The 72,089-nt window shown below is 37.7% G+C and overlaps 2 protein-coding genes across 2 annotated transcripts in view; one reads left to right on the forward strand and one right to left on the reverse strand.

Annotated features, from left to right (window-relative positions):
• Positions 1–1,013: 1,013 nt before the first annotated feature.
• Positions 1,014–54,153, forward strand: LOC142349873 (uncharacterized). The gene is made up of 28 exons (XM_075401698.1): positions 1,014–1,283; positions 1,351–1,561; positions 6,741–6,825; positions 10,169–10,266; positions 10,480–10,606; positions 11,190–11,394; positions 11,853–12,037; positions 12,405–12,622; positions 15,508–15,628; positions 15,938–16,006; positions 16,301–16,403; positions 17,062–17,209; positions 17,900–18,199; positions 25,414–25,795; positions 28,612–28,865; positions 29,208–29,343; positions 29,672–29,857; positions 30,249–30,384; positions 30,655–30,930; positions 42,952–43,160; positions 43,665–43,811; positions 48,180–48,366; positions 50,563–50,671; positions 51,010–51,184; positions 51,595–51,876; positions 52,132–52,380; positions 52,633–52,892; positions 53,228–54,153. The coding sequence occupies exons 1-28, from the start codon at positions 1,058–1,060 to the stop codon at positions 53,472–53,474; spliced, it is 5,331 nt and encodes a 1,776-aa protein (XP_075257813.1). The 5' UTR covers positions 1,014–1,057; the 3' UTR covers positions 53,475–54,153.
• Positions 54,154–64,042: 9,889 nt separating this feature from the next.
• The window catches only part of LOC142349137 (uncharacterized), a 271,437-nt gene continuing 263,390 nt past the window's right edge, over positions 64,043–72,089 (reverse strand). Inside the window, exons 22-24 of the mRNA XM_075400552.1 lie at positions 66,298–66,467; positions 64,945–65,097; positions 64,043–64,482 (exon numbers count right to left, since the gene is read on the reverse strand). Of these exons, the coding sequence (XP_075256667.1) occupies positions 64,289–64,482; positions 64,945–65,097; positions 66,298–66,467 (517 nt within the window). The 3' untranslated portion in view covers positions 64,043–64,288. The remainder of the gene's footprint in view (positions 64,483–64,944; positions 65,098–66,297; positions 66,468–72,089) is intronic.

The raw sequence follows: 72,089 nt of genomic DNA on the forward strand, positions 1-72,089 counted from the left end.
TTTGACAGAAGGTTTTAACTCATTCCTCGGTTTTACACTGTTCGGGTTAAGGTTTAAGCTAGACTTTCCATACGTGTGGCCCAAAAATTTGAATTTTTAAAAAAGAACTGGAGTTCCCTGAAGCACTTCGTACACGCAACTCGCTCCGATGATCAGCCCCATTCGCTGGCTTAAGTCTCAAAAATATCAAGTGATAAACTTATCAAGTATTTCTATATAAGAAGTTCATCACAACGATTAGGCTTTTAGGACCATTTTTTCACAATTCCATAAGTTGAGAAGTGCACGAGAAAAAGTATACTAGACGGGCACTTTGAATGAGAAAATTGTCACAGTTTGTCAAAGAGGATTATGGGCAAAAAAGTTCAAAGGCTTTAACGAATAAAATTTTTTTACATTATACATAAAACAGTTTGCCGATTATTTCTGCGTAACTATGTGATCTGATATGATCTTCATTCAAAAATTTATCACCGTTTCCGAGGTAAAGTGGCAAACACCACATTTTTCGAAATTTGTACTTAAAAACTTTTCCATTTGGTTTCCGTATTTTCCATTTGTTTTCCCCAATTCTATTATTTTTTTTCTGTTAATTAAGTTATGCTCACTTCAGGTATTGGTTATCACCGTTCCCAAAGTTAATAAAGTGAGCAAATTTTTAATTTGCAGAATTTATGCTAAAAAAATTTGCTGATATTTTTGGTTTAGGTTTTGTTGTTCACCATTCCCTTCACAGAGGTTCAGAGTTGTTTCCATTTGCCAATAATCAAAATGTTAATCTTCTAGTTCATCAATGTTCACGAGGAACGATTATTTCACGTCATTTTTAAATATAACATCACCGGCATCTTCATGTTTTATCTGAAAGAAAGTATTGATATCTTTAGAAGCTTCTGGAACCTTAAATTTGATCGCACTGGCTTATGAAACCAAAGACATTATTCAGTGAAATATAACAAGTTATCATATTGCAATTCTCGCGTTTTTGCTACCGTAAATGTTTCGAGAACTGCAACTCGAACGTTTCACATTGTAGTTTTTCTTTTCAGTCCATGTAATGACAAATAGTGAAAGACGTCGCTCGTGCGACGAAGAGCGAGACGAGAATCTGAGACTGAAACAGAAATTGCGACTTCTTCCCTCTCGACTGCTGGACAGAGTGGATGTGGCCAAAGTACAACTCACTGTCCTATCTGTATTTGGATTAGTGACATTTTTCTGCATTGTTTTGGCTTCTAGTGGGGCGAGAGTGGAGAGGAATCCAGTGACATTGTGGAACAATGGTTTGTAATTCATCACAGTCACAAAGATCATTTTTTTTACAGAGAATGATATTGTATCTGTTCACAGACGTGTTGAGAGGCAGCAAATTCCTTGAGAATGACTTGGGCATAACAGAGAGACAGAGTGATGTGTCTATTATACAATACTTTGAGTCACTTCGCGAAGAAGATGCCAGTGCACACGATAACGTGTCCTCAATGCTAACCAGACCGGAACTGCTTCGCCATCACAATCTCGTGAAGAGACTTCTGCAGACTAAAGTTACCCTCGATAAAAGGTTCCATTACCCATTAAATTTGCTGACACAGAAGCTCACTCACATGTTTTCCCCTATAACATAAATATGTAACTCAGAAGAGTCCTTAATACTCCAAATAAGTTTTCAAATTTTGTTATATCTCATTGGGACAAAAAATACATACATAATTGTATATAATTTTAACGAAGGTAGGCCGCTTTGTAAAAATGTTAGACATCTAGTTTGCTTGATGTCTAGTTTACGTTTCATTAATAGCCGCGAAGCAATAGCGGCTATTATCGGGGACATCGTGGTTTTTACAATCCGAGAATTGGATTGTATTGGTGCTCTGTCTTTTTTTGTAGGATGTTTGCACACATTTTTCAATGACTTTGATCTTTCAAAACGGGATAAAAAGGTGAGGCCAAGTGGGCATAAAGTTTCATTAGATGCCCAAAGTTAGCTTCAGTAGTCCTTCAAGTGCTTAAAGTGGTGAAGGAACGCCGTAATTTAAGGTTAAGAGGTCATTTTTCTTCACGTTTCTTCATTTTTTTATTATAGCTGCGAAGCTGTAAGCTGAGCGGAGCTATATTGCGGTGCTCTTGGTTTTTACAATTCAAAGAATTTGAATTGTATTGGGGCGCTGTCCTTTTTAGATCTGTTCACACATTTTCATGATTTTTGAAGTCAAATTGGAGTAGTGATTTTGTTCACGCCGAAAGAGGTAGAGCGAAAAAGCGAGTGGTTTTAAGGCGTGAATTTTTTACGCTCTAATTTTAAAGTTGAGTGAGAAAACGGTGTTTGAACAAAAATTCGCTTTCTCGCTAGTGGTTTTTTGTTCACATGCGGCAATTTTACTTTGATGTTTACTGTTTTTTCGATTTTTCGGATCGGATTTTTTTTCTAAATGGTTTTCCCAATCCATTCATAGTCCGTTCTAGGTCTAGTTTTCTGTTTAGTCAATGAAAGTTCTTTGAATCGTACGACAGAACTTGTCCTGCTATGTTTTTTGTTTCGTCGTCTGACGCTCTTTTTCGTTTTACATTTGTTCACACATCAAAGCTGAAAAAGTCAAATTTTCTGAATGACTTCTTCCTCTCACTAACAGCGTATGCGTGCGTGACGTCATTTCTCACTCTCTCTAAAAAAAGTATTAAAGGCATTTGCGTGATTAGATTTTGATCATACGTGACTTACCTCACTCAATGAAATGACTTTTGGACTTAAAAACTTAAGTTCAATTTGAAATTGTTCAAGGTCAAAGGAAATTATATGTGCAGTACACGTCCATAATCAGAGGCTTCTGCGGAATGAATTTTAACTAGCTTTATTAATTTATCGCTGAATGTTTTTTACATAGCTTTTTGAGCGGCGTCGATTTTTTTTCAATTTAGATCTGTATCTGTTTCTATCTGTATTATACGGCGTGCAGGTCTATTCTTTCGCAGCTATTCCGGCAATCTGTCGGCTATGTTTTTTTTGTTGAACCAGTCTAAAATTGAGGTTCGTAGAAGTTGATAATGGTCTTTTGCAATACATATTTACTTTTTAAATGCTGTATATTTTTGTCTTCCAAGCATAAACACGCAAATATATACTAATTTTTTCATTTTTAAAAAAAAGTTGGTCATTTTTTAAGTTTTTTGTCAATCCTAGGTGACAAGGGAACCTCCTCTAGAGTTTGATAATAGATTACGGCATAGTTTCTAGTGGTGATGGAATGGTTTTCAACATTTTAATATCACGAATTAGCAGTTTTTTGATAAAAACCTGCAATTTTTTCAAGTTTTTTCACATTGTGATTATTTTCCAAGCCCCAGGGACCTAATTTTTCCAGCTCCAGGGACCGAGACTTTTGTAAATTCTGCTCTCTTCGGTTTTTTTGAAGCGTTTGTCATATTGCTCGAGCTTATCTACCTTTAGTGGCAAATAAATTTTTTCTGGGCTTGTGGGTAAGTTATTGAGTATGTTGAATTACATCTTATTTGGTCTTCAGGGAAAATCTTCAGAGTTTTAGCAATTACTGTGTTTTTCTTAGTTTGACCTGTTTTTTTCTCAACTTTTTAGATTTTGTCTTTTTGGCTGGGAGTGTTCATTTGATCTGTTCGGGTACATTAGTTCTCAGTTTTCGTTCAATTTTTTTGTATTATATTTCAGTACTTGTCCTGTTGTTTTATTTTTAATTCGTCGTCTCCATCGATGATTCCTGCGACCATTGATTTTTCAATTTCAGTGACTTCTACTGCTTTGCAGTTAAAATTTTTATGCGTGACGCCATTTGTTCTGCTTTTAGGTCAATTGCGTGACTTAACTCACTCAAAAAAATGACTTGTGAACTCACTTAATGAACTTTAAAGTTTATGAAAATATACTAGTTAAAGATCCGGAGTATCATCTAAGTAGTGCCAAACGTATATGCACTAATTCTTGGGTATTAGAGTCTGATTTGTGAGTCTTTGATTTCGAATATTAATTTTGCAAAAGCTCTATTAGGGCTTTTTCCTTATATGTCTCATAAACATGAGAGTCCGAATCTAATCAAAAAATTCTAGTGGTCTATTAAAGGACTGGTGGTCAATGTGTCTATCTTATTTCTTTAGTTGTGTCAATTCCATGGAAGGCCACAGGCGTCTATGGCGGCTATTTTCCGGCAATCTGTCGGCTATTATACAAAACGTCAAAATTAAGTTCGCAACTGAGCTTTCTAATTGTTTGAAAGTTCAATTGTTGATGTAACTTTGAACCCCTTTGTGGCCAGTCTTTGAAGTAACTTTTGTGGCCAAAGACATTTTTAAACAGCTTCTACCTAAACTTATTCGACAAAAACGGAAGAGTGATTTTTGAGCTCATTGAAAAAATGAGGCAGTGTTCAATGAATAATTGAACCAATTCTTTTGGGAGAACGTTGGACTAAATATTCCTTAAAACTTGGTTTCCTTCTCTCTACACGCCTTTACTTATCTATCTTATATTTTGTTCTCATTTAATTTTCTGTTATTAATAGCTGGAATAACAACAGTTGAAGGTGCTTTTGTTTGTATTTTCTTCAATTTCACAATCTAAACATTTTTGATTGTATACTTTTTTTTAGTAAAATATTTTGACACATTTTTTCGATGAATTTGAGTTTTTACAACGGGACAAACAGTCAATGACAAGCGAAAATTTAGTTCCATTCGATATTTTAAAACTATTGTTTCTGGAGAGACCGACTGAAGCAGGCTGTAATAGATTAGAGCTCCTGTTCGAGAGCAATTTTTCCGACGTTAGTAAAATTGTAGTTCTACAGTTTGCATAAGATTCCGAGTTCATAGAGGATTAATTTGCCCTCGGTACCGGTTGACAATAGCATGCACATGAAGCCATTTAAAATTTGCTCTCAAATACGATTTCGACCGTTTTGTAAGTGAATTGATAACGTCATCGGCATCGATGCTCTTCTTGTGGCCGTCCACAGCGTACGACACGCGGCGTATTTTGCAGCTATATGCCACCAGATGTCGGCTATGTTTATACTGATGATGCCTTCGGAATTTATATAACAGAACTGTTTTCAAAATTTGAACGCAAAGTTTTCTGCCGGACTCTAATATAGTAATTATTAACTGCTATCAAACAAAGTTTGTAGAAAATAGTTCATACTTGTGGTATTGTATGCAATAGTTTGCAATTTTTCGCTGGAGTTTTTAACTTTTTGTCATCAAAAATGGGATTAACAAGTAAAGCCGAAAGGGCCATAAGTCACAGAGCAGCTCTCTTAGAGCTCTGCTAGTCTCTATGTGTACAATTCATTGAAGCTACGGTGAAGATATAAAATCATAGTATAAAACTCGCTGGTTATTTGTGAGGATATTACTTGACGTGGATCCGTTATGTTGATTGTTTGAAATCATCATTTTGAATTTCTCTCGAACGAAGTTTGAAGCAATTATTGTAAACGTGTTGGTCTTTATACGACTCGAAGAGGATTATTGAGATACCACGTCTTTTTTAGCTGATGCAAGACTGCTCATGACTTGAACTTTTGACTTTTGTTTTAGAACGTTGACTTCTGTTTTCCATCATTGAACTTAGACTGTAGCTTAGGTACCAATACAGAGAAATTAGGAACTGCTGGAAATACTCAAGGTGAAGAGGTCATTGAGAAGTTTTCTTCCCATAACAGTTTCCTCACATAACAACCCCACCCGCACCTAGCTAGACCCCTAAACTAAAAGCTGTCCTCATTTCTAAAACCATATCTACAGTTTCATTAGGCTATTAATTTGGGATCTTTTACTTTTGTGCACCGAGCATAGTGGGTGTTATTTGTACCCCCAGACGACGTGCAATATTGACCGAATGATTTACTATGTATTGACACGTGCTATAACTGGGGGTGCATAACGTACTGTGGAAGCACCAACGAAAAATATCCTTCTTCGAAAAATATCCTTCAACGAAAAGTTCTTCGTTTTTTTTATGTTTCGTATTATAGGCAATGTTAAGTAAGTAATTGTATTGCACGACTCCTCGAATGGTTTCCGGCAAAATTTTTTATTGACCATTCCTTGCGCTTTTATTCTAGATAGAACATTCTGTAACTTCGGTATTAACTTTTTCAAGCTTCTTCCTTCTTTGTGATTTCAATTGCTATCATTCTGAAATGAAGTTGGTTGCTATAATAAAAGTTATTGTCAGCTGTGAGTAACAATGTGGTTGTAACCCATTGGTTTAAATGTCGCCCTGCTATCAGCGAGGTTGCGGTTTCGAACCCCTATCGGATCCCAGTTTTTACACCCAAAAAATTTTTAAGCTACACCTCTAAATTAAATTGCCCCCGCCTGTCGTTCGAGAGCAATTCATCGACCTTAGTTGGTTTCTGTTTAAACTAAAATTGATCTTTCTCTTGACTAAAACTGACATAAGATTGGGATCATTTGAGGTTGCTCTGAATTCTTTTAAGGTTAAAAAATTACTGCTATGCAGTAAAAGGCGTTATTAATAAATTTTGCTAACAAATTGAAACAAATAAATTGAGAGTTTATGAAAAACAAAAGTATCAAAGCATTTGGTTTATTAATGGATACTATAGATTGCTTCGGCCTTTGAATTCTGTTTGTTGCTATCTATATTAAGACCAACTAGTCTAATTTGCAGCTAATTCAACAATCTGCTGGCTACGTTTTGTTCTGTCTGGAGCTCCATTATGAGTATGTCATTTGTCTGATTGTTTCAGCCAGTGGGAAGTATCGGACATCTGCGTCAAGTTGCCCTTCCCACTTTACGACTCTGAAAAAACAGTTCACCATATAGTCAATAATGTAAGTTCTAGCTTTTCAAAATATTCTCGTAGGTTAACACAAAATAGATTTGGATTTTTTCCCTAAAATGCGCAATGTATTTAAAACCCATCAACTTCTGCCTATAGCCTCAAGCATTCATACAATTTAATCAGATGTGTCGGAAATTACGTATTCTTCATGGTGTTCCTTGTCTCAGGATTTCCAGTGGTTTTCCATTTACTTTCCTAGTCAGAGTGACAATCGATTCGAACAAGGAGGCTCGGTAATGTGCGCTCGCACATAGTATTCCAAACCCGTTCATCCATATTTTGACTTAATTGTGTACCAAAGGAAGAGATAGGAAACATTCCAAATTTTTCATACTATTAGAAAACAATTAGTTTACGAGTGTAAAATTGTTATAAACACAAACCACTTAATGAATTAAGTAATAAGACCTGCCATTAGGAAGACTACAAGCAAGAAAAACACGATAGTGACAACACTCAATATTTAGTAGCTAAGTCAAATTAGTATCAGATAAAGTCTAAACTGGACAAGTTTACTTATACTTTACTACAAAGAAGTTGGGAACTGTCCATTACGAGACTATTTAAGAAGTAGACAAAAAGAAGAACAAAAATGGACAAAGTGCGAAAATCGTTTCGAATTTTTTGAACCCAATTAACTTAAGAAGTCATAACAACCATCAACTTTCAACTAAAAATACTAATTAACATGTAACTGCTTGAGAATGTAATATCACCTGCCTCTTATGATACTTAGCCATAAGACCAGAAAATAACAAGTACAGGAAAGACTTAAAAATTACTACAAAACAACGAGAACAAAAGTTTTGGAGCCACTTAAATCATAAGCTATTATTTGAAATGATTTTATATGTCCACATTTGAACATCAATAGGGCAGGCTTTCAAAGGGGCAGTGTGAAACGACAACAAAATATACCACCAATATCGACCATTATCAGAACCTGACAATTTTTGAATGCTAATTTAGTGTCAAATTCTTAAAAGCATCGTTCGAAACACAGAGCGAGAATAGAGGTTAGTGTTTACTTTGCAAGAAAGTTTATGGAACCTGTTATGAATGAGACTGAGTAAAATAAATGACAAAAAGAAGAAAATTTGGAAAGTTCAAAATAACGCATATTTCTGGAAACCATTAACTCTCAAATGAATGTGTGAAATATGTTCTTTTGTACCTCCATGGGAAAATATTGAGACTTCTCATCCTTCAGAATATGTCATACGACTACAGAAAGAACATCAATTACATGCAAAACCGGAATAAAGATTTCGAAAAGTGCTGAAGCCATTAAAACCGTAAGCTTTTCACTGAAAGTGTTTTTAATTGCTCTCAAACGAAGTTTGTAGCAATTATATTAGTCCTGTCGGTCTTTTTTTCATGCGATTTTTCGCTTGACCAATTTTTCGTCTGACGCTTTTGACTTTTTGTCCTCAAAAACGGGATAAACAGGTAGCGCCCAGCGGGCATTAGGTGCTCTTAGAGCCTTTCAGGTCTGTTTCAGCTCAAACTGTCTTGGAGACTTATACTTATGGTGTGAGGGGCGGTTCTTAGAGGTTGACACCCCCCCCCCTTTGTTGACCCCCCACCCCCACTATTGGCTCCACACCCCCCCCCCCCCCACCTCGCTTTTGCCCCCCCCCCCCCCCACCCAGTGCTGCCCCCATCAGCCCCCGGTGCACCCCCCCCCCCCCCCGATTCTGGCTACTGACCAAGCCAACCGCTCGCCGGTCGTTGAGAGCAATTTGCCCGACGTTAGTCGGTTATGTTTTGTTTAGCTGGGCCTCCTTACAACAGCAACAGTACCCGAAATTTTGTGATATTTATGGCAAGATACCGAAAGGGAACCAGAAACAAAGGCAAATTTTCTTAAAAAATCACAACTTTCTATGAAACCTCGTAGAGGGGCGAACTCAAAACCGTTAGTTGGATTATAAGACAGCTAATACATTTTTTTTGTTGTTTGAGTCGGAAGAAGATCGAACCTGTATATAATGAGAATGCGCTGTAATTGGACAGAAATAAGGTTAAATAGGTTGAAAAGATTGTAAAATTCATTGTTAGATTTTAAAATTCAAGAGAAGTATATTCAAAAATATCAGAGCCTGAGTGTCAACTGAAATGGAATAATTGGATAATTTCACTAAAACCTCTTTGAATGACAAATTGGCTATTGATTAAGCAGACCAAGATATAAGACTACAATTAAATGCAGGCAATATTCAAGAACTCATTAAAAAAATTACGGAAACACTTTCGGAGCCGTAAAAACCATGAGTTTTACACTGAAAACATAAAATTTGTTCAATGGCCATCATTTAAACGTAAATGGGATCAAAAAGATCTTTTAAAAAATGTGTTTCTGCCAAATTATTGCTTATTTGAAAATTTGGCAAACAAAGTTTCAATAAATCAAATAAATGATGCTTTTTTGGCAATTATCGATTCAAATTAGCGAAAGACCGGCAAATTGTTAATTCAGAATACTTACTACCCGTAAAGAAGCCTTTTTGTGCCATTTTCGTGGAAAAATTAAAAAAATGCTGATATTTCATCTTTAGAAGTAAAACCAATAACACCCTCGTTGACAATTTTATTACATTTTCAGTGAAAATGATTAAAATTTGACAAAAATTTTGAACAAACCTATAGAAATGAGGCTAATGTTCACAAATTGTAAGTCTCGATATCTCCCTTGGGAAAAGCGAAAATAAAAATTAATGCGGTATATTAAGCTTGACAAGCTTTCTATTGATACCACCCACAACTCGGTACGATGATTATATTGATCGGCGAAAATTGACTGAACAACAAAAATTGACTGAACAAAAAGAACAGTTGGGGATATTGGTCCTTCCACCACTAAAGCGGAGTTGGAACAAAATTGTTTTTCTTTGAAATATATATTTGCAGATCAAAACAACACCGCTACTGATTATAATTTACTGAAATATACAGTAATCAATTTTTCCAGTTTTTCTAAAATGTTTGCGGGTATACCTTGCTGCGAATTTGCCTTAAATTAGTGTAAGCAAAGAATTCTTTCTGCCTTTAGGGAACTTTTCTGCTTTATGTGTAACCATGCGCAAATACTGTTTGGGAGATGTACTATATCTAATTTACTCAATAGTATTGAATCTGTTGATAGATGCATGCAAGCAAGATGTTTTCAATATTTTAACGAAAAATAGTGTTCGGAGGTTTTATTTTCCGGATTTTGAGAAGACCTGCAATTGGACGGATTACTTCCTCTCTTTACTAATAACATTTCCACTTGTTTCTCCTTTAATTTGGTCTGTTGTGTGTTCTGATGACACACATTTCATTTTTTTCAGTTTTTGCACAAGATGAACCCGTGTGTGATATCGACACCCCTCGACTGTTTCTGGGATGGAGCTTCACTTCTAGACGAGACCTGCCAAGAGCTAGCTGTGTATGTTATTGTTTACTCTCAGAGTTATTTTCCTCCAAGTATGTGGGCCCTGCCAGTCTTTTATGTAGATTTACATCTGATCGTTTTAGGTTCTTTTTCTTATGTTATTTGACCAAGACTCTTTTCAAACCAAATTTTGCCAAATTTTTGTACTCAGATGAAAGCAGATCTTGACATGTTTAAAAAAATTGTTATAATTCGTTTTTATTATAGAGCTGGAGATCCACGTGATAAATTGAGGTGGCGCAACAATGATGTCAGGAAGAACGTCTCTAAGCTCAGAGAAATCTACAAATCAAACACCGATATGTTCGATTTTGTCGATGGCGTACTTAACCAGGTTAGCGTCCAAATCAGAACATTCTATACTTTGAATTGGCGAGAAATGTGAGCTGCAAAATGGCATTCAATTCCATTCAAAGTTAAAATCTACTCCAAAATAGAATACTTGCCTGATTTTTGAGCGAAACCAGGAATAATTGAAATGATTTGATCCATAGAAAACAAATCTATTCCTGTTTAAAAACATCACTCAAATCAACATGAAGCAATTCCTTTTTAACAATCAATTTAGTTTACTTAATTGGATGCGTAAGCAAAATTTTAGATGCGTGATCATAAAAAAAGCCGAATGAAAAACATCAGAGGGTCGAATGGTGGTTCCATTGTAGAAATGTGATTTAGAACATCCCAGCAAAGATTTGTCGACGGGAAACAGAATATAGCGGTCTTTGAATTACATACATTTGATCTGCTCAAATTTGAAAAATACTTGAATGCTATCATATTTCAATCCTCTATAAAAATCTTTGTGGTAATTTCTCTACTGTTTTTTTAGATCAAGTTGAAAGCAAAAATTGTTCTAAGTACCCGTCGTATAATTTGTGAACTTCGGCTCAATATGAGTTTTGGTTGAATTTCAGTATGGCATCGGAGATATCCCTTATTTATCTAAGCCCTGTCTTGACACGGACAATTGTGAGCAACATGCGTCAGAGGTTCAATCGGACGATGAAGTCACTGACGCCTTCAGCAGATACAACTCAATCGGAGCAATTGGCAGTGCTGCTGCTTCATGTCCATCATTCGCCACAAAATTCCTCAACTCGTCGTTCGAGATCACCCTGGGTAATGTTCTCTGTCAAAATTGAATACCCACTAGTTGATCCACCAATTGAGATCCATTAGTTGATAATTTGAGTTCGATTTTCAATGCTGAGTAGAACACTTTTCAAATCTTTTCCGTTTGTGACCCCCCTCCTTCCAGTACTTTATGCACCCCCATTTTAGAGCACGAGTCATTACATAGTAATTCATTGTGTTAAAATATGGCACGTCTGTCTGGGGGGGGGGGGGGGGTTGCAAATAATATGCACCCACTAAGCTGGTTTGTACCTATTGATTACTGGTTTGTCGTCTTTCTCTAAATCTCTGTGATCACTGATTCTCTGTATTTATTGGCCAAAGTGCTTTAGTGATGGAATGGCAGCTTTTGCCACATTTTCATTTATGCGGCCAGGCCTTAGCGTTTTTGCGATCCGAGCTATTTGAGAACATTTTTACCAAGGTCAGTATTTTTATTTCAGGAGGAATTTCTAGGAGTTTTGATGGTCGCATATCCTCAGCTCAGCAGTTGCACACTGTGATGTACATCATGAATAAGCGTCAGCTGTTCGCAGCTGGAAGTGAGAGAGCTAAGTTGTATCACATGGCGTGGAATGAGGACGTTGCTGAGAAATTACTGATTCTATTTCACAACAAATTCCAAAAGGTATTATTGTTGTTATCCAATTTGTTATCGAATTTAATAATAGAAATCCTTTTCGATTTTGGCGTTCTTTTTTGTTAGTTAAAAAAACCGTGTTTGCCTTTTGGATAAATAAATGTTCAAATAAAAGCAATGTACACTCTATTGTTTGTTCGCTGTTCATTCTGATCTTCATGCTTATACTGATCTTACTCCCGTCTGATTGAAGTTTTCTTTTTTATATGTAAACGCAAAAAATTGCTGTCGAATAATCTTCGTGGCTGTGAGAAATTGTGTGTAAATTGAAACGCCCTGAATATACTTTTTATGTTTCAAAACTTATTTACCCAAGGAGGAATGGTTTACAAATAACCTTTTGTTACTTTTGCAGATTGTGGACAGTTTCAATGCTATCAAAGCCAATTACAGAAAGAGCTCATCTAACAATTTAAGTCAGCCGAGGAGCAAATTCATGCTCTTCTCGATGAGGCAGAATGCCAATGACTTCGTGGCTTTACTGGAGGACTACCAGCTGATTGTATTGACTTGCTTGTCCCTTGGTTTGCTTGCAGTTCTACTACTAACGGAGAAATTCATCCTCAATTCCAAGTAAGTTCCCTCACAATCATAATTGCCCGAGACGGTGGGCTCCAATTGTAAGTATTAATGACGCGTATGTAGAGCTCGCTGCTTGTCAACTCAATGGCAATTCAAGGTCAGTGGAGTATAAGAGAAAACGATCAGACTCAATTCTTCAACACAAATTCATCTTGTAGTTGGTTTGAGAGTAACCAATGCAATTGATTTTTTTTTGTAGAAATGAAACGAATTGAAGAGATTATCATGACAAATTTGCAATTGAATGTTTCATAGGAGCATTTCAATTTTAAAGGTGTTTGTTAAATTTTATTTTTTCGTTAATTTCAATAGTTTTTTCGGTACTAGCATTATTTTTGTGTTTCTGTATTGGGCTATTTTGTCTCAGTAAACGCGTATTTTTTCCATGTAGAGATTGATTCCATGTAGTTAGTTCAGTGTTTTCAACCGAAAAGTGGTCACAGTCTTGTCTTTGTGTAATGTAAGCAGATCAACTTGGAGGCAATGGTGGAGCTTTCAAGCCATGTTTTTGTTTTGTCTCACACATTTTTTTTGTATCTTTATTCAAGCCCACATGCTGGAAATATCAGTCACCTCGAATGATACTTTTTCTCCCCTTGCATTCGAAAACATGCACTTCTACATTTTTCATAGGAATCCTCATTCCCTGGGGTCAAATTTGTCATCGGTACCGTTCAACAATACTGTGGCAAACAGATGATGAAATAATTTGAAATTTGCACTCAAATACAGTTGCGACCGTTTTATAAGTGCATTTGCAGCTACGCGAGATCATCTGTCAGCTATGTTTATACTACTTTAAAGTGGGGTAAATATACGTTTGAAAAGTTGCTTCTAAACGAACGAACAGCTTACTCTCTTTCTGTAACTGAGAAGAGTTTTCAAAATTTGAGCGAACAGTTTTATGCCTATACTTTAATATAGTCATTATTAATTGTTATCAAACGAAATTTGTTAAATGCTATCAAAGGGAGTTTGTAGAAATTATATTATCCCTGCATTTTTTATGCGTTTTATCGATTGCCCGATTTTTCGTCTCAGGCTTTTTACTTTTCGTCCTCAAAAGCGGGATAAACAGGGCGTTAAAAGACTGAGCAGGTCTATTCACCGAAACTTGTGAGGAGACAATAATTCATGTTGTGACGAGCGTTTCTTAGAGTGTGTGCTGCGTCCCCCTCAGTCAACCCTTCCTCCTGCTGCTCCTCAGCAACCTCTCTCCATCCACCCACCACACCACCACTTGTCGATCTGGACCCCCTCATCCAGCGCCTCGCCGAAACCGCACTCCGCTCACCTCCCACTCTATTGCTAGCATCCCTAAGCACCAGCTGGCTACTACCGAAGCCAACCGTTAGCCGGTTGTTTGAGAGCCGTTAGCCAGACGTTTATCGGTTATGTTTATGGAAGAAAAGAAGATGTTTCAAGATATAGTAAGCTTTTCGATGTGATGTACTTCTGTTTTTTGGATGTTCTTGGCTTCTAAGTTCTCTGTAGGGGTAGTTTCCTTAACAGACATGTTATTTTTTAGTTTTTTACTACACGTTCTGTTTTCGTTTGTCTTTAGTTTGAGGACGTGTCATTTTTACAACCTTTTTTAGAAGTAGTTTTTGTTGCGTCCAATTATGCATTGTTTTTATAGCACTTATGTTCCTTTCGTGTGGAACAACCAACATACTGGTCCATTAATTTCTCTTGAACTAACTCGAAGCAATTTTTCTTTTGTTCGTCTTTTCTATCCAAACCTTTAACTGATTGCTTTGAATTTGCGGTTTCGTTACTTGAATTCTGCATCTTGCATGTTGTAATTTATTCTCCCATTCACCTTTTTAAAAAGCTGAATTCGGATTGCGACAGAAAATTGCGCCCAAAATTGTCACTTCTTTTTACTTCAAATGTTTAATTGTTGTTATCTATCATAATAATCTGTGATAGTGATAACATCATCTGAGAGCATTTTTTAACACGTTTTTTCACACACGTCCGAAACAACGAACGCATTTACGTGCGTGCACACAAGCCAATTATAGCCTACTACAAAAGCAGGTAGCTATAAAATCGAGCCCCCGCCCAAACATTAGAAAGAAATTCGTTAAAGTTAGGTGGTTACTATTATGGCACTAATCGCTGCAATAGTTATAGGCGAGCGGGGCTATAAATGGCTTTCTCCGTTTCTGCTGTTCAAAAAATTTGTATTGTATTTTTTATTATCTTTTTTTGAGATCTGTATACTTTTTTATTTTTGTCAATTTGGAGTGATGATTTTGGCCTGATTTTGAAATTTTATCACTCTAATTTTGACGATTTTTGAAGAAAAATAAGATTAGCTTTCTCGATAGTCGTTTTTAATTCACAAGCGGCAATTTAACGTTTTTTTTTTTACTTTTTCGAGTTTTTTATCAGATTTTTGTTGGTTTTCCAAATTCATTCCTAGTTATGCCTAGTTCTATTTTTGTTTCGTCAATGAAAATGTTTTGTTACAAGATTTTTTTTAAAAATCATTTGACCTCTCGTCCACTTCAAGTTAGCTTTCGTTCATTCACTCCTTCAGTTTATAGCTAGTTTTTGCTAGTTTTTAGCTAGTTTTTGCTAGTTTTTGCCCACTGATGCCTTCTCTCACTCCTGTCAACCACATTGACTTTTCATGATGGTATCTCATACTAAGTAATGATTATTTGAGTGCTCTTTTTTCTGTCTTTCAGGCCTTAATCAGTTCTTTGATTTATTTTTTGCTACAGTCTACAAAGCTAATGCAGTTATTTTCTGGCAATCTGCCAGCTATGTAACTTTGACCACCACGTTCTCACTACGTGTGAATATAAAGGATCTTTGGTGTAACATCAACTGGTTGTGTAAGGTCTCATTTGAGCTACATTCAGGGAACCTGTGGCTACGAGTATGTCATTGCATGTCGTGTCTCTCCTGACAGTGGGGTGCGTGACTTTGGTCCCAATGGTCGTCAAATCAGACAAGATATCATTCTCAGTGGAGCACTTCCAGGTCAGTTTCAAATCTGCGGACAAGAAGTAAACGTTCATTATTTTTATTTTAATTATAGAAGCAGCTCAACTTTGAGCGTGTTCGTCCGGTGAAAGTTTAGTTTATTCTTTTGCTTCGTTTCGAACAAGGCTCAGTTCAGATAACTATTTGCATGTGGTTTTTGCAAACTTTTAAAAAGAGAAAACAACTAATAAAGTTTAGATTCTTGTGTTACATTAGATTTGCGGCGGATCTACTGGTTCTATTACTGTAGTTTTCAGAAGAATTCTAAGATTTTTGAGTCGCTCTGGTCAGTTTCTGTGGTTTAAGGTTGTGGTAGTGATGGCGCTCCCAATTGTGTATGGTGCTGTAATGACAGAACGGCTTCTTGCAGACGAGGTGAGATTGGTCAGAATTGCAAGGACACTGACTAATGACCTTGTTTTCTGTTTTTTAGACCATGTTGATTTAGAGAATCAACATGGTTTAAAATCAACATGGTTTAAATTTTTAGAATCAATGATTCTATAAATTTAAAAATTAGGCATTAAGATGCGATAATGACACTCACTAGTCGAACCTGACGGAACTCCATTTAACCAATCTGTTTTTAATACAGAAAATGGGGATTAAATGAAAGAAAACCATGTAAATCCTAAATAAAAATGACTTAGTTTGTATCCTATGTTTTAGTGTGTGTCTACATGGAGAAGTTGTCTCTCGTGGCCTGTTCTCTACAGCTCCCTGTCCATTCTGGTGCCTACTCTCATATTCTTCACTATATATGCTATGCAAGGTCAGCTCCTATCTCTTCATTATTATTTCACAATATGTTCTAACCTTAAATGGTAGACGCTCATTTGATCCCGTCTAATTATCAAAACGGGTATCTTTTTCTGCGTGATCGCAATGTTAATTAAGAGAGATCCATCCGTTATTTGGTTTCATAGTGTGATCCAAGTTTCGATTTGATTTGCCTACACTATTTGGAGTCTAACTATGTAATAAATTAGTTTTCAGTACTATTACATTGTTAACAAATACTTTAAGTTTGTTGTTCGCTAAGCGCCATACCGAACGGATGCTAGAAGGCATTTTGCCTGTGGCTGTTCAAATATATAATATATTCAGTGTATATTAGTTACGTGCTCCAAATCGTTTTTTAAGGATCTTTTTGCATATAAACGAATAGCCAAAGCTATCCCATTAAAGAAATGCTTAGGAAATGCTTAAAATATAAGTCTATAATACTTAAACAGTTGTTAACATTGAGACAATGCTCATTAATTGGCAACGGGTTTGGAAATCCTTTTTTGCCATGATAAATTTTCTGTCTAGTCGTCTTCCTGCATATGCCGTTAAATTGAACGGGACGTAGAACGGCTCTTAAAATAGAGGTACTTTAGTTTTTTGTTGATTTCTTAACATGATTTGATTAGTCTTTTTCCGATTAGTGTGTCGTTCGGTGTCGGTTTGTATGGCCATATTAGTGGTGCTGCTGCCATTCATCTGCATTTTTGTGGCCAGACCGCTCAGGTTGTCGTCCATTATGGCTGCCCGCAAATACAGAGCATATCGGTCTGCAAAGGCAGCTCAGCAAAGGTCACTATTGTGCCGACCAGTTTTGATTTATTTCATGTAACACTATTACAGGATTGCATATTAGGGTTACTAAACAGAGAAATGGGAAGAGTTGTGAATTAACCTTTTCCGTTTAACACATTGATTCGCAAGTTTAGATTTTTAAATTTTTACGGAATCTAATTTTCTGCAGAACGTACAAGTTAACCTAAAGTTTTGAATGATTTTAATTCCTGAAAGATCTAACAGTAAAATATGTAATTGTGCAAATAACCAGTTATGAACGTAAGTGGAAAAAATTATTTGAACTCCACACAAGATCAAATCGCCATTCTACAAATTCATGATTACTCTCTCCAGTCGCATTAGTAGGAGTTAATAACTGGAACATGTGGGTAAGACGCAGGACTTACATAACATCAACAGTCATTTGTTCTGCAAAATTTGGTCCACAATTTCCAGTAACCTCCGAAAAATAATTGATTCGCCAATTGTCTGGTTTGAAGTAATGAATCTTCATTAATTTTTGGCGTTAATTTATGTTCAATGATGAGCTTGCTTGATGATCTCATAACTCGTAGAGCATAATTATAAAGAAGCAATGACTTGAAACTGACGTCTAATTTGTGAGCATGGAATGTTAATGGGTTTAAACAATAAAGTTACGATACTAATCAAAACAGTTTAGCGTATCATGAAAAAACGTTTTAGCAACCTTTTGAGTGCTGTCGGTTTGAATCTGGAACCAAAGGAGGACTATGCATCTCACAAGTCGGACAAGGACTACTCTGCGATATCCTTGAAGAAGCGACCTTCCAATGACGTCACGGAATCACTCCTCAGTTCACACAACAAGAGTGGATCGAATGACGCAACGAATGAGTTGAAACTGAAAGAAGATGCAAGTGGTAATCATCCCAAGACGAATTCGGTCATGTCAGACAGTCCCCCTTCTTCTCATGGGAATAAAGTTTCACTGTATGAACTGGGCATTCCGCAGTCCTACATTAGGTGATGGCTTAACCTTTCACTTTTGAGCCATTTTGTTTCTGGATTGAGCTTTTATAAATCAAATGTCATTTAGTCTTCTTTTGTGCACTTCAATTTTGATCTAGATTGACACTTAAGTAGGTAAGATAGAGGATATCTTACCTTGTGTGGGAGAGTGTTGAACTCTTTAGGGAAAGGCTGCGGGAGTGCCATAGGACAACTAAAATTATGATTTTTAATTGATCTCAGACTAAGTTTGTATAAAATATTATAGTCCTGCTTGCGAAGCTATAGCTGAGGCTATTATTAGCCTTCTCTTAGTTTTTTTTTACAATCCAAGAATTGGATTGTATTGGGGCGGTGTCTTTTTTACGGCTCGATAAGGAGTATTGGTGGAGCGTCTTTTTACAATTCGAAAAATTTGAATTGTATTGGGGCGCTGTCTTTTTATTACGACTCGAACAGGTATCGGAGAAGTCCTTTTTTGGAGCAGGAAATGAAGCGCGTAAAGTTTTGGAATGGTTTGGGCGCTGAACAAAGTTTAGCGCGAAAAGAGAGCTCTTGAACGAAGTTGCTCTTGAAAGAAGTTCATAGCAATTATTGTAAACGTGTTGGTCTTTTTTATGCAATTTTTTCGCTTGACCATTCTTGCGCTTTTCTTCTAGAACGTTCTTTGACTTCTCAAGTGACTTTTTCACGCTTTTGTTCTTCATTTTTGAGTGATCTCTATTGCTCTCACTCCGAAGTAAAGGTAAAGTGAAAGCGGTTGCAGCAAAGCAACAATATGGGACTGATAGCCGAGTAGGCAGTGCATCTGGTTATGGATCAGGAGGTCAACGGTTCAAATCCCGGCGGGGTCAAATGTTTTTCCACCCTTCTGTCGTTCGAGAGCAATTCTTCCGACATTAGCTGGTTTATGTTTTTTATTCACACCGCTGTTTTCGGGAGAGTGAGAAATTGAGGAGTGAAGAAAAGTTCTGTCAGCGAGCGACATATTTGTTCAAGCAAGTGCGGCTTTTTAAAACAGTTTTTTCTTATTTTTTAGTTTAAAAGTTTGATAATGATATTGTATTATGTTTAGGCTGGATTTTATAATGGCTTCAAGGTTTCTGGTAATTAATATGAATTTAGTTCGAATTTACAGGTTTTTCAGCTGTTTGCTGAATTTTAGGCGAATTTTAGCGATTTTCCGCTTTTTTTGTTTTGCTGCTTTATTTGGGATTTGAATAGAAACTTGTTAATTAAGCAGTTTTTAGATGCCGCGCGATTATAGTTTTATTGGTGTTAAACGTTTTTTGTTTAGAAAAATTACAATAAACTGAGAAGTTTTAAATTATTTTTATTTTTTTTTTACATTTTGTTTTTTTTTCTTATCGTGGATTAGTAGATAGTAGCCTCTTAGCGTATTTTGACTTGCCTTTTGATTTGCGAGCTTTTTAGTACTCCATCTGCTTCAATCAGCGTCTTTCGGCTCCATTTGCTCTCTTAATATCAAAAATTTGTAAAGATTTTTTGTTTCTAGATTTTTTGTTTCAAGTTATTTTTAATGCTTTTTGTATTCTTCAAATTTTAATACCATTTGGGGTATCTATTGATCTCATCGGTTGTTTTTGCTACCCTTGGGTCCTTTTGATTTTGGTTTTTAGATGTTTTAGTAAAGATAATTGAGTTATTTTTATGCCGAATTTTGTGTTTTTTGTCTGTCTTTTTTTGCTAATTTCTTCTGATTTTGTGCTTTTCGCTAATGTTTACTGTTAAATTTTTCATTCAGAATTTTTTTAGAGGTGTTGTTGGAAGTAACTGGAACTTAGACAGGGCAATTGTCAATAAAAATAATACAAATTTTGTCTCTTTTTGTTTTTTTTTTGTTCTTCGCTTTTTTCAAGTCTAAATCGGCAAGGTGTTGGATTGGTGTATGCTTGACCAAACGTAGTATTATAATATTATCCATAATTTGTAGCTAAATTTATTGAAATTGCAGAGAATTTTATTTTGGTTTTTGTCCTCTGTGTTCTTTTCCTTACCTCCGTTTTCTCTACTTGAAATTTTATTGTTGGGTTTCTTTCGATTTGTAGTCGTTTAATGAATGAAATCTACGTGTCGCATGGTCATTTCATTTTTTCTCGTCTTTCAATTTTCTCGGTCGAGTTTTTTCTGTTTTTTTCTATTTGGGTTTTGCAATCCATTCATCGTCCGTTCTATATTTTTTTAGCCAATGAAAATTCTTGGAATTGTTTTGGGAATTGTTTTTGTCCGGCTATTTATCGATATTTTTTGGAGAGTACTTAAAACAGGATGTACAAGCAAATGCCACACATGAAAGTTAGGTGTTTAGATCAAACGACTAAACGAAATGAAGAGCAGAGAAGAGACTGACTTTCTTTTTCTGCTGCGTTTTTGAGAGAGAGCGAGCAAAGTAGGTGTGAAAAACCTTTCGCTAGCGAGCGAAATATTTTGATCACGTGGGGCTTTTTCGAAGTATTTTTCTTTTAATTTTCAGCCTATTTGTTGGTACATTGCTTTTCTAACCATATTAACAGGTAACGGTTTGTTTGGGTGCATTTTTGACCATTTCAATGGTATATATAAGTGTTTTATATGCATCTTGAGCTATTTTTGTGAATTTGCGGTATTGGACGCTTTTTTAGCGCTTCTGGTACATTTTCCGTGTTTTGAGTGTATGGGCTAATTTGGTTGGTTGATATTGGTTGTTATGCTGGTTTTGTAGCTTTCTGATTTAGTTATTATCATAAATTTATTTTTATTGAAGAAAACAGGCTAAATTTTAAGTTTTTTCTAAATTTTTCTGTTTTTGCCGAGTTCTGTTCTTTTTCTGCCTTTGAGAATATTTTCATGTTCGATTTTTCAATTAAGACTGCTGTTGGTGTCATTGTCACTAAGTGAAAATAATTAATTGTTTTGCGTTTTTGGAGAACATTATTAAAAAATTTAACAGGTTTCTTGGGTTTTGTCTTTAAGTTTTTTTAATAGCTGCACAGCGATAGCTGGAGCTATTATTGGCCTTCTCTTGGTTTTTTTTATTGCGTCGTAGCAATTTTTGTTACTACCATATTACGTCACAACCACTTCAAATCTGCTTTTGTTTATTCGTTCATGCGATTTCAATTGAAGTGCGTGCGTGAAGTCATTTTTCGCTCTTAATGGAGCGAATTTTTTTGTTCATTCGCTTGATTAAATTTTTGGTTACACTTGACTTATCTCACTCTCAAAAATGACTTCCTCACTTTGAAATTTACTTTTATTTACTTTAATTCAAAGAGATAAGGTCAAATTGGTGTGTGTCACTCTAAATGAAGGTTATTTGAGAGCAGCTAATAGAGGCAGCAAAAACTTATACAGATTTTTAATCAAAATATAACATATCAGCCGTCAATGAAAAGACGAATTTTTTTCTGCCTTTTTGACTGTTTTTTTGAGACTGCAGATCTACGAAGCTATTGCGGCTATTTTCTGGCAATCTGCCAGCTATGTTTTTCTTTTTGCTCGGATTTTCTCCTTTTTTGAGATGCATCGCTGGTTATATTTTGTAGATGTTTTGCTTGTTTGAGATGTAAGATTTATGCTATTTAATGAATAACAAAAAGGTACAGTAGACAATCTATTATCAAAAACTGTTTTTTGGAATCGCAACTTGTGAAAGATTCCCAAGAATACCCTCTCCAATTTTGTCTTCTTTCTAATTGTTTTCCTATTTCTTTTTTCAAAATTGAAGGTTACATCAAAGTAAAACGTTTTGCAAATTTCATTGTTGTGCTTGGGCTCAAGTTAAATGTTACTCGTCGATTCTGGAGTCTTTCGGCTACGATATTTTTGTCAGATGTTTTCACAAATTTTTCATGACTTTGATCTTTCAAAACGGGATCAAAAGGTGAAGCCCAATGGGCATTAAGTTTCATTTGATGCCCAAAGCGGGCTCCAGCAATTTTTCACGTTTTTGTGTTTTCACTTTTCGAGTTTTTTTTTGTTTGATCAGTCTGGAATTGGCTCTTTTCAAAGTTGATTAAGATGTTACGTAAGATGTAGTTACCTTCCACATGACCATTTTGTGAGCTATGTGTTTTGGTACTGCATACGCGAAATGATTCTATTTTTTGCAAATTTTTTCAAGTCTTGTCATTGTGATTTTGCATCCTCAGGAGCCAGGGAATTTCCTCTAGGCTTTGATTGTAGGTTTCTGCATAGGTTCTTTTTGCAATGAAAAGCTTTGGTGTGGCGCTACTGCTGGGAAGACCTTAATTTAAGTTTATAAGGTCATTTTTGGAGGTTTTGAGCGCAAAATAGTTCAATTTTCGTTTCTTCGTCATTTTTCAAGTTTTTTTATCAAACTGGAATTGGGGCTAGTAAAAGTTGATAAAGGTCCGATGTAAGATGTAATTACTTTCTATCCACATTTTATGATCTACATGTTTTAGTACTGTGAACATAAAACCGCGAAATGATACTAATTTTGAATTTCGTAAGTTTTACGAACTTCAATTTGTGAGTTTTTGTCAATTTGTGGGTTTTTGTCAATTTGTGAGATTTTGCAGCCTCAGGGGCCCTGGAATTTACTGTAGGTTTTGATAATAGGGGACTGCATAGTTTCTATCTGTAATGAAATGGTTTACAATTTTTCGATATCAATTTTTTAGTAAGTTTTTGATAAAAACTTTTTAGGTTTTAAAAATTTTCATGTTTTTAAACCTTTCGTCGTTTTTTAGTATTTCCATCTCCTGGCCAGGAAACCTCCTCTATGGTTTGATTGTATGCGACTGTATAGCTGGCAGGGGTAATCAGTTCTTCGATCTTTACGGGCCAATAAATCTTTGTTAGGTCCTGCAGAAATGTTACTGGACACTTAAGTGACAAATTGTTTTAAAACTTTAAATATAGCAAAATTTAGAAACTTTCTTTGAACTTTGCAATTTTGGATTTTAAAGCATTTGTCATGTTTCTTGAGTTTTTCTGTCTTTATTGGCCGATACACCTCTCAAGGATTCTGCGTGTGTTAATAAATGTATTTCAATTGATCAAGTTTCTTTATCTTAACGGGGTACTGAAACGTCGGCTTAAAATAAGGTAAATGGATAGTTTTTGGGGACAATGAATCTGTTATATCTCGAATTTTTCATTATTTCAAAAAACTGCGTTTTCGTATTTTGATTTTTTAAAAAAAATTTCTGAGTTTATCAGTCTTTAAGGGCCAGTAGAACATTTTAGGTCTTGCAAGTGGATAACGACATATTCGAGAGAAAAAAAATTGGTTTGGAACATGATAATATCGCGAAATTTGTTTTGCCATCTCCAATTTTTTAAAGTAGTTATTACTTGAGTATTTCTATCTATAGTTGCCAATTCAACCCTTTCAAGGCTTGCGCGTGGGTTAATGGGTATTTTTGAATTGATCGAATTAGGGCTTCCGAGTAAAAACTTCAAGAGTTTCAGCAATGATATTTTTGATTGTTTATTTTGGTTTCTCAATTTGTTGATATTTTTTGTCTTTTTCGAGGATATTGTTCAATCGAGATTGCGGTCAGGTACTGTAATTCTAAGTTTTTCTTTGGGATTGTAGTTCTTGGGATTGTTATTCAGGACTTGTCTGGTCATGTTTTTTTTGTAAGATGTGTTCACACGTTTTTCTTTGAGCTTTCAAAACGGGATAAACAGGTAATGCTCAGAGGTCAATAAGTTTCGTTGGAAGTCTTCAGCTGGTTTAAGTAGTATTTCAATGCTTAGAGTGATTAACTTACTCGGAACGCCTAAATTCAAGCTGAAACGATCATTTTTGTAGTTTTGGCGACCAAAATAGTTAAGTTTTTAACGTTTCTTGTCATTTTCGGATATTTTTGTGCTATATGGTTTCGTAGTACAAACTTAAACACCCAAAATGCCGGTGATATTTGCAATTTTGTTCAAGTTTTTTGAAAATGTTGATCATATATTAGTTTTTCTATTATTAGGGATTTTGAAAACTTTTTTGGCTTGAGGATCGGTTAGTTAATAGTTAAATGCTTTAGAGGATAATAATTTTCGTAATTTTAGCTAATTTTCACTATAATTTGCCTTCATTCAATCGTTCAATAAAAGCTTTTGTTGGATTTGTTTCTTTGTTGTGATTTTCGATCTTTAGGGGTCAATTAAACTTTTTATGGCCAATTGGTTATGAAGATATTAGTATAACGAATTTTTGCATGTTAATTATTATAAATTTTTTGAAAAGGGGATTAAATGTCAAAGATTTAAGTGAAAAATTGCAAATTTTAATTCAAGAACTATTTTTTCATTTTCAAATTCTATAGGCGAATGAAATCTTTTTAGGGCTTGCAGACACGTTACTCGATAGTTCCTAGTGAAATAAATCGTTTTGAAGTTATAAATGTCACGGAATTATAGCAACTTTTTGATTTATCTTTTAAATTTTTTCAAAGGTTTTTTCGTTTGCGGTTTTTTTAACTTTAGCTGCCAATAAAACATTTAAGGAATGAAACCGTAATACTGAATTGTTTAGAGGCCAACACCCTTTTCAAAATGTGTGCTCGTGTTCTTGTCTATATTTAAATCGATAAGTTTTAGCTTTTAGGATTTTAGCTTCTGGAATTTTAACAATGGCAGTTTTTAGTTTTATTTTAATTTGTGAGACTCTGTATGACTGGCATTGTTCAATTGGTCCGCCGGTCAGGTATAGTAATTTTTAGCTTTTCAATCATTTTGTATTGTAAATTAGGACTCGTGCTGCTATGTTTTTTGTCAAGATTTTTGTTACGACCATATGACGTCACAATCATGTCACATCTGCTTTTTGTTTATTCGTTCATGCAATTTCAACTGAAGTGCGTGCGTGAAGTCATTTTTCGCTCTTAGTGGAGCGAATTTTTTTGTTCATTCGCTTGATTAAATTTTTGGTTACACTTGACTTACCTCACTCTCAAAAATGACTTCCTCACTTTGAAATTGACTTTTATTTACTTTAATTCAAAGAGATAAGGTCAAATGGGTGTGTGTCACTCTAAATGAAGGTTATTAGTGAGCAGCTAATAGAGGCAGCAAAAACTTATACAGATTTTTAATCAAAATATAACATATCAGCCTTCAATGAAAAGACGAATATTTTTGGTCTGTCTTTTTTACTGATTTTTTTTTGAGACTTCAGATCTACGAAGCTATTGCGGCTGTTTTCTGGCAATCTGCCAGCTATGTTCTGTGTAGGGCAAATTATATGCGTCACACTGTTATAGACCTCACTGTTCGAAACGGAGGAGACGCCATGGTCACTCCAGCAGACACTCGCATCACAGGAGATCCTCCACGCATTGGCACTCTGCAGGTGGAGGAGGAGCAGGAATCAATAACGCTGCTGCCAACAGCAGTGCTCCTAAAGTGGACGAGAATCGAGACAGCAGACTGAGCTGTAGGGTCTATAACATTGTAGGGGTTAATGACTATGTTCCTGCTCCTGGTGAAAAGATTGAAGAGAATCAGGCGACAGAAGTCCCTGGGAGTGAGGATGGCGGAGGAGCGAATGAGTCGTGTGTTGATTATGAGGAGGTACTCGAAGACGAGGCCGCGGAAAAGACAGGGAAGTTGACAATCGGAGGAGCTCAAAAAAGACGAGATGCGGTTAGTTTTGTTTACTTCAACATGGTTGGCATGTCAGAAAATGGAGTGTTTTAATAGCTATAGCTTCGAAGGTGTAAGATGAGCTCAGCTATGTTACGGGAGAAAAGCAGGTACAAAAATTATGCTCTGAGCGAGCACATTTTTTGTTCACCTGCGACTTGTCGTCTGATAGTTTTTTTTCGCCAAATCATTTAACTTTTCGTCCTCGAAAACGGGATAAACAGGTATGGCCCGGAGGGCAAGGAGTCTTTGAGCAGTTCTCTTGGAAACTTACGCCTTACTCGTCTCTAAGTATGCGATTCAACGAAACTTGAGGACTTATAAATTCATTGAATGTCGGTGAGTTTCACCCTTCTGCAGCCCCCTGAAGGGCATTATGAGCTCTTAGAGCTTTACGACTTACCAACCAGTCACTAAGAATGCAGTTCTCCAAAACTGTTTTGCGGAGACAATTTCATGGTGTTAAGTGTGGTTCTTGGTCTTACTAGTTTGAGCCCCTCACTCGCACCAACCCCCCTCTCCAACACGACCATAGTCCACCCTCCTCCACCTGGTGGTTTGAACCTACCTCTCGTCTAGCTTTCCCAACCTCCCCCTCCCCCCACCTCCATCGCGTCACACCTCCACCCCCCCCCCCCCCCACACACACACACACACACCCACGCCCCAGTCCACCCTCCTCCACCCCTGGTTACTCGGACCCACCTCTCGTCCACCAGCCTTCCCTACCCCATCGCTTGACATTATTCGATTATGTCAGTTTTTTTCGTTCGTTTAGTTTCCGCTGACATTTTGATGAGGTTAGTATGTGAAATGCGTTTGTTGAAAGAAAATTGTTTCAGTTTAGTCAAAATTTGACTTCCCGTGTCTATTTTTGATATTTTCTGCCTGTTTGATTTTTTTGCTTTTAGATTATTCTTCTCGGTAGAACCGCTTGTTTAGAAGTACTCTATTGCTTTTATTAATTAGAGGAGACATTAGAGTGCTCGATGAGCCAATTTTTCTGTTATAGTACATTTTTAAGTTCTCTCAAAGTGTATTTTACTTTTTCGCCTATTGATTTGCAATGACGCTAACGTGGCTTCTATCTTGTGGGCAAATGCGTCCATTTGCAAAGCAAAACATTATTGAACTGTCTCGGCAGCCCATTTGATGCGACGTTTGAACTTTAACAACACCGATAACAGATTTCGAAATTCTGTTTCTTTTCCCTCTATCCTCTATTTGCTTGGTGTGAATCGTTTTTATTTGCTCTCAAAAGATTTTGGTAGCAATTATATTGGTCTTGTTGGCTTTTTTTAATGCAATTGTTTGTATCGCCGACGTTTCGTTGGATAGTTTTTTTGTCTGTCCACTTGCCTTATGACAGTTTTTTCGTGGTTTAGGCATGCCTTACTCAAGGGTCTTCGTTTCCTTTTTATTAATTGGTCGACATGCTGTAAGACACAGTGTAAAAAGCAATGCGGCACGCGTAAATTAATTGTTAGTTTTTTAATAGCAGCACAGCGATAGCTGGGGCTATTATTGGCCTTCTCTTGGTTTTTGTACAATTCACACATTTTCTTGATTCTTGAAGTCAAATTGGAGTAGTGGTTTTGGTCACGCCGAAACAGGAAGTGAAGCGAAAAAGAGAGTGGTTTTGCGGCGTGAAATTTTTTCACTCTGATTTTAAAGTAGAGTGAGAAAACGTTGTTTCAACAAAATTTCGCTTTCTCGCTTGTGGTTTTTTGATCACATGCGGCAATTTCACTTTGATTTTTACTGTTTTTTTTGAGTTTTTGGATCGGATTTTTTCAAAAGTGTTTCTCTTAATCCATTCATAGTTCTTTCTAGGCCTAGTTTTTTGTTTGAATTTCTCTTTCTCGCTAGTGTTTTTTTTGTTCACATGCGGCATTTTGACATTGATTTTCAGTTTTTTTTTTTAAATTTTTTGATCTGATTTTTCGGAAATTGTTTTTCCAATTCACTCATAGTCCGTTCTAGGTCTAGTTTTTATTTAGTCAATGAGAATTCTTTGAATTGTACGTCAGGATTTGTACTGCTATGTTTTTTTAATTCGTCAAGGTTTTTGTTACGACCCTATGACGTCACAACCACTTCAAATCTGCTTTTCGTTCATCCGTTCATGTAATTTCAAGTTAATTGCGTGCGTGACGTCATTTTTCACTCTTACTGGAGCGATTTTTTTTGTTGATTCGCGTGATTAAGTTAATGGTCACACGTGACTTACCTTACTCTCAAAATGACTTCATCAATCTGAAATTGACTCTTTTTTAATTTAATTCAAAGAGATAAGGTCAAGTGAGTATGTGTCACTCTAAATGAAGGTTATTCGAGAGCAGCTAATAGAGGCAGCAATAACTTATATAGATTCTTAATCAAAATATAACATCTCATCTTTCAATGAAAAGAGTAATTTTTTTGGTCTGTCTTTTTTTACTGTTTTTTAGACTGCAGATCTAGGAAGCTATATTGCGGCTATTTTCTGGCAATCTGCCAGCTATGTTCGTTTGTTGTTAAGACAACTGAAGAGCTGAGAGAAGAAAGATGACTGATTTTTTTGATGCTGGATTTTGAAAATCAGTAAAAGGTTGAAAATTTTTGTTCACGTGCGTGTTCCCTAACTCAAGTTTTTCCTGCCAACTAAATTATTATTTGTCAAAAATTTCCTTAAAGTGACCTGCCAATGACGAATTTTTGTTAGCATTCTATAAAGTAGTGATAGCTAATGGTTAGGTTTTTGGGGAATGTGCGTGGCAGTCTGTTGTAGATTTTGCAGACATGTTTTTATTAAATTGAGGGGCTGCCGTTTTCAGAATGCTGAGCACCGGTCAGAACCCGCTTCGTCATCAACGCCTCCCTCTTCACCAAGAGACTACCGCAACCCGACTTCATCTGGTCCTCTGCCAAGGCGGGAATCATCCAGTAGAAATGAAGGAACGAAGAGAAAGTTGGGCGCTAGTGCTTCTACTTCTCGAGGACATCGACGATTCCACGTAGGAGGATCCAGCTCGTCATCTTCTGCTTGCTGCAGATACTACTATGGACAGTATTGTGGACATAATGCCAGGTAAAACACGAAATTGGTTTACTGTTCAAATCAATGTGTCTGTCACAAGTTTTATGTACTTTCATGAGAAAGCCGTCTCTTGATTTTAAAAAAAAGTCTGCGTTTTTTCCTCATTAGTTTTGTTGAAACAGCCATATTTCAGCTGGCTGTAGCGTTTTCTGAAGTTTGTTAGCTAAGGCAGAGTGCAGTAAAGGACGATGTACAGTAGATGACACTGGGAAAAGGATTATTATTTATTCGATAATCCAAAATAAAGCTCTAACCACGACTTGGATCCGTTGTGAATTCACAATAATATGGAAATATTTTTGGCATGAGAATTTAGCTGGGATGTGTGTTAAGGTGGTCCCGAACGTGGAGAAAGCGGAGGATCAGGAAGCAGAGGATGAAGCGGAGGAGGAGTCTGGAGGTCATCAACTCCATGGCATTCAACCTCATCATGAGGTGCTTCAATTTACTGGCATCCAAACAGTGTCAGGTATGTAACTTCAAAACTCTTCCGAACACACACTTTTTACGCTTGTATACATTGTCATTTTTCGGGTTGTATTCTACTACAGATTTCTCATATTCGGTTACAGATTTGTTTGTTGTTTGGGACCTGTCCTGATCAAACTTTCGGGATCCTATACCTTTTACTCCCTCAAGCACTCCCTATATTTCAAACTAACTTTGTATCAAAACTGCTTGTAACTGATAGCCATGAGCTCCTCGACAGTGATAGATTCGTAGTTCTGGATACTGGTGATCTTAAAGGATTGATGTTCGTTTCGCTGGCCATTTTAAAACCAAATGATGGATTTTAGATAACAGTAGCCTGCCTTTGTGTGGTATGTTGCGTGCTATCCTGTTATGTACTGCCAAATGCACAGACGGGACTGGAGGATGAGACAGATCTGATCAATCGCAACTCTGTCTTCTACTCTTTTGTTCACATGGTCAAGACCAACTTCAGAATACCCATGACAATCTCAGTCGCTGTTTACTCTAAGGTAACCAATTGACATCCTAAAAAATGTTGAGTCAGCATCATGATCATAACTTAAAAGCAAGCAATACGGGGGGGGGGGGTGGATGAGCAGATCCCTGTAATGTTAACGTGCTGCACGTAGCCCAGCTATTTGAAATTCAAGCTGCTGGTTGTATTAAAAAAAATTGCCCTGCAATTGTTAACTCGTCTGCAATTTATTTTGCATGTCAGTCATTCAGGTGTGCGACCAAAATTTGTTGATTGAACTTAAAATATTCCGTTAGTATTCTCTAATCTTTCTTGAAAGAAAAGTATTTGATGTACTATAAGTATTATTGATAAAGAATGAGGTCAAACAGCTAGGTCCTATGAAAGGGAAACGACTGGTTGTTATGGAACTGTTGTTTATGCAGGACGTGGATTTGAAAGACCCGAAGATCCAGAGATCTCTTGTAAATCTGGACAACGATGTGAGGGAGATAGACATCATAGATCCATCGTCTGACCACATGTTCTGCTGGCTCAAGAGATTCCGGAGATTCCTATCTCGTAAGTTTAATGCGTATTTCGACATTTTTTTCAATCAAATGTTTTTCGATTGGGAAAAATATGAAAGCCCGAAGGCGGGCTTTTAAATTTTTTTCGATCGGGAAAACAATGCTTTTCGATTGGGAAAAAATATAAAAGTCCGAACGCGAATTGAGTCGCGGCTCATTATCCGTTTTAGCGTTTAGGTTTGGAAATGAAATTGTCGCGATTTTTGGCCGTTGATTTGACCTGATGTTGTTCCGTCCGTCTAATTGTGCTTATTGTGTACAGATCTGCAGGCTGCTGGAAAATTGAAGAACTATGAAAACATGACGTCAGAAGTGGAGATGGCGCGTGTGCTGATGACACAGCAAGATAACGGCCACTACAAACGACTGGATAGCCAGCGTGATCTAGTAAATGCGGATGGGGAGATTTCTCAAATTGCGTTTATGTCTCTGTTGACTGCGTGGTTCAACTGGGACATCAAAGGTGTGTTTGACACACAACCAGGGTTCGAGCCTCCGCCACCGCCAATGCCGCCATTCAGCGACAGAGTCAAATATGGTAATTTGCACAATTATATCTTCTACGTTTGTGGATTCATACGATATTCATTTGCTCAAGCAGCAATGTTTTGAAGCAAGCAAATTTGGAACTATCCCATCGGCTATCCCTACCTCTTCTGACTGTTATTGACGACCATTTTCAGTAACCTTCCGATTTCCTTTCTCCTATTGTTTTATTTGAGTGAACTGAAAATTGATAGAGATTTAAGTGCCCTAAATTCTAGAAAATAACAGAAGTACTTATGAAAAAAGCTCCAGATGGGTCGCCAGTTTTTCCGAACTAGCAGGGAGTTGAGCTCCACTTGAAATCTGTTCAACTGAATCAAGCCTCCATCGTTTTAAGCAAGTGTTTGCTTTATAAATTCTGGAGCTTTATGATCAGGTTGAAAAGGCTTTAAGTGGAACGCAACTTACTGCGACTTACGGAAAACTTACAAACTTGTATTTGAATTTGCTGCGTAAGTACCCGTGTTGTTTCTCTGGAATTTAGAGAAAGTATAGATTTTAGAGAATTTAGAGATTGAATCCATATATTAATTCTGACTGAATGCTGTACCACCATGTCTAGGCTCGAATCCTCGCATGTTTTAGCGGTCCTTAAACATGCAGCCCAGCGTAATGCATGCGTTTTGAGACATGCTATATCGCCATATTTAAATTCCTAATTCGCTCATATTTTGCACTCATAAAGCATGCTGCATAGCAAAAACAAGCCAAATAGCCACTAAGCAAAAGTTTGCTCATTAGAATGGTTAATAGGCGTAAGCAATAGGTAGCCGTAGCGCAGAGGCTAAGACCAATGACTGTCAAGCGAGGGCAATGGTTTCGAGTGTAAGTAAAGTCTGAAAAAAAAACGCCTAATTTCCTGGACCACAAAATTGAGAAGTTGGTTTTTCTTTTTTGTTCTTTTTTTTAGTTCCTTTTATTTCAATTCTTTTCGTTTTTTCCTTTCTTTGCTTCGAATCGTTCTTTTTCGTCATGTTTTGGATCTAATCTGAGCAATTTTTGCGCTCATTAAGCTTGCCAAAACAGGTGAGGCATTAAAGCCATTGCCAACAATATTGCTGCTTCAAAAAGATCAATAGACAAATGGACTATGCATGGGTGGCGTAAGCGATAAGACCTATAGCTGTTAATCGAGGGGAATGGATTCGCACGCGAGTTGATGCGAATAATGGCTCTTGTTTTCTTGACCCCAAAAAGCAGGTAATTGTTGTTTTTCGTCCACTTCTGTGTTTCTCTGCTTTCTTCCTTTTTTTTTAATGTTTCATATTCTGCTTTGTTGAAGAATTTTTTCTTTAGCTATCAATCTAGTTCTGACCCACCATGTTTAGGCTCCAATCCTCACATGTTTTAGTGGTCCTTAAACATATAGCCTAGCGTAATGCATGCGTTTTGAGACGTGCTATATCGTCATATTTAAATTCCTAATTCACTCATATTTTGGACTCATAAAGCATGATGCATAGCAAAAACAAGCGAGCCAAATAGCCACTAAGCAAAAGTTTGCTCATTAGAATGGTTAATAGGCGTAAGCAATAGGCAGCCGTAGCGCAGAGGTTAAGACCAATGACTGTCAAGCGAGGGCAATGGTTTCGAGTGTAAGTAAAGTCGGAAAAAAACGCATAATTTCCTGGACCACAAAATTGAGAAGTTTATTTTTCTTTTTTTTTGTTCTTTTTTAGTTCCTTTTATTTCAATCCTTTTCGTTTTTTTCCTTTCTTTGCCTCGAATCGTTTTTTTTGTCATGTTTTGGATCTAATCTGAGCAATTTTTGCGCTCATTAAGCTTGCCAAAACAGGTGAGGCATTGAAGCCATTGCCCAAGCTATTGCTGATTCAAAAAGATCATTAGCCAAATGGACTATGCATCGGTGGCGTAAGCGATAAGACCTATAGTTGTTAATCGAGGGGAATGGATTCGCACGTGAGTTGATGCGAATAATGGCTCTTGTTTTCTTGACCCCAAAAAACGGGTAATTGTTGTTTTTCGTCCACTTCTGTATTTATTTTATGCTTTCTTCCTTTCTTTAAATGTTTCATATGCTTCTTTGTTAAAGAGTTTTTTCTTTAGTTATCAATCTATTTATTAATTTCACCTCAAATGCTGTACCACCATGTTTAGGCTCCAATCCTCATATGTTTTGGTGGTCCTTAAACATTTAGCCTAGCGTAATGCATGCATTTTGAGACGTGCTATATCGCCATATTTAAATTCCTAATTCACTCATATTTTGGACTCATAAAGCATGATGCATAGCGAAAACAAGCGAGCCAAATAGCCACTAAGCAAAAGTTTGCTCATTGGAATGGTTAATAGGCGTAAGCAATAGGCAGCCGTAGTGCAGAGGTTAAGACCAATGACTGTCAAGCGAGGGCAATGGTTTTGAGTGTAAGTAAAGTCTGAAAAAAACGCCTAATTTCCTGGACCACAGAATTGAGAAGTTGGTTTTTCTTTTTTGTTCTTTTTTTTAGTTCCTTTTATTTCAATTGTTTTCGTTTTTTCCTTCCTTTGCCTCGAATCGTTCTTTTTCGTCATGTTTTGGATCTAATCTGAGCAATTTTTGCGCTCATTAAGCTTGCCAAAACAGGTGAGGCATTAAAGCCATTGCCCACAATATTGCTGCTTCAAAAACATCAATAGACAAATGGACTATGCATGGTTGGCGTGAGCGATAAGACCTATAGCTGTTAATCGGGGGGAATGGATTCGCACGCGAGTTGATGCGAATAATGGCTCTTGTTTTCTTGACCCCAAAAAACAGGTAATTGTTGTTTTTCGTCCACTTCTGTATTTCTCTGCTTTCTTCCTTTTTTAAATGTTTCATATTCTGCTTTGTTGAAGAATTTTTTCTTTAGCTATCAATCTAGTTATTAATTTTAACCCAAATGCTGACCCACCATGTTTAAGCTCCAATCCTCACATGTTTTAGTGGTCCTTAAACATATAGCCTAGCGTAATGCATGCGTTTTGAGACGTGCTGTATCGTCATATTTAAATTCCTAATTCACTCATATTTTGGACTCATAAAGCATGATGCATAGCAAAAACAAGCCAGCCAAATAGCCACTAAGCAAAAGTTTGCTCATTAGAATGGTTAATAGGCGTAAGCAATAGGCAGCCGTAGCGCAGAGGTTAAGACCAATGACTGTCAAGCGAGGGCAATGGTTTCCAGTGTAAGTAAAGTCTGAAAAAAACGCCTAATTTCCTGGACCACAGAATTGAGAAGTTTATTTTTCTTTTTTGTGTTCTTTTTTTAGTTCCTTTTATTTCAATCCTTTTCGTTTATTTCCTTTCTTTGCCTCGAATCGTTTTTTTTTTGTCATGTTTCGGATCTAATCTGAGCAATTTTTGCGCTCATTAAGCTTGCCAAAACAGGTGAGGCATTAAAGCCATTGCCCACGCTATTCCTGATTCAAAAAGATCATTAGCCAAATGGACTATGCATCGGTGGCGTAAGCGATAAGACCTATAGTTGTTAATCGAGGGGAATGGATTCGCACGCGAGTTGATGCGAATAATGGCTCTTGTTTTCTTGACCCCAAAAAACGGGTAATTGTTGTTTTTCGTCCACTTCTGTATTTATTTTATGCTTTCTTCCTTTCTTTAAATGTTTCATATGCTTCTTTGTTAAAGAGTTTTTTCTTTAGTTATCAATCTATTTATTAATTTCACCTCAAATGCTGTACCACCATGTTTAGGCTCCAATCCTCACATGTTTTGGTGGTCCTTAAACATATAGCCTAGCGTAATGGATGCATTTTGAGACGTGCTATATCGCCATATTTAAATTCCTAATTCACTCATATTTTGGACTCATAAAGCTTGATGCATAGCAAAAACAAGCGAGCCAAATAGCCACTAAGCAAAAGTTTGCTCATTGGAATGGTTAATAGGCGTAAGCAATAGGCAGCCGTAGCGCAGAGGTTAAGACCAATGACTGTCAAGCGAGGGCAATGGTTTCGAGTGTAAGTAAAGTCTGAAAAAAACGCCTAATTTCCTGGACCACAGAATTGAGATGTTTATTTTTTTTTTCGTGCTCTTTTTTTAGTTCCTTTTATTTCAATCCTTTTCGTTTTTTTCCTTTCTTTGCCTCGAATCGTTTTTTTTGTCATGTTTTGGATCTAATCTGAGCAATTTTTGCGCTCATTAAGCTTGTCAAAACAGGTGAGGCATTAAAGCCATTGCCCACGCTATTGCTGATTCAAAAAGATCATTAGCCAAATGGACTATGCATCGGTGGCGTAAGCGATAAGACCTATAGTTGTTAATCGAGGGGAATGGATTCGCACGCGAGTTGATGCGAATAATGGCTCTTGTTTTCTTGACCCCAAAAAACGGGTAATTGTTGTTTTTCGTCCACTTCTGTGTTTATTTTATGCTTTCTTCCTTTCTTTAAATGTTTAATATGCTTCTTTGTTAAAGAGTTTTTTCTTTAGTTATAAATCTATTTATTAATTTCACCTCAAATGCTGTACCACCATGTTTAGGCTCCAATCCTCACATGTTTTGGTGGTCCTTAAACATATAGCCTAGCGTAATGGATGCATTTTGAGACGTGCTATATCGCCATATTTAAATTCCTAATTCACTCATATTTTGGACTCATAAAGCTTGATGCATAGCAAAAACAAGCGAGCCAAATAGCCACTAAGCAAAAGTTTGCTCATTGGAATGGTTAATAGGCGTAAGCAATAGGCAGCCGTAGCGCAGAGGTTAAGACCAATGACTGTCAAGCGAGGGCAATGGTTTCGAGTGTAAGTAAAGTCTGAAAAAAACGCCTAATTTCCTGGACCACAAAATTGAGAAGTTGGTCTTTCTTTTTTGTTCTTTTTTTTAGTTCCTTTTATTTCAATTCTTTTCGTTTTTTCCTTGCTTTGCCTCGAATCGTTCTTTTTCGTCATGTTTTGGATCTAATCTGAGCAATTTTTGCGCTCATTAAGCTCGCCAAAACAGGTGAGGCATTAAAGCCATTGCCCACAATATTGCTGATTCAAAAAGATCAATAGACAAATGGACTATGCATGGGTGGCGTAAGCGATAAGACCTATAGCTGTTAATCGAGGGGAATGGATTCGCACGCGAGTTGATGCGAAAAATGGCTCTTGTTTTCTTGACCGCAAAAAACAGATAATTATTGTTTTTCGTCCACTTCTGTATTTCTCTGCTTTCTTCTTTTTTTTTAAATGTTTCATATTCTGCTTTGTTGAAGAATTTTGTCTTTAGCTATCAATCTAGTTATTAATTTTAACCCAAATGCTGACCCACCATGTTTAGGCTCCAATCCTCACTTGTTTTAGTGGTCCTTTAGCATATAGCCTAGCGTAATGCATGCGTTTTGTGACATATTTAAATATCTAATTCGCTCATTTTTTGCACTCGAAAAGCATTCTGCATAGCAAAAACGAGCGAGGCAAAAGGCCTCGAAACAATAGTGTAGTCATTAGAATGGATAATAGGGTAAGCAATAGGCAGCCGTAGCGTAGAGGTTAAGACCATTGACTGTCAAGCGAGGGGCAAGGAAAGTCGGAAAAAGTCTTTTTTTTTTAGTTCCTTTTATTTCGATTCTTTTCGTTTTTTTCTTTTCTTTATCTACAATCTTTCTTTTTCGCCATGTTTTGGATCTTATCTGCACATTTTGCGTTTTTGCGCTCTTTGAGCAAGCCGCATACCGAAAACACGCGAGGCAAATAGCCACCTACCAGCAATCCGCTTATTAGAAAGGGTAATAGACGTAAACAATGGGCATCGGTATCGTAAGGGCAACGGTTGTTACGCGAGGGACAAGTGTTCGAGTCCTAGTGGGTCGGAAAAAAGGTATAGTTCCCTGGACGACAAAATTTGGATGTTATTTTTCTTCTTTGTCCTTGTTTTTGTTCCTGTTATTTAGCTTCTTTTCGTTTTTGTTTTTTCTTTTTTCTTTTTATCTTTCTCTAGTCAAATTTAGGATTCCAATCTTCAAATAATTTGCGCTCATTAGGCTTGACGCGTATCTAAAACAGGTGATTCAATAAATACATTGATCGAAAACTTGCTTATGTAGAAAGAGCAATTGACACTTACATTACGCATCAGTAGCGTCAGGGATAAGACCTATGACAGTTAAGCTAGGGACATGGTTTCACACCCAATTTAGTAAAAGATGGCTTTTGAGTTCTTGATCCAAAAATGGGTATTTGTTGTCTGTGATGCACTCTTTTCTCTTTCTTTTTTTCTCTCCGAATCTTTGCTATCATTCTCTTTTAATTCATTTTTCCTTTCCTCTATCAACTGGTTCTATTAAATGTAAGTCGCACTTGAGACGAATAGTTAACAGTGCTCCTGTCTTTACAAGCTTTTGGAAGCGCTGTACCTCCATTTTAAGCTCCTAATCTGCGCTTGTGTTTGCGCGCATCATACATGTTGCAAAATTAGGTGAACCAATGAAGGCATTGACCAAAATATGGCAGATATAGAAAGAGCAATAGTTAAATGCAATACGCATCGGTAGCCTAAGAGATGAGACCTATTAGTCTTAAGCGAGGGACATTGTTTCGCGATCGAAATATTATCGAACATTGCTCCCTTCTTTGGCCCAAAAATAATAGCAAAATTTTTCATCCACTCCTGTTTTTCTCTTCTTTTCCTCCTCTTTATCTCTATGTTATATATTTTTTATAGGACTATGTCACTATGATTAAGCATGGGTTCGGGCCCAGGTGGGTTTAAAAAATCCTAATCTCACTTAAATCTCGTACGCTGTTAAATGATTTTCTTGCAATGCTTTTGCGGGCCTGCTAGTTTCTATCGAATTTAAATCGACTCATATAAATCTGAAGAATGGAAATCGGCATGTTTATGCAAATATTCTTTAAAAGCCGACAGTTGTAATTTGACAATTTTGTATTCTGAATGTTTTTTTTAAGAAATTCACAGCATAGGCTATACAAACCGTTGTCAGTGCAAAAGCATGCCTTAATATGTTCTTGCATAGTTTTGTGACAGCCAGTTCGGAATTACCATGGAGAAGTCAATAGCGTACCGCAATGAGTATGTTGTACTGGAATTGATGGTAATTTTAGTTGAGCTAATAGAAACAACAAAGAAGTTTTACCATTTTTTTGAAATCAAAATATGGAATCGCACCAATCTATATATTAATCTATACAATCTCTATTTATTCTAACTCGATTGCTATACCACCATGTTTAAGCTCCATTCTTTACAGGTTTTAATGGTCCTTTTGCATGCAGCCTAGCGTAATACATGCGTTTTGAGACGCGCTATTCCGCCATTTTTAAGCTTCGAGTTTGCACTTGTTTTGGCGCTTATAAAGCATTTCGCCTAGCGAAAACCAGCGTGCCAAATAGCCACTGACCCACAGTTTGCTGATATGGAAAGGGCAATAGTCGTAGCAAAAGGCATCGGCAATGTAAGGGATAAGGCCATGGGCTGTTAGGCGAGGGACATGGGTTCGTGTCCGAGTAGGAGCGAAAAAGACGCATAGTTTCCTGTGTCATTTGGGAAGTATCTTATCTTTCGTTCCTTTTATTTTGAGTCCGTTCGTTTTATGTTGCTGTAAGCTGAGCGGAACTATATTGTAGTGCTCTTGGTTTTGTTTCGTTGTCTGGTGCTCTTTTTCGTTTACATTTGTTCACACAGCAAAGCTGATAAAGTCAATTTTTATGAATGATGAATGACTTTTTCCTCTCACTAACGGCATTTACGCGCGTTAGGTCATTTTTCACTCTCTTAAGCCAACGTTTTTATATCCTTTGCGTGATTGGATTTTGACCATACGGGACTTACCTCACTAAAAAAATGACTTTTGCGCTTTAAAGCTTCAGTTTAATTTGAATTACTTTACGGTCAAAGGAACTCTTTTGTGTAATAAAAGTCTCTAACGAAAAGGCTTTGCGCAATAAGTTATAACAAGCTTTACTAATTTATATCTAAATGTTTCTTGGATAACTTTTTGAGTGGCCTCGATAATTTTTTCAACTTATATCTGTATTTGTTTCTCTTTTATACGACAAGCAAGTCTTTTCTTTCCAACTATTCCGGCAATCTGCCGGCAATGTTCTTTTCTTTTTCCGTTCTTTTTTCTCTTTCTGGTCATTTTTCAGCTCCTAATCTGAACAATTTTTGCGCTCATTGAGTCTGCAGCTGAGCAAAGTCAAGCGAGAGTAAAAAGCCATTGACCAAAACATAACGGTTGTAGAGTGAGCCATAGACAAATGCAATGCACATCCGTTGCGTAAGGTATAAGGCGTACGGCTGTCAAGCGAGGAGTATGGGTTCGCACACGAGTTGTTGCCAAAAATGTTTATTGTTTTTGTGGCCCGAAAAGGGGTTGATAGTTGTTCATCCACTGTCGTCACATGTTTTAGCGCTCTTTAAACTTGCTGCCTAATGCAGTGTATGCGTTTTTAGACGTGACATGCCACAACGTAGAAGTTGATCTGCACAAGTCTTTGCGCTCCTAAACATGCAACACAGCAAAGCTAGAAAAATTTGCTAAACATAGTTGCTGCTACTTAGTGTAATAAATACGCGTCGGTTGCTTAAGCTGGAAGACCTATGGCTGTTAAACGAGGGGCACGGTTTTGAGACCAAGTTGGTACGAAACAGAAAACATAATTTTTTAAAAACTTTCTGTTGCGTTTGTAAGTTTTCTCGTGATGCTGCTGGGGCCTGCTAGTTGTTAGTAAAAAATAAAAGTTCTCTTCTTCAGTCTTACTGTCTTTTTTGAGACTGCATGTCTACAGAGATATCGCAGCAATTTTGTGGCAGTCTACCGGCTATGTTTGCATTAATCGGAGTAATGGCTCTTTGAAGATGAAGTTTGCTGACCTTTTAGTTGTTTGGAATCATTTTTGAGTTGTTAATCCTTAGAACAAATTATTAATTGCTCTCGAAGGCAGTTTGAAGCAACAAATATGTTGGTCTTTTTTGCTAAATTTAGGCTTGACCGTTTTGATTTACCGACTTCTACGCTTTCAACTTTTTCGTTTTCCTTGATCTAAATTTCTCATTCATAGATGTCAGCAGCTGAACTCAAGTGGTGGCAGTTCACTACAAAAAGTCAAACGATATTTGCGCCAAAATTAATGTAATTTTTTTGATCTAAACTTTATTAGGGGATATAGTAATTTTGTTGTCCGAGAGTAATTCTTCCGACGTTAGTTGGTTATGTTAAACATCTGCTCTCAGCGGGCTATTATTTTATTGCGCTGCTAATTTTTACTTCATCAAATAATTTTTGTTCTCTTTACCTCATTTTGCCGTTTTTTTTGTTTGAAAATGCTTTTGACTTTTCTACGCTAATTTCATTATTCGCTGATTCTGCTCAAAGTGCTTTTAAAAGGCAGTTGCTCAGCACAGACATCTAAATTGAACGGAGCCATAAAGAACGATTTCAATGAGAGAAGCAGAGTGAACCCATAAAGCCCAATTTTAGATGACCGCTATCTACAATTTGTTTTAGTGTTACCATCTCTAATGCCTATTGGCATAGGTACTGACCCATGTATCTTCTTAGGAACAGGAGTATAAGGGTTGTTGGAATAAACGGCTGCTTTTTTCGGCAATCTGTCGTGTGTTAAATTTTGGTTTTTTTTGTCTTTTTCAAGTTTTTTGGCTCCTACAAGTTTTATGATTTTCGCTAAAGTTGCTCGTTTTCATTTTCTTTCGCCATTTACCCAGAAGAAACCACTGAATATTGCTTAGTTTTTACTGAAACACTTGAAAAAGCTTTTTCTCGGTTAAGAATTTAATGTGTGTATGTGGGGTGTTGGCTGGGTCACTGGTTGGCTAGAAACGTCAATAGAAGGTCGCTTGAGAACATCAATAGAAGGTCTATTAAGAACAGCAATAGAAGGTCTTTGCTGTTTTTTGAAAGATCTGTTCACGCTTCTTGTTCGGCTTTTTCACGTCAGTGAGGATTCAAATTAGAGTGATGATTTAATCACGTTGGAGTCGCTCAGGGAGCGAAAAAGCGAGTAGGGGAGTGATCATGAGTGCTATAAATTTGATACCTATGCTTCTAATGGATCCTATTTGCAAATGATTGAACTCGTCGACAGGCAATTAATGCTTTCTTACTTTAACACTTCTTTGTCAAAAATTATTCTTGAAAATGTGTTTGCCCCTTTTTTAATTGCTCTCAAACGATGTTTGTAGCATTATATTAGTCCTGTTGGTCTTTTTATGCGATTTTTCACTTGACTGATTTTTCATTTGACCGCCGGCATTAAGCCCACTAGTCTCCAAGTATGCGATTCACAGAAACTGTTCAGGAGACTTATACTTATAATGTGAAGGGTGGTTTTCAGAGGTTGACCCCCCCCCCCCCCCAAAAAAACACCCCCCTCACCCACATCAGCCCCCTTACTTCACCCCCAATCCCCATCAGTGCACATCGTTCACGCCGTAAGAACCCCGTGCAGCCAAAGACCCCCTCCCACTGTTGCCCCCTGTTGACCCCATCAGCCCCCTGTTGGTGCACCCCCACCCCCGCTGAGCTCATCTCACGTCCCTTCAACTAAGCTAAGCTAGCCTCACCAAACCGTGGCTAGCTCCTGACAAAGCAACCGCTCGCCGGTCGTTTGAGAGCGATTCGCCGGACGTTAGTCGGTTATGTTTAATATCTGTTTACCCCTTTTTTAATATCTGTTTCATCATCTATTATAAGCAATGACAGTATCAATGGTTGCTAATGAGGCACAAATGAACCTAATTCAGTGTTTGAGTTTATGGCTTTCAAGACTTTGCCATCATTTTTCTCAAATTGTTTTTATGATTTTTTGAATTTTGATTGCATTTGTACATTTTGTTTGTTGTCTCGTTAATTTGAAATATTTTAATCGAATTTTAATTGTTTCGGTTTAAAGCTAATCTTCTCTACGATTTTGACTTTCATTCTTTCAAAGAGTTATTATCAACTTTTCTTTTTTGTATTGCTCAATTTGTTGTCTTATCTCATAGTCTCCTTAATGACAGGTCTCATCGGTTGCTAAAGATGCCCTTTTAATTGAATTAATCGTTTTATTTTGTTGGCCGTTTTCATTGAATCATACGCGTCTCGTTTTCAAAAAGTAACTGAATTTTTTATTTTATTTTTGTTTGTTGTTAGTAGCCGCCGTCAGCCTCTCAACGGCTATTATTTAGGTGCTCTTAATTTAATTCGCTTTGCCTTCTGATCACGTTTTTCGTTTTACATAAGTCCCAGTTTTCACGTTTGATTTCTGATGTACCTCACTCACAGTTTCCACTGAATGGATTTTAATTCTTTCACGCATTAAATTACGCAATGTAGTGAATACGGTCAAAGTCAAAAGAGCAAGATCAAAAGAAACAGGAGAAGCTCAAAGCCCGGTCATTAACTCATAGTTCATTAGGTTATCAAAGTTCATTAAAGCGATTGCTAGCTGGCATTGGTGCTATGCTTAATAGCCTTCAGTTTAGAGGCTGAATTAAATGTAATTTTAGAATCTAACCAAGTATGCAGAATTTGCACACCAAAAAAATTTGACCCTTAGACAAATTCTGTCAATTTCTATCGCTTTTTTCTTTTCCTGTTTCAATTCCAATGTGCATCAAGCGGGTCAACGGCGGCTATTTTCCGGCAATTTGCCGGCTCTGTTTTTTATTAGTGTTATATAACTTAATCTAATTAATAGCAGATCTCATCGGTTGTTATTGATTAACAGGTGGTTCTAATTATTCGCTTACGTTCACAGCAGTCCTTTTTAAGATTTTGACACCTACTTTTTGAAAAAATAAATGTATTTTGGTCTTAAGTGCTGTTGTTGCGGTCTTCTCATTTATTCTCAATTGTTGCTGGAACATGATGAGAATTTACAATTACAACACTTACCAATTTTAAGCACAAAAATGAAGATATTTGTTGATAGTGGGAATATAATCAAATATAATCAATCAAGATGTGAAACACAATGAAAGTGAATTGAAATGACTTGATTTAATGTAATGTAGGCCTAAAAAATGGAAGCTATTATGACGCTATGTTTATTTGTAGTGACTACAAGTGGACCAATCAGCGTGTCCTACTTCCACTACAAGCTGTCTGCTCACTCTCCGGCCTCAATGTCTCCGGGTCATCATCATCAGTTCAGCCGCCATCATGGCCCAAATGGTGTGGTCGAATCACGCGAAGATGCGCTTCGTGTGTCTATTTCGGAACAGCTATTCAGAATATGCGAGCGATACAGTCAAGGTGGTCTCAAGGTACACTGTTTTTTTTTTTGAAGTTTTTTATGTTACTAATGGACGCCGAGATAAAAAAACGCATTGTTTTTGCGGAGTGAACCAAGACAATTCTGTCTTTCCTTTGAGAATGATGTTCTTGGTAGTAAAAGAAGCTGACTACAACCTCAACGCGGGGACGCTATTAGGGTTGCAGAAGTTGTCCCGCTAGGGGGACACTCTGAGGAAGACATTTACTGCAAATTCTGCATTCAACTTTCTGATTAAGGCTGTTTTTGATCAAGTTTAAACTTACAGCTCTTTAAGCAGTTAATATTTTGTTGGAATTCGTATTTGAATTTTTTGACGCCAAATGTGATTTCATTTGTTGTAGTCTTTGACTTGAGATTTTGGGTGATGGCAAGGTAATCATTTGATTATTTATGGAATATGGCTTACATTAATCAGCAAATAACAACCTTCATATTAACTGAAGTTTCATTGCATGTTGACAATGAGCAGTGATTTGAAAGATATATGTTGTAGGTGTTCCCAACTGGAGTGCTGGTGTTTCCCTGGTCACAACTACATGACGTCACTCTAGTATTGCTCTGTGTCTCTACAGTCACAGTTCTTACTCTCCCTACTGTGTACTACTTCTTATTCAGAAGGACACGTCTGTCTTTCACTATGGTAAGGAACTGCTCCGAAGTCAGCGCTAGCTTTGATAATAGTAGTAATCTGTCTCTCACTATAGTAAGAAGCGGAGGGTTCCAAGTAGTTGGGTTTGATTGAAACTCTACTAAGGTGCCCTTATTACAGCAATTACTCATTAATAGCTGCAATAGCGGTGTATCTATTGTTGATCTTCTGTTGGTCTTTTATAGCTGGGATTCTGTACGATGAGCAAAGTTTTATTGCGGCGCTCTTCGAGTCGAAGAGGAGTAATGATTTTTTCAATTTTTTTTTGGTTTTTAATAGCTGCTTACGGATGGCGTGGCTATTTTTGATCTCATTGTAGTTTTTTTATAGCCGCCGTCAGCAACTCTATTAGCAATTATTGAGGGGCTCTCCTTTTTTAATTTGTTCACCTATCGATCACGTTTTCCATTTTTACGAACTTAATAATTTTTTCTTGTGAGTAATCTCACTCATTGTTTCTACTGACTGGAATTTACAATTTACACGAACAAATTTACGCACTATAGTGTATACGGTCACGGTCAAAGGGACACAGCCAAAAGAAACTGAATGAGCCGGTAGAGCTCGATCTGTAGGTCATTGCGAATTAGGTTATCGGTGTTCATTAAAGTGATTAATTACTCTCGAGTGATGTTTGAAGCAATTATTGTAAACGTGTTAGTCTTTTTATGCAAAATTTTTGCCTGACCATTTGACTTTTTGAGTGACTCTTGCGCCCTTGACTTTTTGTTTTGCGTGATCTCAATTTCTCTCTCAGTCACAAGTGTCAGCAGCTGAACTCAAGTGCCAAGAGTTCACTACTAAGAGTCAAAAGAAAAGTGCGCCAAAATTGGCATTTTTTCGCGTCATTATTTCTTTGATTGCTCTCAAACGAAGTGTGTAGCAATTATATTTGTCATGTCGGTCTTTTTTAATGCGATTTTTTGCTTGACCGATGTTTCGTCTGACGCTTTTGACTTTTCGTGCTCAAAAACGGGATAACAGGTAGCACCCAGAGGGCATTAAGTGCTCTTAGAGCCTTTCAGCTCTGTTTCAGCTCAAACTGTTTTGGAGACTTATACGTATGCTGTGAAGGGCGGTTTTTAGAGGTTAAAGACCCCTCCACTGTTGACCCCCCACTATTGCCCCCCCCCCCCCCCCCGCACGCTGCTACCCCCACCCCACTGTTGTCCAACCCCGCCCGCCCCCCATCAGCCCTCGGTGCACCCCCCGGTTCTAGCTACCGACGAACAACCTGATTTTTATTAACCATAGCTGCCAAAGAATCTCCTCTAGAATTTAATAATAGGCTACTGCATAGTTTCTTGTAGTTATGGAATAGTTTCAACATTTTAACATCACGAATTTTAGCCTTTTTTGACAAAACGTGCAATTTTTCTAATTTTCTTGCTTTTCGTTTTCCTTATTCAGGTTTTTCGAGACCCAGGAGCCGGCAAACATCCTAAGAAGTTTGATATTAATTTATTGACAAATTTTCAATGGCCATGGAATAGTTTTTCAACTTCTTAATATCACAAATTTTAGCAATTTTTTGATAAAACTTGATTTTTTCAAGTTTTTTTGTCAATTTTTAGGTTTTGTCTAGCCTCAAGAGCAACGGAACTTCCTCTGGGATTTGATAATATGTTACTGCTTAATTTATAGATGTAATGGAATGTTTTTCAAGATTATAATATTCCGAATTTAAGCAATTTTTAAAATACTTGCAGTTTTTCATGTTTTTGATTTTTTTTCCGGCACCAGATCCCTGCGACCACCTCCACTGCATAGTTTCTAGAGTTAATGGGATGGTGATCAATTTGTTTTATGACTCCATTTTTAGTAATTTTTGGATAAAATTTAATTTGTTTTTCAGACTTTTGGAAAAATTTTATCATTTTCCAAGTGAATGGATCTTTGAGCCAGCGAAACTATTTCAGGCTTGAAACAGGGATACTGGATAGTCGCTTGAGACAATGAAATGGTCCTTAAGATATTAACATCTTAAATTTTTGCAAGATTCTGTTAAAAATTGCAATTGTGTCCAAAATTTTTCAGTATTTTTTGTCCTTTTCTGATTTTAGCGACCTTTACTGGCCAACGAAACTTTTTAACTCTTGGCGATTGGTTACTTGACAGAAATTTCGAGTCAAAAATGGTTTTGAACTTTTTTTACTGCGAATTTGAAAACTTTAAAATTTTGCCTTCTTCAGTTTTTTACTATATGATTTTTTTACCAACAAGCTAGAAAACTAGAAGTTGCAGAGTCGAATCCTATCGCGGAAAATTTTCCTATCTCCCTTTTTCTCTCTGTCGGTTAGGGTTTCTTTCCTTCTCTTTCTCTTCACTTTTATTTCTCTCTCTCTCTATCACTCTATCTCTCACTCTCTCGTTTTGTTGATGCCGCACTTCAGCTGCTGTTGAGTGGCGTAATGTCTCTAATCATCTCTGATCCTCATTAGCAATGAGTTATAGTAGAAATGTTTTTATCATAAATGACTTAGCAGGCACTTTTTAGGATTTTTTAAATTGCTCTGAAAAGCAGTTTGTAGCAAATTTATTGATCCTGTTTCTCTCTTTTATGCAATTTTTCGCTTGGCAGATTTTTCGTATGACCCATTTGACTTTCGTCTTCACAAGCGGGATAAAGAAGTAGCGGCCAGTTTGTATTAAGGTCTCTTAGAGCCGTTCAGCCTATTAGTCTTCAAGTATGCGATTAACAGAAATCGTTTTGGTGACTTATACTTATGGTGTGAGGGCGGTTTTTAGAAATTGATCCCAGACCCCACCCACACACCTCCCCCACATCAGTCCCCCCAATCCACTTTTGCACTCCCGCTGCGGTGCACCCGCTGGCTCACCTTACGCCTGTTCAATTAATCTAAGGCTAGCCTCACTAAACCGTGGCTAGCTACTAACGAATGCAACCGCTGGCCGGTCGTTTGAGAGCAATTCGCACGACGTTAGTCGGTTATGTTTAAAGGTTGTCGTGGTATTTAATAAACTCTAATGATGTCACTTGAAGCCCCCCTTAGTGGATTTAGCTACTCTTCCATCCCCTCATGACTGAAGGAGGCTGCAATAGATTTGATCTCCCCTTAGTCGTTCGAGTGCAATTTTTCCGACTTTAGTCAGTTCTGTTGTTTCTTCGCCGTTGCAGAAATCTGTGCTTTTGCTCAAATTGACCTTTTACAATATTTATTATAAAATTTTATATAGTTCTGCATTGGTGTTTTTACACGTTTCGTAGTGACGTTTACGCACTTGACTTTTTGTGTGATTTGAATTTCTTTCACTCATAATTTATGCAGCGGATATCATTTGGCTGCAGTTTACTAGTGAAGTTGAATGAAAAATACGCAAGAATTGGTGTAAGTTTTTCACTTAGCGGTATTACGGATTTTTGGTCACAAAGCGAGCTGTGACGTCACGCTCATTTTGAATAAATTTGCCTCCCCTGTCTAATTTAATTTTTCTTTCTTCAATATCAGGAGTCTAGAAACCACATTGATTCTCTCTCTCTCTCTCTCTCTCTCTCTCTCTATCTCTATCTATCTATCTATCTATCTATCTATCTATCTATCTATCTATCTATCTATCTATCTCTCTTTCTCTCTCTCTCTCTCTCTGACTTGTCTTTAATTGACTTGTCTTTCTCTCGTGACTTGTCAATAACAATTTCTGTGTTCTTACTGTCTTCAATTTTCGCGATGCCAGTTTTTCATTTTTTCTCCTTTCGACTTCCTTCCTTTTTGACTTCTTTATGCTGGGTTCACTCTTCTCTCATTGTGCTAAAAGTGTTTTTAGGTGGCAGTTGCTCAGCAGAGCAGTTCAAGATGAACAGAGTCAGTATCAAAAAACGAAATCAGAAATAGAAACGGGATAAACCCATAAAGCCCAATTTTAGATGCTAGTTACTCGAACTTTGTTCTTAGTTACCGTCTCTAATGCTTATTGGTATTGATACTAGCCTCTGTGTCGTCTCAATACGAAAAATGAGTATGTTCAGCTCCAAAATGGCATCAAAATAGTTTGCACTTTAAAATTGTTTTTGTACAAAAATCATTTTTATTAGTTTTTTTTTCTCTTCTTTCAATCGCAATCTTGGTTATGGGAATCAACTGCGGCTGTTTTCAGGCAATCTGCCGGGTATGTTTTAAATTGTATATAATTGTTTTTGCGGGCCCGCTAGTCTAACTGAATCTGCACACCAAATTAGAAGGCTTTTTGACACTTGGAAAAGTTCTGTCAATTTTTATCTCTTCTGTTCTGTTTCAATCCTGATGAGCGTCAAGCTGGTCAACGGCGGCTATTTTCCGGCTATGTTGAAAAAATGATCAAACATCGAAACTGGTGACCCAAGTAGTATTTGTGTTGCAGCTGTTCCTGTATGCTGGCCAGATGCTAGTGACAATTGGGGTATGTGTCTGTGCTAATGTACAACTATCTCCTCTCTGTCTGCTAGTGGTGACATGTCTCTTCACTGTGTCAGCTGCCATGTCTTCTGTCGTCATTGCTTATCCATTCACAACTACTGACAATGAACTCATTGTGGATCTTCTGCAGGGTTGGACTTGGTTTTTTAAAGCGGCAGCTTGTCTAAGCACTATTTGATGAGCAAACAAAAGTTTTTTTTTTCCTACTTTGCTTTGGCTGGAGGAGACATGCCATGATAATCTATTTCTAGTGGAGTGAGTTATTTTTTCAAAGCACAATTTGAAGCTCTTGCTTGAATCATGCTCGGCGAGGTATTCTAGTTAATAGCCGCCCTCATCTCAGCCGGCTATTATAGCGCTCCTATTTTTTTTGTCGAATAAAAATATGTTTCGCTTTACCTCATTTTGTCGCTTTTTCAACATTTTGCGTGATATCTTTTTGACTTCTCTAGGCTAGTTTCTCTCTTCTCTCATTCTGCTAAAAGTGATTTTGAACATCAGTTGCTCAGCAAAGCAATTCAAAATGAACAGAGTCAGTATTAAAAAATTGAAGTCAGAAGTAGAAACGGGATAAACCCATAAAGCCCAATTTTAGATGCCCGCTATTTGAACGTCGTTCCTATAAGTCTTAGTTACCATCTCTAATTCTTATTAGTATTGATAGTAGCCCCTGTAGCCTCTCTCTAAGAAACAGAAGTACGTTATGTTCAACTACGAAATGCCATCAAAATAAATCGGACTTAAAATTGTTTTTGTACAAAAATGTTTTTTTCAATATCTTCTATTCTTTCAATCCCAATCATGCTTATTGGAATCAACGGCGGCTATTTTCCGGCAATCTGCCGGGTATTTTTCGACATTTTGCGTGAAATCTTTTTGACTTCTCTAGGCTAGATTCACTCTTCTGTCATTCTGCTCAAAGTCCTTTTAAGCAGCAGCTGCTCAGCAAAGCAATTCAAATTGAAGAGAGTCAGTATAAAAAAATCAAAGTCAGAAATGTAAACGGGATAAACCCATAAAGCCCATTTTTAAATGCCCGGTACTTGAACTGTGTTCTCATGTTTTAGTTACTATCTATAATGCTTATTGGTATTGATACTAGAACCTGTCGCCTCTCACTGAGAGATAGGAGTATGTTTAATTACGAAATGACATCAAAATAAATCGCACTTAAAAATGTTTTAATACAAAAATCAATTTTTGTTGATATTTTCTTTTCTTTCAATCCCAATAGAATTATGGGAATCAACGGCGGCTATTTTCCGGCAATCTGCCGGGTATGTTTTGTTTTTGGACGAAAAGTATCAGTGAAAAGAGTTCAAATAGTCATTCGAAAAGCCTCCAAAGCATTTTTTGGGTACTGAAATTGTTGAGTATGGCAATGAAAATCTAAAATGGTTTCAATAAGTAATGCGTAAACAAATATTATTATAGTTGCGAAGCTGTAAGCTGAGCGGAGCTATATTGCGGTGCTCTTGGTTTTTTATTACAATTCAAAGAATTTGAATTGTATTGAGGCGCTGTCTTTTTTTTAAGATCTGTCCACACATTTTCTTGATTTTTGAAGTCAAATTTGAGTTGTGATTTTGGTCACGCCGAAACAGGAAATGGAGCGAAAAAGCGAGTGGTTTTTTCGCTCTAAATTTGAAGTAGAGTGAGAAAACGGTATTTGAAACGGTATCGGATTTTTTTCTAAATGGTTTTCCCATTCCATTCATTGTCCGTTCATGGTCTAGTTTTCCTTTTAGTCAATGAAAACTCTTTGAATTGTTCGTCAGGACTTGTCCTGCTATGTTTTTTTTTGTTCCGTCGTCTGACCCTCTTTTTTCGTTTTACATTTGTTCACACAGCAAAGCTGAAAAAGTCTAATTTTCTGAATGACATCTTCCTCTCAATAACGGCATTTGCGCGCGTGACGTCATTTCTCACTCGCTTTAGCAAAAGTTTTTAGGTTATTTGCGTGATTAGGTTTTGATCATACGTGACTTACCTCACTCAATAGGATGACTTTTGCACTTTAGAACTTAAGTTTAATTTGAATTTGTTTAAGGTCAAAAGAACTCATATGTGCAGTAAAGGTCCCTAATCAGAGGCTTCTGCGGAATGAATTTTAACAAGCTTTATTGATTTAACGCTGAATGTTTTTTACCTAGTTTTTTGAGCGGCGTTGATTTGATTTTTGTTTTCAATTTAGATCTGTATCTGTTTCTATCTCTATTATATGGCACGCAGGTCTATTCTTTCGCAGCTATTCCGGCAGTCTGCCGGCTATGTTTCATATATATTTTTCTAGCTGGAATAGGGTGTTTACTCTTAATCCATTTCAGTTGCTGGGAACTTCTACTGTCGTGTATTTGTGATTGTGTTCATCTCCTCTCTCACTCAGGCACTCAGTGCTTCCCTTCTCTACTTCTCTGCGTACAACTTATTGTCTAAGTTAGTACTCAAAAGCAATATTTCGAAGTAATCGAACGAAATATTTCGATGGCTAAACTTCGATAAGGACGCTTTAACTGTTCTTAAGCACTTTCAATATTCGTTGTTTGAACTGGTAAGTACAAAATCCTATTACACGTTAAATAAACGTTATCCTAGTAAAGAAAATTCTACGGGCGACGTTCGAACATTAGTTTAAAATTCATTGTGACTGTTGATATAAGCTGGTGAGTTACACTGTGCTGCATTATTATTTGGAGATTTTTTGGATAAGCGATAAAGAGACGAGACGAAAACGTTTTCAATTTTGCTATTTTAGCATCAATGCCTTTTTTCAGCCACGTGTTGTGGTGTGTGTTGGTGTCATCGGGAGTCTCTTTTGCCACTTTTGTTCTGGTCGTGCCAGCATTGACCTCCCGGATGTCATCCTACTGTGTGAAATTAGCCAGAAGGGCATCCGAGTGCAGGACCAGCAGTCACAACATGCTCTCGTACACACAATCTGCATCTTCAGTAAGTTTGGGATTCAATTATTGACAAAAACATTAAATATTGCAGTTCACTGATTTTAAGCGTCAGCTCGTTGCGGTGCACATTTGGTTTAAAAATTGGACGCAATAAGAAATTTGACGCTCAATTTCGTCAAATGGTTTTAAAAAAATATGGACAGGATGTAAAGGTTAATACCGAACAGCTAAAATTAGAGGTCATTTTGCAAGTAAATGCTCTCTGAATCCTGTCCAAATGTTGTCGACCTTAAGTTTTCATAAGTTGTCAAAAGCTGTTCTGTTTACATTCAGAAGGCTATCTAATGAATTAAATTTTGATGTCATGTACATTGTTGGTCATAATCATTTGGGTTTTGGAGAACGGTGAATAGCCGTTTAGTATCTAGTCCAGTTTATATTGAACATCCGTTGTAGGACCAGTCTTGGTACTGGTTCCCCTATTCTGCACCTGGGTCTCCCTGGCAGGGAGGGGGAATGGGAGGTGGAGGTGGTGGATCCTGGTATCACAGACGTCATAGGCACTGCAGCAGTGGAGCCTCGCCACCCAGACCCCCGCATCCAGATGATCCAAGGGGTCTACTCTTGAACTCGTCCAGTAACTCGTTTGTCATGGGTGGTGGTGCAGGAATACCAGGATCTGGCCATGGCCTTCAAAATGGGCGAAATGAGTCTTCTAATGGCATTTACCCAATGCAGGTTTGTGTGATTGAATTGTTATGAATAGCACTCGTATATAAGGTGAGAGTAAATAGGAAAATGGAAATCTACAAAATCTTAGTCTCAAAAGAGTCGTATTCAGTTAATCGACAGCATTTTTTCCATTCTTATTGAAAAAATTAATTGTTGGGTAACATGCGGCTCTACTGTACCTCGTTATCAGGTTGGTCAACAGTAACTATCAATAAAATTTGGGCGCGTATTTCTTACAACCCAGAAAACTGTTTATTACAGATGACGACGAAGCGTCTGAGTTTCCTGAGTGGTCAAGGTACACTGACAAGACGCCAGAGAATGCGTCTTCAGAGGTCATACATCCGGAACCAGCAGTTCCTCTCTATGGCTCTCGCTGGACAGACTAGTTCTCGCAATTCTGTGTCGAATGCCTCCTGTTCTCCAAGATTGCAGCAACAGCACAGTCACTCATCGCATACTCGATTCCACCACGGACTGGCAAGGTCCATCTCGGCTTCAAGCCAGCAGGTGGGTTATAACCGAGATAAATTCATGTGTTTTAAGAACAAGAACTAGGTGGTAAAACAAGCTGAGGTGGTTAAACAAGCTGATGGAATTTGTTCTCAAGACAATTCAAGTTTTCTTGTAACTATTTGTTCAAGGGACATTATTCTGAGACATTCAGTCATAGCCATATTTTAATAAATTGTTGAGAGCTATTTGAATCTGTCGGTTATGAAAGACAGCTCAAGGGAGTTTTTGAAAACAATTAAAATTTAGATTGATCCAATACTACCCAGCAGAAACCTACTGAGTCGAAACGTGTCCAGTGGAGGTTCGACCATGGTTCCAACTGGAACTGGGGCGATTGGTCCCCCTCCTCCCCTCTCGCCTCGCCTGAACCGGGTACCTACGATGGCCCCACCCCTGATCCATGAACCTCCTTCTACCTGTTCCACAGAAAGGAAAATGTTTGCTCTGCCTCAACAGCACACGGAGGAGGAGCACGAGTGTTGTTTACCAGGTCATCAACAGAACAGGTAAACTACAACTCAAATTATTTGGAATTTCAAAGCTTTTTAATTGCTCTCGAACAAAGTTTGAAGGAATTATTTTAGTCCAATGCGTCCTTTTTATCTAAAAAATTTCGCGCTTGATTTCTTGACTTTTGTGTGGTGTAAATTGCGCTTCAAAAAGTGTCTCCAAAAATAATGCGTTTAAAATCGACCAATCAGATCTTTGAAAATATTCAGTTTTAAAGCTCATTGTATGCCTTTTTGCTCTATGCCCATTCGGCTCTTCGGTATCCCTCTGTGATTCCCAACAAGAATAACTGCGATATATTTACAGTATATTAGAAGTGTATCTGTTTCAGGTACCCTCTTCTGTTGGGTGCAACAGGAGGGGCAGAAGATACTATAAGTGGGTGTATCGATGAGAGAAGTGTCAGCGGGGGCAGTTCCTTCTACCCCTACTCTGTGACAGATGCAGAGAGTGACTTCCTCCTCATGCGGTCTCCAAGTCAGACTATCGAGGAACCCACTAGACATTCGAACTCACATGACCACAATAACAGTTCTTGTTGCAATGACCTCAACACCGACATTAACATTGACACTTGAGTACAAGACAAGACAGAATAAGAAGCTCGATGAAAATTTGTAAATGGACAGACGAAGTTGAAATGGAATGATATAAAGATGGAAAATATATATTTGGTTAAGATTTTGTTAATCTTATGGAGTTCTATACATGGTTAATACTTTGTAATTACACCAGGGTAACGAAAGGTTAAAGAAGTAATTTTGTATCAAATTGATGATTTTCTGTCTTTAGTTAGTGCATTATAGCTAAAAAATGTCGATTTACGAAAGCCATAAGATTTATATAATGGTAATCTTTATGATTTCGTGCTAATTTTCGATATCAATTTTGTGATAATTCGAAGACGGAAAAGCACTTAAAAGACGGAAAAATTTCCCTACTCCGTGCCATGAGTATAATCATGACTCTTTTCTTGCCTTTTAGCTTTGCTTTCTGCTGCAGTACCTCTTAGTTGCAATAAATAATAATAATCGTCAATATACAATGTGATGATGAAGCTTCCTAGTGGAAATTGTTGATGCAGTATTTCATAATCACTGAAATCAGGGGTCAGCCACTTTAGTTCCTCTTCATTGTAGTTTGTAGTTGTTCTTTCGTAGTTTTCATTTCATGGCTCAAGATACTTTTACATTTTAGTTGATTGATGGGAAGTGTAAATTTGGACAATTTTGCATACTAATTGAGTTTTTGCTTCCATTGTGCTCTGCTTTTCCTAAGCTCTTTCATTTTTGGTTGGTCTTATAACATGGGCCTGTAAACACCACGTCTGTCTGTACGTATTAGGGTACAGTGGATACTAAATCTGTGCTTTTTTACTGCTGAGAAGATGCAAACGTAACATCGCTTACTAGTTGCGCTCAAACAAAATTTGATGCAATTATTTGGGTTCTGTAGGTCGTGGTTATGTTATTTTTTGCTTGATCGAGTTTTCGTCTGACCATTTGACTTTTAATCCCTAAAAACGGGATAAACTGTTTGATTTCGAGGGCATTGAGTCTCTCTTTTTAGTGTTCTTAGAACTATGCTTATCTCTGCTTATCATACGTTTTTATCAAAACTGCTGAGGAGGTATAGTATCATATGGAAATAATTTTGGAAAGGTTCAACGCCTCTTTTCTAACTTATCCCGTGGGGCTAGCGTCCGTAAGCTCAAGCTGGAAAAGTCAACCCCCTGCACAGTCGATTGAGAGAAAATCGACCGGTTATGTGAGGTCCGTTTTTCGGATATTCGCTTCGCGCTTCTTCATTTGAAATATTTTGGTTGTGTGGGAACAACGTGTTTTTTACTACTCGAAAGAGCTTGATTTCGATCTCATCTTTCCGACAGAAAGACGTCACTGGATGTAAAAGTCAAAGCCATCACACTCAAAAGGCCTACTTTGGAGCTCACCTTTCGTATTTTTTCTAGCACATAATTTACAAATTTCACTTCTTAATTACTTCTTAATTATGCGATGAGGCGCTTATTAATTGCTCTCAAACGAAGTTTGTAGCAATTATATTAGTCCTGTCGCTCTTTTTTTATGCGATTTTTCGCTTGACCAATTTTTCGTCTGACGCTTTTGACTTTTCGTCCTCAAAAACGGGATAAACAGGTAGCGCCCAGCGGGCATTATGTGCTCTTAGAGCCTTTCAGGTCTGTTTCAGCTCAAACTGTCTTGGAGACTTATACTTATGGTGTGAGGGGCGGTTCTTAGAGGTTGACACCCCCCCCCCCCCTTTGTTGACCCCCCACCCCCACTATTGGCTCCACCCCCACCGCGCTTTTGCCCCCCCACCCAGTGCTGCCCCCATCAGCCCCCGGGGTGCACCCCCCCCCCCCCCCCCCCGTGGCTAGCTACTGACCAAGCCAACCGCTCGCCGGTCGTTTGAGAGCAATTCGCCCGACGTTAGTCGGTTATGTTCCTATTTTTTCTCAGACATAAATGCCCGTCGTCAACCTCCCAACGGCCCTTATTTAGGCGCTCTTCTTTTTACAATCTAAGTTTGCGAGACTGTTTAGCTGGAATTAGTCAATTGGTCTGCTTAACAGGTGCAGTAGTTTTGGTTTCTCTTTAAATTCTTTGGAATGTATTTCAGAACTTGTCCTGCTATGTTTTTCCTTTCGTTTCACAACTGGAAATCGTTTTTTTTTGCTTTACATAAGTCACGATTTTCACGTTTGACTCTTATTTCACTCAATGTTCGAACTGAATGGAGTTTGGAATTCATTAAAACAAAAATAAGTACAACACGGAAAACAGTCAAGGGCAAAGAAGGATAATATAAAAATGAAAAACGCCCGCTGATTATAGTGTCTTAGTGCATTAGGTTAAGGGTTCATTTTTAATTGCTCTCAAACGAAGTTTGTAGCAATTATATTAGTCCTTTTGGTCTTTTGTTCTATGCGATTTTTTACTTGACCGAATTTTCGTCCGACCCATTTGACTTTTTGCCCTCAAAAACGGGATAAACAGGTAGCGCACAGCCAGCAATAAGTTTCATCAATGGCCCGTAGCCGCGTTTAGCAGTCCTTCAAGTGCTTATTTTGATGAAGCTACCGGGAAGAGACGTAATTTAGTTTTGGAAGTTCATTTTTAGAAGTTTTTGAGCCAAAAATTTTGCAGTTTTTTGTTTCTTCATTTTTTGAATGTTGTGTTAGACCAGTATAAAAATGAAGCTGCTTAATAGCCTTTAGTTCGGAAGCTCTCCTCAGTATAATTCTAGAACATAGCGGGGACTGCGCAATAACTTAAAACGCTTTTGACATATAGAAACAAATTTTGTCAGTTGTTTTACAGCACTTTGTTTTCTTTGATTTTTTTGTGCTTCTTGCTGTCTGTTACACTTTTTAATAACAGTTGTTTGCATATTCTTTTAATTAATAGCCGCGTCAGCAATTCCAGGCGGTTATTATTGCGCTCCTAATTTTTTTTACCGTTTAACAGATTTTTGTTTTGTCTTACCCTGACTTATTGGAATTGACTTCCTCAATCACTCCAGTGACTTCTACTGCTTTGCAGTTAAAATTTGTGTTCATGACGTCATTTCTGCTTTTAGGTCGATTGCGTGACTTACCTCACTAAAAAAATGACTTCCGAACTCACTTATGGAGCTTTAATTTCTATGAACATTTACTAATTAAAGGTCATTAGTGTGCATCTAAGTAGTGCCAAACGTTTATGCCCTAAATCCTGAGTAATAGATTTTTGAGTTTGAATATCGAATATTATTTTTGAAAAAGCTCCATTAGGGCTTATTCCTTGTAGAGCAAATGTGTCTCATAAAAATGACAGTCCGAAGTTAACCCAAAGAGTCTAGTGGACTATCAGAAAGCTTGTGGTCGATCTGTGATCTGTCTATCTTATTTCTTTAGTTGTTTCAATTCATGGTAGGATACAAGGGTCTATCGCGGTTTTTTTCCGACAATCTGCCGGCTATGTTTCTGTTTGATGGTTGACCTCACAATAAATGTTATTTGCACTTACTTAAAATTTTCTACGTTCTGGAGCTGACAATGAACATTGTGGTTTTAGACATTAAACTATACGATATCAAAATAAGATTTATCTGGTAAAGCAACTAAAATATTAAATAAAAGATTTCTCATTTAATTCGTAGAAAATACAATAAGAATTGATATAAACAACAAAGCATGAGCCCCTTAAATCAAGGCGCGTTTTGAGAGCTCATGAAATATTTACAACACTAAAATGAACTTTACACTTTTTACATCAGATTTTAGACCCCAAAGAGTTTTAGCTCTATTTTTTGTTCTGTTAATCTTTCTAGTGAAATTGAACTATTGAATTGTTGAAAAATAAACGCACAGTTTGTTGTGATGAAAGTTTTTTTTATTGCTCTTCAACGAAATTCGTAGCAATTATTGTAAACGTGTTGGTCATTTTTATGCAAATTTTTCTCTTGAACATTTTGCGCTTTTCTTCTGGAGTAATCTCTGACTTCTCAAGTGACTTTTTCACGCTTTCGCTCTCATTTTTGAGTGAACTCTATTGCACGCACTCCGAAGCAAAGCTTGATGCTAATATCAAGTTGGTAACTGGGTACAAATCGAAAGGTCATTGGTTCGAATCTCGGTGGGGTCAAGTCCTTTTCCACCCGCCTGTCGTTGGAGAGCAATTCTTCCTACAGTAGTTGGTTTTTGTTTATTAATAGCCGCACAGCGTTAGCGGGGGCTATTATTGGCCTTCTGTTGTTTTTTTACCACTCGAACAGGAGTTTTGTATTTCTTAAGGTTTTTAATAGCCGCCGTCATTCTCACAGCAGCTTTTATTTAGGCGCTCTCCTTTTTTAAATTCGTTTTTACCTTTCCATCACTTTTTTTTTATTTACATAACTCACGATTTTCACGTTTGACTTCTGACTTACCTCACTTACTTTTTCAACTGAATGAATTCTAATTTCTTTCACACATTGAATTACGCATTGTAGTGAATACGGTCAATGTCAAAAGAGCAACATCAGAAGAAAAGGGATAAACCGATAAAGCCCGGGCATTAGGTTATCAAAATTCATTGAAGCGATTTCCAGCTGATAGTAGCATTAAGCTTAATACCCTTCAGTTTAGAAGCTAAAGTAAGTAGAGGTTTAGAATCTAACTGAAACTGCAGACTGAACTAGAAGAATTTTTGAATCTTAGGAAATTTTTTTGTCAATTTCTATCTCCTTTTTTCTTTTTGTTTCATTCCCGATGTGCGTCTAGAGCGTCAACGACGGCCATTTTCCGGCAGTCTGCTGGCTAATTTATTTAACCATTACTATTTTTTCATGTGGCGCTTTGACCTAATAGTGAAAGTGAGTAAAATTGCTGTCTGAACTAACTTTTTCTGAGCGAGATCAATTTTTTGATCATGCGCTGCGTTCAGTGAATGACGTTTGACTTTGAAAAAGAGTTTTTGGGGGCAAATAGATGAGTTTTTAGTCCTTTTTTGTCCATTTCGCACAAATTTTTTATTGTGTCTTGGCGTTTTGTTGAAATAAAATTCCATCGATGTCGCATGAATATGAAAGCAATCAAAATCGATACCACAGGGTTTCTGAGAGCTTAATAATGCGTTTCACGTGCAAAATTGAGCATTTTTCTCAATTTCGTTTGTAAGCTTTGGGCTTTTTTATCAGCAATTTCTTCTTTTTTGTCTCTTTGAGCGTACTTTTTTAAAAACCAAATCATTAAATATATCAACTTTTTTTTGCAAATTTCTGAGTTGGATGCCATTTTTTCACGTGAGGTGTTTTGTTTTATAAAATTGTACACATACCAATCTGATTTTTGCGGTTTTTTCAAGTTTTTTGTTTGTATTTTGAGTTTATTTTCCATAAAGAGTCTTTTGGTGTACAATCGGCGTTTTTGTTTTCGTTTTCTTAATATTTGAAATGTTTTTTGAACATTTTTTTCTTCATACTTATATATGTTCCGCAATTGGGCTGGTTTAACTTCTTAGTGGGACAGGAAGATGGCTATGTAAGGTATTTAAACCTCGATTGCTTAATAACAAAATTACAAGTTATTTTAATCTTTTTGGTTTGATTTTTATTGGAGTTTCCAATTTAGTTTTTTTTTGTTTTTCAGAAAATGCGAATGAATTTTTTTGATCATTCTCACAATGTTTCGCCACATTCTAGCATGTTTCTTTCTATCATTCTCATGAGTCCTATAGTTTTATTTGCACTGCTTTTTTTGTTCTTAAAAAAGAAATTACAACTATTAGTTTTTTTGTCTTTTTCCTTTGTGTTTTTAAAGCTTTTTTGTTTGCAATTTAGTTTATTTAACATATGGCACTGCAGTTTTGCTAGCTTCACCTTTGCAAATTTTTAACAACTCTCTTTCTCTCTTTCTGCCATTATTCTTTGGACTTGGTTTTGGTAATATACGGATTTTTGCGTTTGAATACTGTTCTTTCTTTTGAATCTTTTTCATGAATAATTTTAATTAGATTAATTTTTTGGTCATTGTTTAGTTCTATTGCGTTCATTTTGATTTAAAGCGACAACTAATGTTTATAGTTAAAGTAACAAAGGTTGTCTTTAGTAATTGATTACTGTTTTATATTGTAAAATAGTGTTTGGATTGAGGAAACTTACGGAATATGATGAATTTTGTGAAACGTATGCAAGTTTTTCTTCCAAAAAAGTTTTGAGAGCCTGTTGATTTTTGTTGCTCGCGTACTTTGGTGTTTTTGATTGAGTACAAAAGAATTGGTTGATTTCATTTAAAGTTGTAAGGTAGTTTTTAGTTCATTGGGCTATATTCATTTTTTGACTGAATTTTTCGTTTTTAGTAGTGATTTAGCAGGAACCAGTTGATTTATAAGGTAATTCTTTCACCAAAACAACTCTTCGAGTCGATTCTTGATTTTTTTTGGCTGTATATTTTTTTCGTCGTCAAGATTTTTGTTACAACCATATGACGTCACAACCAATTCAGATCTACTTTTTGTTTAACAGTTCAATCAATTTCAACTAAAGTGCGTTCGTGACGTCATTTCCCACTCTTAGTGGAGCGAGTTTTATGTTTCTTCACTTGATTAAGTTTTTGGTCGTACGTGACCTAGGCCGCCTACTTACTTCATCAATCTGAAATTGGCTTTTCTTAACTTCAATTCAAAGCAATAATTTCAAGTGAGTACGTGTCACTCTAATTGAGGGTTATTTAAGAGTAGCTGATGGAAAAAGCGATAACATATACAGCTTCTTAATCAAAATATGACATATAAGCCCTTAATGAAAAGAGAAATTTTTTTGGTCTGTCATTTACTGATTTTTTAGTTTGCAGATCTTTGAAGCTATTGCGGCTATTTTCTGGGAATCTTCGAGTTATGTCGTTTGAGTATTAGTTCTCCCTACATTGTACAATTCTGATTTTTTCAAAACTTTTTAAAGCTGATTTCATTGTAATGTCAATTTTTTAGCGATTACGTTAGGAAGAATAAAGCAAAAAGTTTGTTGTTGTTTAATTGCGTTTGAACAAGGTTATTGGCTTAATCTATCTATTATACTAAATGTAAGTCGCACTTGAGCGCAACAATTAAACAGTACTTCTATTATCACTTGTTTTAACAGTCTTTAAACATGGAGCCTAACGTAATACTTGCGTTTTACCGCCATATTGAAGCTCCTAATCTGCACATTTTTTGCGCTCATTAAGAGTTCGGCATAGCAGAAACAAGTGAGGCACAGACGCGGTGGTCCAGAATTTGGCTGATGTAAAAAGAGAAAAAGACAAGTGAAATACGCATTGGTAGTGTAAGTATTGAGAACTATGGTTGTTAAACGAGGGGCATGGGTTCGAGCCCGCGTTGGTGCAGAACAGCAACCTTAACTTTTTTTTATCTTCTTTCCGGGCCTGCTAGTTTGATTTAATTTTTTATATAATTTTTAACTGAAAATTGGCTGGTGTTGAAAAATATGGCATTTGGGGTCTTCAAAAGAAGTTTTTTCTCTAAAAGTTTCTCTCAAAAATTTTTTTGCTAGATTACGTTTTGGGAAATATATAGAATAATCAACAGTTACTTTTTTAATCGATTCAAAAAGACGTTCCTATTGTTTCCCTAAAACAATTGACCCGCATTTTTGTTTAACCAAGCATATTGCTATTTCAGAATCCCTTTAAATAAATATTATTTTTTGAGTTCGATCACTTGAACTATTGATAGAAATGTTCTCAAAATGATGTGAGATCGAAGTTCAAAAGGCAACAACAAAAATGCGCAACAACTTCGTTTCATTTTTAAAATTTGGGGGAGCCAAGTACAGAACGGAGGAGCCTTTTGTTCATTTGGTGAATAAAATACAGCATATGAACTTAGGAGCTCTTGTAATGCAGATCAATGTTAATAGTTTATTAAGTGAGGCCCGTAGAGATAACTACAGTCAAAGTCTAAAAAGAGCCGATTTGCAGTTCAAGACTCCATCAAGATAAAAATGCAAAAGTAAGACTGGGAAAAGTGTATGTGTTAGAATATCGATCAAACTATAGTCTTGAACTTAGTGAGAATTAATAGAAAGAAAGATCAACTTACAAGATTACCAAGAGAGGAGCAAATTGATTTTGATCACAGATTTTTTATGAATTAATCGCCAAGAAAGGGTGATTAGAATCAATATTCGGTTCAAATTGGTAAATCAAGATAACTAATTTTAGAGTGAGATTATTTGATGTAAAATCTTCCCAGCATGTATTGAATGATAACGATACCACCGGAAATGTGAACGAAATCTTAGAAAAGTGCAAAGAAAACCATCAATGGTAACCCCTGCGACTGATTTCTGGGAAATTTGCAGAAGCAAACCATATTGGGTAACCATTGCGACCCCACTGTAAATCATGGTGCTAAGATTAGTTTTGTATCTTGACTTTCGTGCACTGATAATGGGTATATATACAGCTGATTTTTGAGCCTTTTATCCCCAAAATGAAATCACCATTTTGATCTAATAATCAGATCTCTCCTGTAAATCTCTAAAATCTTCTGTAAAATATCATTCTTGTTATTCTCTCATTTTGAGAAATTAATTGTTCTATTTAGTTAAAAACATTTTTTATTCCGCTTGCTAAAACCCATGACGCAACAAGTTATGGGCCCAGCAATTTTCTAAGTCACAAAACTATTTTCTAAAACAAAACTAATTTGTTGTTGACAGTCACAATCCTTTTCTACTTAGTACCTTTTTTTCACGACTGTTTTGCCTGCTCAGACTACGTTGGATCAACAGACAGTGAAGCTGCTGACCCACACAGGAAAGGCACAGGACTTTCCAATCTGAAGCGCAGGTTTTCTGGCAATGATGCAGACGAAGGAACTCTACAAATCACTACTTGGGACAGAGGAGCAACCCATGGAGCATGTACCACTAGCCAATGGGGCCAGCAATGATGAAAAGAAGAACCACAAGGTGCTGAATGATGCATATGAGAAGGAAATTGCAGAAATCAAGGAGAAACGGAACAATGTTTGGTGTCATCTGGCACTGACTCTAGATGCAACAACCCTCATGCTGATGAGACATGACTGTGTGGGAGATGACGGCATCGGAGATGAAGCAAAGGCTTGGAAGCTTTTGCAAAAGAGATTTCAGAGTGTGGAGACGCCGACAGTGGTGACTTTGGTGGCACAGCTTGCTCGACTGCAGCCCGAGGATGCTGAGGATTTGGATAGCTTCCTCATCAGAGGACAGGAGTTGCCCGCAAGGCTACAAGAAGCAGTGGAAGCGGTCTCAGAGACCCTTTTCAACGCCTTGGTCCTCAATGGTCTGCCAATGATGTATAAAAAGTTTGTTATACAGGAAAGCTTTAACCCGTCAACGAACTTCACAGAGTTGAGGAAAAGGCTGCAGAATTTCCATGAGAGCACAGCACAGAGGCACAAGAACCAAAGTGGTTCAGTGGCACTGGCAGTGAAGCGTGACATCAAGAAGGAACCCAAGAAAGGAAACCATTTTGTGTGTGGGATCGCTGGACACTTTGCCATGGACTGCAAGAGGAAGGAGACAGCACAATGCAGCAAGTGTGGTGAGAAAGATCAACTAGACAGGGCATGCAAGGGACAAAGAGATGGAGGCAAACATGAGTCAGTAGCAATGGGTCCAACATTGGCTTCACCAGATGAGGAATACTGGGCAGCTCTTACCCAGTGGAAGACAGCAGGAACGCTAGTGGACATTGGTTGCACAGATCACACAGAGACGAACATCGAAGCGTTCCTGGACTTTGTGCCCATTCAATCAGCGGTCAGAAGTCCTAAGGGAGAGGCTTCCAGAGTGGTGGGCAGAGGCTCTGTGAAGATCAGCAAACCCTCAAGAAAAGGGGAAGTTCAATGCGAACTCAAAAATATTTTTTGTGTGACTGATTACTCTTCAAACCTCTAATCAGTCTCAAAATGCATGGAAAGGGGACATAACTTCACTTTCGAGAAAATAAATAGCTGCATGAAAATACAGAAGAGAAATCGGGTACAACTAACACAAGAGAATAATTTGTTTTACTTACCCAGCAGCGTTCTAGAGTTCAAGATGAGTTCCAACAGCGCGAAACTTGACAGTTCAAGGAAATGCAATTCTGCTGTTCTTTATTGCTCTCAAACAAAATTTGTATTAAATATATTAGTCCTGTGGTCTTTATTTTATTAATTTATGCGATATTTCGCCTGACCGGTTTTTCGCCGTTAAAAACGGGAGAAACGTAAAGCAGGGAGGGTATTAAATTGCTGAAGCGCCTTACGCGTCTCTAGTCCCTAAATATGCGATTCACCGAAACCGTGTTCAGGAGACAATTTCATGATCTTAATCTTGAGGTTAAAGTTTGACCTCCTCCCCCTCAGTTCCCCCACCCCCCACGCACTCATCCCCACCCCCACGCACTCATCCCCACCCCCACGCACTCAGCCCAAAAAACTTCCACCGTGCGTGATCGTGATTTAGACCTCCTCTCGTTCAGCCCTCCCAACCCTACCCCCCCCCCCCTCCCATTTGTTATGTTTTTCAGCTTGTAAAAGTCAATGGTTCATTTTACGTAGAGAGTAATTTTTTTTCCAAATTAATTTGAGGGTGGTGACCATGACTACTGTATCTCTAATATCTTTAAGAAAAACAGGTTAAGCAGAAGTGAATTGAATTTCTTTTGTAAATTAATTTCTCTGTGTAATAAGGGACATCAATTTTGCAAGAAAATATGAATACTTACAGCATTGAATTCGCCGTAGACAAAAAATGATTCTCGTAGCGGTCTATGTAATGTGTTCAAAACATTTTGAAGCCGTTAATAAGAGCAATAATTCCGATAATTATATACATGCATTCGAAGTCTTCTGACTTTTTGGGACGCGAAAGACTTGGTTCAGATTCTGAAGTTTGAGTCGTCCTCGGAATGAATGAGTTCCTGGTACCGGCCACCTGACTGGAACAGCTGGTGTCTCTTGACCAGATAGACAACAGTTAATGTTACCATGGCAACAAGAGCTGCCAGGGTGAACAGAGCAGCTAGGGTCACAGTCATAGGGGAGTACTGGTTCAGTGGACCCGGTCGCAGAGCTATAAAATGGGAACGAATGATTGTTAAAACTAGTTTTAAAAGTTATTTATCAATCTTGTTAAGGCAATCCTTGTGATATTGAAGAAAGATCTTTAAGTATTTTGTGATAGAAATTGTGTCTTCATTGGCCGTAGTTGAAGCGTTGTCTGCATCAAATTTTCGATAAATATGATAATGAAACATCTTTTTATATGGATTCAGATTACTCCATTTTGTCTTGAAACACGCACATGTAAGTTTTAAAATGCCAGATCTCTGCAGTGACTCAATGCGAGATTTTCCTAAATTCAGTGCCAGATTTTAAACTTCGGTTCCAAGCAAGTTCGTGTTTCAAGCAAGAATGCGTGACTCCTTCTGGAGTCACTTCGAAATTCTGGCTTCTCGAACCATTGCGTGGTTATGGATGAATGTCAAGTTTCCTAGTTCATTTCATCAGAGTCACTTAAATTTTAATCACTTACCCCGAGCACCCTCAATGTCTCTCTTGACAACCAAGATGGGCTCTGAAGTACTCACGACTGTCTCTCTCCTCACAACAGACTTGGAATATCCAGACATTCCCTTCACTTGTCGACGCACACGCCGGTTATCAATTCCACCATTCGTGCATAGTGCTGTAAAGTACATGAACAAAACAGCTCATACATGAACGGGATAAATTCATACTCAAAAACGTACTGGTAAATATTACTGGAAAAAAATCCGTAATCTAGGTAAAAATATTTGCGACCGTTCTCGGGCTGTTGATAAGGCTAATCTTAGTACTGCCTTATGCTGCAAACGTGCATTACATTAAATTATAAGCAGCTTATTATTCAGAATTACAAGGATTCGGGAAACATTTAGAGTTTAAGAGTCTTAACAGTGATTAACTTGACAATGTTTGTTATAATACCATTTTAACAACTCGATTCATCGAAATGCAATAGTTTAATGCATTGAAAAGGTCTAAATAATGCATCTAAATGGTGACTTCAGTCTTTACTTTGACTTTCAGTTCTGAAGAATTTGGTTCACGATAACTTTTCTCAAGTATACGATTTTAAAGTTGGCTTTTCACCATTTTTACGAGAAGCCTCCAAAATCCTATTGTTAATAGACACGAGTTTTTATGAAGCACTTACAGCCAATAGCAGGGCTCATTTCATTATATTGACATGAAACTTACAACACGCTCGTGCAATTTTTAAAATGCCTTAAGTTTGCAACTCAAGAAATCAATATATGCCAGAAAAAGTTCTGATATAAATAGCGAGAAGTTAAAGTTCCATGAACTTCTGTCATAAGTAGTTTATAATATGTGCTATTCAACCACCTTAAAAAAATTGTTAAAATTCTGCCGATCATGTAGTTTTTCATTTTATTTTTTCAAATTTAAAATGATACAAATTACGTGTTTTTTAACAATTTTTTGAAAAGGTAGTTGGATAGCACATATTATAGACTACTATCATATTAAAAAGTTGCTTCTTTGGGCAAGGTCACGTGACTCTGCAGATGTCTCTTAGAACACCCTGAACCGCTACTGGGTTCAGTGACTTCAAGCAGAGCCATTCAACCTATGCAACTGCTGTTGAGGCTCTTCACTGTACTTATTTTGCCAGTATTATAATTTAGCGGAGAAGTAAAAAAAAATCGGATCTTTTCCGTTTGTGCTCCCCCACGTAGTGGGCTCATATTATTTGCAACCCCAGACGCACGTGTCATATTTTTACATGATGATTTTCTGTGTAATGGCACGTGTTCTATAACGGGGGGGGGGGGGTACAACCGGAAAAGATCCAAAAAATGATATAGAACTTCAATTCTCGTACCTGGAATAGCGCACACATCGGATTCCGTGTTTGGACAGGCGAGCACTTCGCAGTGAACAAACACTTGGCTCTGAAGGCTGTCGGTCCATGCGAATGTGTTGAACTTGAACCTCTCCTCTCCTGGGTTTCCATGAAGCACCCGTTCCCAAGTGCTGTCTTCCACTGGACATCTACACGCATTTTTAAAATTTTGATTTTAACCTGAACCAATGTTTATTATTTTTAAAATACATAAGTTTGTATACCTGTAACCAACCACCCAACTAAACTTAAGTCATTCATTCAACTGAAGGAGACTTATTTCTTTGTCAGGCGACGCATAATCTGATAAGTCATTACTAAAACACTTTTGTATGAAATTGCTAAGATCATACACGATAAAAAATAAATCAAATCATTAGGAAAACATTACATTCACCCAAGCAATGACAACGGAAATTCTTATTATGAAAGCTCTTCGCTTCTAGGATACAAGATACACAAAAACATTCATATTTTTTGTGTGAATGTTTTTGTGTATCATTCAAATTTGCGAAAGAATGCAAGACGAAAATCGAGCTGAGTATGAGAAATCTCTCTTAGCCACGAGAGACAAGCAGAAAATATTCAAGTACTTGAAAAGTTTGAAGAGAGACAACTTGCCACCCATGATTCAATCAGAAGCCACTACCTGTGAAGCAAGATCGGATGAAGAAAAAGCGAAACTCTTCAATTCATATTTCGCATCTGTTGTAACAGATGATGATTACGAGTACTTCGAACCTCCAAGTGGACATCGCTTTGGCAGCATCCAGCTAGAATCCAGTGAAGTGGAGATCAGGACTGAACTTGAGCGATTAGACCCAAACAAAAGCCGCGGAAACGATGAAATCCCACCAGTATTCCTGAAGAAAACTTTCAACGTTGTAGTCTCATCGTTGAAAAATCTGTTTGCGAACATCAAGCGACTAAGGAAGTTTCCGTCGGAATGGAAAATTGGCATCGTATCACCCATATTCAAAGACAATGATAGAAAAGAAGTATCCAACTACCGTCCCGTGACACTGCTGAACATAGTCTCAAAACTATTCGAGAAGTTCATGTTTCGAACACTGATGAAAGCCTTCGGAGCAGAGATAAGTAATTACCAATACGGATTCCGAACGAAACGTTCTGTTGTTGTTCAATTACTCTACAGCTTGACCCAAATCTACAAATTGATTGGATCTGCACATTCCGTGAACTTTCTTGTCCTATTTGACTTTTCGAAAGCCTTCCATAAGATCAAACACAGCCAGCTCCTACGGAAATTACTACAACTTGATTTGTCTGAGGGAATATTTGAATTAGTACGTGACTACTTAAGCGGTAGAACCCAAAAAGTTAAAATCAACAATGTTAAAAGCGAACCCCTCGTGATCACAGCAGGCGTCCCCCAAGGATCTGTCCTTGGCCCGCTCCTATTCTTGATATACATAAATGACCTTCCCAATGTTGTTTTTTCTTCACTTGCCCTGCTCTTTGCAGATGATCTCAAGGTGATATTCAACGGAGATGACACCTCAGTAAAGAAGCTACAGGAGGACATAAGTAACTTACACTATTGGAGTGCTCAAAATCATCTGTTGTTCAATAGTAATGTAGTGGAAAACAGGCTTTGTCTTAAAGCTTTAACTCAACGTTGGTTCTGAAAGATACACGATATCAAACACATAAACAAATGCAAGAATAACAACAAGGAATGGTAGATTATTTATAACGACTATCACAACATTCTCCCCCGCTAATGTTGCTCCTCGTACTTCCAAATGATCTCGTCTTCGTCGAAAGTCTCAGGGATGATGCTGCTGTCTACAGTTGAGCGTAGGCGTTCTGGCAGACGCCTTACTCCTCCACTGCGACGAGTGCTCTGGCCTGCCGGCTCCCTTGGCTGGGAAATGACGGGCGGTGACTCCTCACCAGTACGTGGCATGCAAACATCTTGCTGCGATCCTGGAGCCAGCGTTTCCAGCGTTTGCGCGTTGTTGTCCATAATCGACGTATCCGCTATTACATCGCTTCCCTCCTGCGGCTTTTCCTGGACATTCACGGGATGAGGCAGGGAGGATCTTCGTCGAGGGTTTGGCACCACGCTGCGGCGAGATAACATGGACGATGAAACTGTGTCGAGTGCTCCATTACGCCGCCTAATTCTCGTAAATTGATTGTTTATTGGCTCCACAACTTCTGCAGGCTGAACTATAGGGTCGCCTTTGTTGCGAACAAAACTCTTGACATACACAGGGTGACCCGGCGCCAGCCATGAAGGGAGATTCCATTTGGCAGGCGCCCTGCGTTTGAAACCAAAAAACCGCTCGTGAGGTGTTTCTTGTGTAGATGTACAAATGAGTGCTCGGATTGACGCCAGCACATCAGGCAGTATATCTTCCCACCGATCGGGTTGCAGACCGCGAGAATGGAGTGTACAGACGACGCCCTTCCAAACCGTTCCATTAAGGCGCTCACATTGGCCGTTGCCTTTGGGGTTATACGGTGTGGTTCGGGAGTGTGCGATACCCGTATCGGCGCAGAATTTATCGAAGTCGGCTGACATAAATTGTGTCCCCCTATCTGAGTGAATGAAGCCCGGTGTTCCACAAAGTGAGAAGATTGACTTGAGAGACCTTATGACTGACTGTGCACAAATATCCTTTAAAGGTATTGCGAACGGAAAACGACTGTACTCATCAATTACAGTGAGAAGATAGCGATTTCCAGCTGGGGACATTGATTTTGGTCCTACCAAATCAATGCTAATACGTTCGAACGGCCGAGTAGCCTTTATAATATGAGCTTTCTCGGGACGGTAGAACTTAGGCTTCCATTCGAGGCAGGTGGCACACTCAGAGCAAGATTGTCGTACTTCGTTCAAAGTAAATGGTAATTTGTGTCGACTGACGTACTCCCACATTCTTGTAATTCCAGGATGGCACAAGCGTCTGTGAAGGTTGTCCTCTGTGCCGGAATTATCAATTGACGCAATGCGTGAGAGTGCATCCGCTGCGATGTTCTCTGACCCCTTCTTATACTCGATTCCATATGACAGTGTGGAGAGTTCTAATCGCCACCGCATCAGCTTGTCATTCTTAACCTTGGACTTATTGCGAGAGAAGATAAAAGCAACAGCCTCTTGGTCCGTTTGAATCAAGGTATGGTAAGCTCTCATGTATGGCATCCACTTACGGCTACACTCTACAATGGCCAATGCTTCACGTTCCGCTGCTGACTGTTTACGTTCCCCAGAACTGAGAGAGCGCGAAAAGAAAGCAATGGGCTGCGAGTCTTGCGTGAGCGTGCCTCCTATCGCCGTTCCTGAAGCGTCTGTCGTCATAATGAGCGGCGAACCAGGTTTAGGAACAGCCAAAACCGACTTCGCTATAGCATCTTTCAGTTTCCCTATAGCCTTGACCGCAGACTCTGGAAGAGGCAGAAGACCTGCATTGAAAGCGTCCAGGAGCGGTCGGACTTTGTCCGAGTAATGCGCAATCCACTTCGAGTTGTAGGCAAAGAATCCAATGAGCCTGTGGAGTTCCTGCTTAGTGGCCGGTAACGGATAGTCCATAAGTGTCTTGAGTCTCTCAGGGTCAGGCCGCTTTGTACCCTTTTCCAGAATATGGCCAAGCAACGAAATTTGTTGTACGTTGAACAGACACTTGTCTTTGTTGAGAGTGATTCCGTATTTCTTCACTGTTGATATAAACCTCTCCAGATTACGGTCATGCTCCTCTTGAGTTGCCCCCAAAATAATAACATCATCCAGATAGGCTCGTGTCTTTTCTAGCTTCTCCTCGCGAATGATAGAATCGATCACTCGTTGAAAAACAGGAACTGCGTTAGTTAGCCCAAAAGCAAGTCGAGTGAACTGATACAACGCTCCATTTGCTTCGAAGGCTGTGAATGGACGATCTGATTCCTGAATAGGTACTTGATGATAGGCAGATTTCAGGTCCACGCGAGAGAAATATTTGTCCTGTGCAGCTCCGTCGAGTATTGTCTCCACTTCCGGGAACGGGTATCCATCGGGTTCCGTATAACGATTTATCTTTTCTGAATAGTCTATAGCCATACGCTGCTTTGATCCACGTCTAACCACAAATGCTTGGGCCCGCCATAGCGACGACGAAGGCTCTATGATGCCAGCTTCTAGTAGGCGATCGATCTCTTGAGTAAGATATTCTTGGTTCTCTTTACTCGCATAGCGAGATTTAGTTGTGATTGGTTTGGCCCTTTGCTTGGTTATGGTTGAGAAGAGAATCGGTGGTTCAATGTCCAATGCTGGGAACATAGCTGCAGCGTGTGTGCCCTGAGCTGCTTTCGAGAATGAGACGAGGCCACGATCCCCCTTGGTTTCCAGCTGTACCACTGAGTGTTGCCCGAGAAGATCCATGCCGATTATGATATCTGCAAGAAGACTCTTGGCAATTTTAAGACGAGTGGAGTAGGTTTCCGCGTTCACTTGCATCGTCAGATCGATATGGCCAAGTATTGGTAATTTGGTCTTGTCTGCAAGTTGAGTAGCGGATGCTGTCATAGTTATTTTACCGTCACACTGACGTGCAGCTTCGTAGGAAAAGAATGACTCCGATGCTCCAGAGTCAACAAGTCCGAGAAATTCCTTCTTCCCAACCTTCACCAAAGCGTAGAAGGCATCGAAGCTTCCTCCGGCCCGGCCGCGAGAAGTACCGACGACAGTGCCGAAACGGATGAGATACACGATATCAAACACATAAACCACGATTTGAAATGCTCTGTAACCGAATTCAAAGTTGGAAATCGGCCAAGGACTCTGAACAAGATGCAGTTCATGCTTGGTAATAACCCGATTGAAATTAAGGACCTCGTTAAAGATGTTGGTCTGATTGTAAATCGGCATCTAAACTGGGGAGACCATGCTAAACACCGAGTCGGCAAAGCAGTGAAGTCACTGTTCCTTCTGCGACGAAACACTTCTATGGCTTTACCACAGGAATCAAAAGTACACTTGTATAGAACCATTCTTTCACCAATCCTGCTCTTCTCATCGGAATGCTGGAAACCTAGAAAATCTGAATACCAGATCATGGAATCCTTCCACAAGAAAGCAATGAGATGGATCTGCGGGAGCATTGACTACAAGGACGCTTTTTTAAAATCGAATCTACTACTACCACTTTATTTTAAAGTATTGAAAGACCTGTTGATGTTTAGTAGCCTTCTGAGCGGCAAGTATGATGTGGAATTCTCAGAAATCCGAGTTGTTGGAGAGGACAGAAGGAAAAGAGTGGCACTCCCAGAGGCCAAATATGAGGTTCAGAGATTGAACTTCTGGTACAGAACGGGGTTCCGAGTGAACGTCATCCAGAAAGTGATGGACTTCTTCTGTGAGCAGCAACTGAAGAGGAAACTCATTGAATAAATGTGGAGCTATTTGGAAAGGAACTGGAATGAGCAGAATCCTTGCACATGGACATTCATTTGTATCTGTGAAAACTGTCGTGCATATCCTAGAACCTAACAGTGGGAATAACATCCCAGTGGCATATCCACGAAGTCATAATAATAATAATAATATTAATAATAATAATAATAATAATATTAATAATAATAATAATAACAATAATAATAATAATAATAATAATAATAATAATAATAATAATAATATTAATAATAATAATAATAATAATAATTCGATATAACTGGTATTGAAATTTCAGTTCCAAAACTAAACCAGTTTAAAAAAAGCAATTAAATTTAGATAGGAAATAAATGCACTCTGAAATTAATCCCTCTGAATT

The sequence above is a fragment of the Convolutriloba macropyga genome, chromosome 11 (genome assembly GCF_964194025.1).
Source record: "Convolutriloba macropyga chromosome 11, txConMacr16.3, whole genome shotgun sequence".
Lineage (NCBI taxonomy): Eukaryota > Metazoa > Xenacoelomorpha > Acoela > Convolutidae > Convolutriloba > Convolutriloba macropyga.

Excerpts from the sequence above, each read along its gene's own strand:
- LOC142349873 (XM_075401698.1), top strand. The coding sequence starts at position 1,058 with ATGACAAATAGTGAAAGACGTCGCTCGTGCGACGAAGAGCGAGACGAG. Across the intron at positions 1,562-6,740 it reads AAAGTTACCCTCGATAAAAG|CCAGTGGGAAGTATCGGACA; the intron begins GTTCCATTACCC and ends TGATTGTTTCAG. Across the intron at positions 52,893-53,227 it reads CCAGGTCATCAACAGAACAG|GTACCCTCTTCTGTTGGGTG; the intron begins GTAAACTACAAC and ends TATCTGTTTCAG.